This window comes from Ipomoea nil, unplaced genomic scaffold (assembly GCF_001879475.1).
Source record: "Ipomoea nil cultivar Tokyo-kokei standard unplaced genomic scaffold, Asagao_1.1 scaffold1125, whole genome shotgun sequence".
Classification (NCBI taxonomy): Eukaryota; Viridiplantae; Streptophyta; class Magnoliopsida; order Solanales; family Convolvulaceae; genus Ipomoea; species Ipomoea nil.
Genome location: NW_017617553.1, coordinates 1,169,598 through 1,241,686, shown reverse-complemented (window position 1 = coordinate 1,241,686; position 72,089 = coordinate 1,169,598). Strand labels below are relative to the sequence as shown.

At 34.0% G+C, this 72,089-nt stretch overlaps 3 protein-coding genes and 2 long non-coding RNA genes across 5 annotated transcripts; 2 read left to right on the top strand and 3 right to left on the bottom strand.

Moving 5' to 3' along the window:
• The first annotated feature begins 25,608 nt into the window (after positions 1-25,608).
• On the top strand, positions 25,609-30,246 carry LOC109183429 (WD repeat-containing protein 44-like). The gene is made up of 8 exons (XM_019333517.1): positions 25,609-25,828; positions 26,391-27,605; positions 27,674-27,764; positions 27,866-28,023; positions 28,111-28,162; positions 28,842-28,921; positions 29,010-29,103; positions 29,216-30,246. Exons 2-8 carry the CDS (start codon positions 26,484-26,486, stop codon positions 29,737-29,739), a joined length of 2,121 nt encoding a protein of 706 aa, XP_019189062.1. The 5' UTR covers positions 25,609-25,828; positions 26,391-26,483; the 3' UTR covers positions 29,740-30,246.
• Positions 30,247-42,112: 11,866 nt separating this feature from the next.
• LOC109183373 (glucan endo-1,3-beta-glucosidase) lies at positions 42,113-44,110 on the top strand. The gene is made up of 4 exons (XM_019333451.1): positions 42,113-42,327; positions 42,426-43,402; positions 43,529-43,832; positions 43,958-44,110. The coding sequence occupies exons 1-4, from the start codon at positions 42,264-42,266 to the stop codon at positions 43,978-43,980; spliced, it is 1,368 nt and encodes a 455-aa protein (XP_019188996.1). The 5' UTR covers positions 42,113-42,263; the 3' UTR covers positions 43,981-44,110.
• An 11,088-nt stretch (positions 44,111-55,198) lies between these two features.
• Positions 55,199-59,719, bottom strand: LOC109183405. The gene is made up of 3 exons (XM_019333484.1): positions 59,393-59,719; positions 55,468-55,594; positions 55,199-55,365 (listed from the first exon to the last, which is right to left on the bottom strand). The coding sequence occupies exons 1-3, from the start codon at positions 59,701-59,703 to the stop codon at positions 55,219-55,221; spliced, it is 585 nt and encodes a 194-aa protein (XP_019189029.1). The 5' UTR covers positions 59,704-59,719; the 3' UTR covers positions 55,199-55,218.
• On the bottom strand, positions 56,658-57,181 carry LOC109183406. The gene is made up of 3 exons (XR_002054535.1): positions 57,093-57,181; positions 56,915-57,014; positions 56,658-56,832 (listed from the first exon to the last, which is right to left on the bottom strand). It is a non-coding gene; the product is annotated as an uncharacterized LOC109183406 (long non-coding RNA).
• A 2,306-nt stretch (positions 59,720-62,025) lies between the features above and the next one.
• LOC109183404 lies at positions 62,026-63,176 on the bottom strand. Its single transcript, XR_002054534.1, has 2 exons — positions 62,431-63,176; positions 62,026-62,340 (listed from the first exon to the last, which is right to left on the bottom strand). It is a non-coding gene; the product is annotated as an uncharacterized LOC109183404 (long non-coding RNA).
• Positions 63,177-72,089: the final 8,913 nt, after the last annotated feature.

Genomic DNA, 72,089 nt, shown 5'->3' with positions numbered 1-72,089 from the left:
CTTTATTCAAGATAGTATGACTGGGTGACACCAACATATAAGTTAAAATTAGATTTTGGCCATGTTTGGTAAATAGCTGTTAGCTGATAGTTGTTAGTTGATTGTGTTAATTAGAGGGTATAACTAGTTGATAACATTAGCTGTTGTAGAAAAGTGTTTGGTAAATTAGTTGTTTGCTGATAGTTGTTTGATATAATTTCTTTTCTAAAAAAGCTAATTGAAAATTTTACTTGGAGTAACGTTTTGAATTTTAGCATTTTGGAGTTGCAAAAAGCTAATTAACCAAATACTTATATTGATATTTTAACTAAATCAAACAATTAATAGTGGTCAAATAAGTCAAAATTGACTTATAGGCCAATTTTTTTACCAAGCAAGGCCATAATATCATAACTTTAATTTCATCTCCAATTCCAATTATTAAAAAATAAAATAAAAATAAAAAATGGTCTCTCTAGCCTTGGGTGGCCCTCTTAATTAGCCAATAGGTCAAAATATTTACATAACAATTAAGTAGTGATTTTATAAGAAAAAAAAAAAAAATCATTTTTCTATTGGAAATAGTTACAATAAGTGCTAGTAAAAGAAATCTGTCTTGAGATATATTCTTAATATGCTGTTTTTTTCTTTTAATTATTTAAAAATTATTATAATTTATATAAGGGCATCCTTGATCTCTTTCCCATATATACATTGTATTATTGCAGTATAATGCTTCATCATACACATGCCACCTAACCTAGAACATAAGTACTCAGAAACACGTGTTTAGTACAACCATAATTAACTCTAATTATGGTTTATATGTGTATGTATTTATGTATTTGTAAGAGACATGAGGAAGCAAATGAATGTGTTTCTGATCTGGAAATGAAAACTGCAGCGTAAAGAATATTCTAAAATAATTGTACTTTAAAATTTTTATAATAACCTACCAATTTGACCCTATGATTTTTTATTTTTGATAAAAAATTTCAACTTATCTTATAATCATTTAAAACATTTTGTGACAAACATAATTCTCCATTTTATATGATTCTAATCAAGAAAGCGCATTTTATAATAACCTATACCAATTTGACCCTATGATTTTTTATTTTTGATAAAAATTTTCAATTTATCATATAATCATTTAAAATTTTTGTGTCAAACATAATTCTCGATTTTATATGATTCAAACAAAATCACGAAAGCTCCATAATTTAAAATGTATACATATTATTACTTCTAACCATTTTAATAATAATAATAATAATAATAATAATAATAATAATAATAATAATAATAATAATAATAAGCTCCAAACCTCTTAATTTAAATTGTGGTTGATGTATTTTTGTTAAAAAAAATTTATTAATATTCAACTGCAATGTGACATATGTTTAATAATTAAATTTGTATCTAATTAATTTATAACTTCTATATATTGTGATATGTTGTAATTGAAATCCGGATTGAGTCATGATGTTTTCTAAACCCTCTTTTTGATTGTTATGTAATATTGAAAATTCATATTGTAATTTTGCATGTTCTCAATTTAAGAATATTAATAGGATTAACCGATTGATGAATTAGTCTGACAGATCCCGTGATGATATCAGTCAGATAGTTGAATCACTGATTAGATTGCGGAAAGAGTAAACTAAGGCAGACAGCGAAAAGAACAACACACAAGATGTTTACCCAGTTCGATACAGTGTGTATCTACATATGGGGGACGATCACATAGGTGTCCAATCCACTAACAGATAATTCAATGTACAAAGGTAGAGAACAACAATCTCACCCAAGTGTCCCACACAAGGTACGTACCCAGTCTACAATGATTTAATGGATTGTTGAAGATGGAGAGCCGTGCATACAGAAGTCCAATGAAATCCCTTCACTTGGAGAGCTAACTCTAATGCAGTCCACTTCAATGACGCTGTGCAATGTTGTTCCCACAACCATGTGATCTTAGCGTCATTTTCGTTTAAGCAACGATATCTGTTCTCAAGTTCTTCATCATAATAAACAAGAACAAATTGTCTTGAGAAGAGGCATGATAATCAAAGATGTGGTCTCTTAGTATATGTCGGAGTGTTTCTTTCTTCTCAAAAGCGTAACCCTAATTCTTGATCGAATAAGAGTACTTATAGTTCCATAATAAGAACACTCTCTATAGATATCTCTAATTGTAGATGGTAGGACAATATAAGAAGAATGTAATCTTAAAGATCCGGTCCATACCTTTCCAAGACAGATACGCTGATCTTCTTTCCAAAACTGATTTCTTAAACCGCGTTCTGCAAACAGGAAACATCTTCTTAAAACAGATCTTCAGTGTCAGTCTCTCTTATTGCTGTATCTGATCAATCAGTCCTTTGTAGAACAAACCGATACCAAGCTAACCCTATCTTAGTTTGCCATAATAATATTGTCAATTATATGTTGGGGTTTTTTTTTTGAGCAATTAAAACACTAACACATATATTACACAAAATATTACTATCTAAATAAATCGTAATTCTCTACTTATCAATCATATTCATAGATATCTAACCAATAAAGTTTTAGGTCGAACTTTATTGGTACGTGGTCAGTGTTACCGGTTGGCTTTAGTGAGTGATTAGTAATAATAACGTACGAAAGATTTTTTAGATTTCTAAAGTGATGAAAAAATTGGTCAAAAAAATCATTCCAACCCTGATAGAGATGACCAAAGTCCAAATAGGTGAAATATGACTCTCGTATTTGAATATACAAGTTCAATTATTGTCAACACTCTTTTGATTAAGTTAAGGTTTACCTAATGTATATCTTTGAATAGTGATTACGAGTTTCTCTTGTCATCTAAAAAGAATCATTTTCAACTGAAAACCTTAGATTTTTAATATTTTGAGTGATAAAAATTTTTAGATTTTCTAACGGTGATTTTGCATTTGACACTAAGAATCAATAAAGGCATAAAGCCAGATGAGAAGATGAATTGGACGTATTGATGATGAATATGAATGAATGAAATAATTATTAATTTAAGAAAGCATAAAAACAAAAAACACTACTGCCCCGAAAAAACTCCTCTTAATTAGTGTTGGGATGTTGTCTGTACTTATTACTTAAGACATCAGACTGTAATTATATGGTCGGCAATCAAATAGACTATAATTAATTGGCCGGGGTGGTAAAGCAACAGTTAATTTAGTTGAAAGGTTTCACATGCATTCATGCTCCTAACTTCATTCTACATTACAAATTAAATAAATAAATAAATACAAGCAAATTTGTACTCTTCCATGTGTTATTTGTAGTAATTTTTTATTTTTTTTGTTAAATCAAATTGTAACATGTTATCAGTTTTTATACGAGAGAAGTAAAGAAACAGTACAACACTATATAAATTACATGAATATATTCATATTAGGTTGTTTAATATTATCATTATATATCTTACTGTTAGGGAAAGACTTGAAAAACTTAATCAAGCACCTGGCATGCATGCGGCTGGTGTTAACTGTTATATATAAGTATAAAGAAATAAAATTACATATCCCTTATTAGTTATAATTTTTAATATAGTGGTAAATACTTGTTTCCAGTAATGACAAATGCCACTAATTCCTCAACCTAAGAATTGCATATTCTAAGTAATAAATGAATCCAATCCCTTGATACATAGCACAAGAAGGAACCATTATTGTGAAAAATATGAATGATCAATGTAATGTGCATGAAGGAGGACAGACTAGTACCAATACTTTCCAGGGTAGAGTTGTCAGAAAATTGTTGTTTGACTTTAACTTTGATAGACCATATACCTTCAGGATTACAAGTTTTTGTGACAGAATGCAAGAGACCATAGAATTGAAGCCCATGACATGTGGGTTTGGCATGAGAATAACTTGTAAGAGAATTTTTTTTTTTTTTTTTTTTTTTTTTGACAGTGAAGAATTATATTGATTTTTTATGGGTTGAAACTTGAAAAGGCAAGAAAAATTATTTCCCAAAAAAAATTTAAAAAAATGATTTTGTGGTTATTAAAAGATGCAAGGTAGCTAAGGTGGCAAGGAGAAGGATAAAATTTCTATGCCTTTTGGTTTGTAGGTAAAAACTATAATAGTGGGAAGAGAAAGTGATTGGGGGGTGGAATTATGAAGTTTCTTGCCTTAAGGGTGATGCCTACTTTTCACCTAGTTGATTGGCATAGGTTGTCATCATTCTCATTATTCATTTTGGGTGCATATATGTCCAATTCAATATTGTTGTTGTTGTTAGTTGCTCTGCTGCTACATTATTGTTGTTTTATTTATTTATTTTTTTCTCTCTCTTTTCATTTGGTTTACAATGATAATTAATGTGTTTGCTACACAACTTCTTCACAGCTACATTCAGCTTGCAAATTAAGTAAATAATATAATTTTCTATTATGAATTGCACATGCCTTCATTTATTTCTCTATATTATTTTCATTCTTAATTACCATCATCATCATAAGCCTGGCCAAACATTCATAAATCATGAACTAAACCAATGTGTATATGGAATTTTTACCGTCTCATATTATATGATGTGATACTTAAAATTAAAAAACATTAAACTCTTACCTACTATTCCTTTGGGAACACATATCAGCTCAACATAATTATGTTCAACATCCTTGATACTTGATTGAGATGAGACTCAAACCTACAACATTTCATTTGAAACAGTAATAGTTATGGCATCAAACCAAGCCACAAGGTACTTCGCTTGTTGTATCACTAAGATGTTGAGTACAAGATGGTCACTTGTTGTATCGCTAAGAATGTTGAGTACAAGATGGAGTGTTACGTTGAGTCTTAGGTAACTTATCCTATTATCGTATATATATATAAGTGATCCTAAGCCGAAACGATTTCAACCCTAGGCGGGTTTTAGTCCCCCTAAACACAAATGAAGAAGATAAATCCAAAATGTAGAGAGTCACAAATTAATTTTGACAAATATAACAATAAAATTTCATATAGTATTTAGGGATATATGGAATTAGAAATTTAGGATTAAGGATTTGCTCATTCGAACATGAGGAGTTGTTTGCTCGCTACTATATATCCTGCGGGTTACGAAGGCATAGACTATGGCACACATGCAGTAATACATGTTGTTATTGCTCGATGAAGAGTGATGATTGAAGTTTACAATTGCAGAAGGCTGAAGAAAATATAGGAGCTGATGAGCACCTATAAATCTAGGGATTTTGATTGGATTATGAAAGAATTATTAAAAGTGGAATGACACCTATAAATTTTGTTACAAAAAAAAAAAAGGAATTAACTCATTAGAACAAATATGAGTTAAAGAAGATATATGGTATGTTGAATAAACCCAAGTGTCATTATATTTAACGTCATTTAAATAGATTTATTGACGGTGGACCAAAAATGATCATACTAGGAACAACGAAAGACATTCTTAAAAAAAAAATGAAAATAGAATGACACATAAACTTAGAAAAAAAAAAAGAATTAACTCTTAAATAATTTATTTCTTTTTCTATTTTTAGCACATCACTAGTAAATTAGGTTATTAAAAATATATAGAGTCAATGTGAAATGTGAAATAGCTAATTGGAATGAACTTTTCAAGGGAACATCATAATTATGTATGTTTTAATTATAGAGTTAATACTCAAAATAGTCCTTGACTATAGCAGTTTTTCTCAATTTCGTCTTAAATGACTTTGGTGACCTAATATCGTCCCAGACTTTTGTGTTTCGCTCAATTTAGTCCTCCATTTGTTATTTCGTCAAATTGATGTTAAATAAAGGGACAATTCAGTAATGTCAATATTGATCTCTCTTTACTTTCAACCTGCGAAGTGCGAAATTCCTCTTTCTTGTACGAATTGCACCCAGAATTACTCCCAGACATGTGAATTAAATTTGATATTCGTAATTCTCGGAGTGATTCTGGGAGTAATTCGTAAAAAAAAAAAAAAAAAAAAAAAAAAAAAAAAAAAAAAAGATTTCGTAGTTCACATGTCTATGAGTAAAAAGATGTCAATATTGAAATTATTGAATTGTCTATTTATTTAATACCAAATGGACAGAATAACAAACGTGGGACTAAATTGAGCAAAAACACAAAAGTCTGAGACTCAATTGAGTAAAAACACAAAACTTTGGGACTACATTATGTCACCAAAGTCGTTTAGGACGAAATTGAGAAAAACCACTATAATCGAGGACCATTTTGGGTATTAACTATTTAATTATATCAGATTCTTAGTAACTATTTTTTTTTTTTTTCAGTTTGGCAAATTAATGTGCTCTAACACGTACGAATCAATCTACATTACATTTTGAAAATTGTTGGTCAAAAGATGCGTGTTGATGTTTTCATGTTTCACCAACTATGATTCTGAATAATATTGCATCTATCTACATTGAAAATTGAAGCTTTAATGTGTGCATGCATGAGTCCATTTTTGTGTAATGAGACAGACTTGACAGCTAACTACATTTTTGTGCATGACACAAAGAATTATCTTCAACATGCGTGACTGAAGAAAAATGAAGTTAAAACAAATTTTATTTACACTTATATAAACAAAACAATTTAACCTTTCAAAAGCCCCATGCCATTTCCACACTACCTTTTGAGCTTTTATTAATATTCCCATTGGAATTTGTTTTTTGGGGTGCAAAATGGTAAAGAGATTAATGAATATATAGTATTTTACCCAAAAAAAAAAAGTTTGTTGAAATTGAATTTAGCTTTGAAATCTTAATTTACTCACACTAAAAACATACATGTAACCCTGGAAGTGGCCGGAGGTTGAGCAGGTAGAACATGATTTTCATGCCTAAATGGTCATGATACTTTTTTTTTTTTTTTTTTTTTATTGTTATTACACTTTTACTTTACATATTAATAATTTTTTTTTATAATGTTATGTTTAAAAATGTCACCTGCTAAACATAAAAAGTGTGTCACTTTTTTGATCATTTTTCCGAGTAGTCGGAAAAGTGGTTAGAAAATCGAAGATTTCTAGCAATGATCCCAAATCATCATAATAACAATGTTTTTTTTAAACAATTCTTTTTTCTTTATAACTTTATTTCTCGTTTTAGAGTACACATTATAATGTAACATTTTTGTCTAAGAAACAACTAGTTCTATATAGGCGTATTTAACAATTCTGTTATCCAATACCCATATAAGAAGTATACTATCTGTTCGAACCAATAACGCCCGCCTCCACTGAAGCTCGAACTCATAATCTTCCAAATAAAAGTCCAACCCAGATACCATTAGACCACATAGTCCTGGTATATAAGAAGTATACATAAACTAACCATATTTAACAATTTTGCTATTTAACTCCCATATTGCACACATAAATTAAAATGATCAATTTTATAATGTATAAATAAAATAAAATAAAATATTCAAAATAATATAGAATGAATTACTTAAAAGAATTTCATAATTAGTAAGCTTTAACTTTGGTGTTAAATAGATATATAATACAAAAGTTTTGATGTCCCTTTCCAATATATTGTAGGCAGTGTTTCGTTTTAGGAATTGAAAATGATATGATTTGTTACAAGAAAGAAAACAGGAAAATCATCATTTTTAATTCTGACAATTATGTAGTGAAGGTGCAAGTTTTGAATAAGACAAAGTACAGGTGTTATTCCTATGAACCCTCCAAGGGTCCACGCTACATTATCCCTTTCACATTCTTAATGAATTTGATTAACACCCACATTCCCTTCCATTATATCAAAATAAATTCCTTACATTATTTAATCTCTTATACTTTGCCCGCACAGACTTAGCTCAGTATTTAAAAGAAAATATCAAGGTTTAAATTTTAACGGCGGCAATATGAGGATTATGCTAGGCAGATCCCTTGAGCGCACCGTCATTTGGTCATGTCTCCTGAACCATTAAATCACCGTGATTTACATCCTTCCAAATGTCCTGTCAAGCCGAGATGGGCCCTTAGGGTTGGGGGAGAAGAAAATAAATTCCTTACATTCGATTTGTGGTTCTAATACTCTCGTTTGATATTAATGTTGACGTGATGATTTAAAAAAAAAAATGAATGCATTAAAATGTTTTCTAATCCATAAAAAAGGTGTATGTGTCACGAGTTACGACTTAAATAGCCTGCACGCAATATTTTTTTATTCTTTTGAAATCAAGTTTCAGTTATATTTTTTTTTAATTCTTTTAAATTTAAGTTTCAGTTATACTTAATTTGAAGAGCTCTTTTAACACATATTACTCTATTCTAATGCATTTTATATTTACTTTTAAGTTATAATTAATTGTACATTTAAAAATTTGTTATACCAAACAATGTCATAGCCCATAGGGAAAAAAAAATTAGGAATGAAATTCTATCAAGGTGGGTTTTACCTTCAAATTGAAAAGAACCAAATCTACACAAAAAATTTTATCCTTCCATTTATTTAATGAGGACAATATAATTTAAAAAGTGGAGACAATTAAAACGTGAAAGCTTTTCTAACTTTATATTATAATTTAAAAACAAAAGAGAAGAGACTAATGGGGTTTGCTGGAAAAAATAGTAAATACTTTTTAAAAAATTTAAAACTATGTTATTAAACCATAGAATATTATACCTTTTTTCTTAATCTTATGTAAAACATAAATAAATTATTCTAATAACTGCTTTTAGCTTAGTAGTGCATCCGCACCTAGTGGTCATAAAAGACAAACACTTGCCATCATCACAAATGAATTTTATAATAATATAGATTGTACTAAATGTGTATTCACTTATAAACTAATATTTAAAAAATTAACATATTATTATTAAATTAAGAATGCATGTTTAGATAAATTGAAGCATTGAACTACTACGTATAGAGTAGGTCGTAAACTCGTAATGGGAAAGTAGTGAATAGGTTTAGCCTTTTTATAATAAGTAACTTTTTAAGAAATTGGCTTCTATTTTAACAATCTTTTCATTTATACATATCATATAATTATTATAACTTATAATAATAATAATAATAATAATAATAATAATAATAATAATAATAATAATAATAATAATAATAATAATAATAATAATAATAATAATAATAATATAATAATAATAATAATAATAATAATAATAATAATAATAATAATAATATTAATATTAATGCTAACTCCGGCTTACTTTATGTGTCCAATTTAATTTAGGGGTGTTGACTCAAACTATTTACAGATTGTATTACATTAAAAGTTTTAGTAAATTAAAAGAAAATTTTTAAAATATTAAAAATTAAGTAAAAAATTTATTTTGACAATAGAAAATAAGAAAGGTAAATTATCAAAAATAGAAAAAGTAATATAAATAAAAATATTAATTATATGGGGTTCCATATATTGTATACTTGCAAGTTTATATTTATTTGTAGAATATTTTATTTCGGGAGGTTAGATGTTCAAACACCGGTGGGGCATTGATTCTTTGTGCTTCAATATGTTAAGGTATGTAGAGACAGATACTATATAATAATAGAGTCAGTACTCGTTGCTCAATTTCATCTTCAATTATGCACTTTTACCTAAAATAGTCCTTTGTCCAAACCAACATAGTCGTGATTAGGACCATTTTGGTTAGTAAATGCATAGTTGGGGATGAAATTGAGGCAATTTTGGATGCCGAGACCAAAGAGGTAAAATCTTAATAGTTGAGGAACCAAATTGGGTATTACCCCCCACACACACACACACTCTCTCTCTCTCTCTCTCTCTCTCTCTCTCTCTCTCTCTCTCTCTCTCTCTCTCTCTTTGTGTGTGTATGCGCGCGTGCATGCGTGCGTGTGTGTGTATATGAACCAAACTCATCATGAGTTCCTGAGAACCAATTTGGTGCATTAAAAAAATAGATTAAAAATGTGTATGTGCATATGGAGCATTATGATGTGTGCATATTAAGCATGTGAGCATATTAAGCATGTGTTGTGTGCAGCATAGGGACATGCTTAATATACACACACATCATAGTGCTCTATATATGTACACGCGCATTTTTAATTTTCTCAATTAATCACATCCATAGATCTATTTTTTAATGCACCAGATTGATTATCTTGGACTAATGAGGAGGCTGATTCTCATATGATCTCCTTTATATTATATATATATATATATATATATATATATATATATATATATAAGTACTAGTTGCAATTGTCTTATTTTATGCGAGATATTTAAATAACAAATTTAGTTATGTTGTAAATTTTGGCTTCTTTAGCTTAGGTTTTCGGGATGATATTACGCTAATGGCAACAATTGTATGTAGAGAACAATATTGAGAAGAGAGAGAGAGAGAGAGAGAGAGAGAGAGAAAGAAATAGAGACAAAGGAAATTGAAAATATAGGAACTCATAAATCACCCCATTGGCCCATTTCATTGATTATTTGCTTGATCATAGGAGAATGGCCATGTTTGGTATAATTAGCTTGAAAGATAGCTTAAAGTTGAAAGTCTAAAAGCTAGTGATTACTAGTTTATTTTGAAAACGTTTCAAAATAAGCTATTATTTTAAGCTCCATATGTTTTACCAAGCATAGATTATAACTTATTTGTAGGTTAAAATAAAAATTCTAAAATAAGTTCTACTAAACATAGCCAAACATATCGAACCCCAAATAAGGGGCAGTGGGATGATGGGGATAATGGCCTAATTGTTTATTTATAATACTCCACATTGACCATTATCCTACCACACTCATGCCTCGTTAAAAACTTCGCTAGAAAAATTTTGTGAAAAAAATCTAATCGAGAGAAAGATTACATGATGTATGTGAAATCATATGTTGGACAGGTTGCCTCATTAAGAACTTTAGCCACTGTGCAAAAATCGCGCATTGGCGCTAGGTGCCAACCGGCCGGTTAGCTATTGTTCATTTTTACTTTTTTTTTTTTGTTTTTTTTTTTAACAAAAAAAAATAAGAAAATGGTTATTTCACTCAAAATGATGTCATTTTGAGCGAAATAATCTTATGTCGTTCAAACCCGGGATGTTTTTCAGGTTAATATTTAATCTTTTAGTATTAACTATTAAAAAAACTTAGCAAAGGGGGAAAAAATACAACCATAAGCCAGCACAAAAAGTCAATGCCCTTACACATTGGTTTGAACCTAAGGCATCTCATTTGAGGGGCCACAGCTATGCCGCTCGACCACAAAACCTTTAGCAATATAATAAAACATTGTTTCAAATAAGTGTGGAAAAGGGATATGGTACAATATTCAAGATTGTTTCAAATAAGTGTGGAAAAGGGATATGGTACAATACCTATTTATCATTTGTACAACACAAGCTTTATAGTCCTCATATAGGACAGTGGAAGTTAAACATAGCATAACCAATTTGGGACTTAGCATCATGGGGATGAAACAATAGCCAGTACCCAAGTAGCCCATCAAAATCATATATTGGTTTATTTGCATAAATGTTAAAATCTTTTGTAACTTGAAGATATCGAATGATGTATTAAACACTATTCCAATATTTTATTGTATGAAGAACACTAAATGTTGCTAGCAATTTCTTCGCAAATACAATATCAGGCTTGATGCGATTATGGACTTCTGGTCTTATAGTAGTGGTTCAATAACAACGAAGTAATTGACTTCTAGTCCCAAAATATCCTTATTTTCCTTTTCGAGTCTAAATGGTTCATTATCTACTTCAAGAGACTAGACAACTGTTAGTGTGATAAGTAAATGATACTTGAAATTTGTGGCAATATGCCTAGAGTCTGATACACATGAATGGTTTAGGGATTAGTTAAACCACGTAGTAACAAACTCTATGAATCTTTATCGCACTCAAACAAATAGACGCAGAACTAGTTCTTGAACTATTAGGCTAACAAAGTATGCACAATTAAGGAATAGGCAACCAAATAGAAAGCAGTAAACAAGAATACACACAGTTTGGTAACCCAATTTAGAGTACGCATACTCCTACATCTGGGGGACATCCCATAGAAAAGATTGCCCAATTCTCCATTAACTTCAAGAAGACAGTCCCTCGAATCAATGAGAAGTACAAAAAGGATTAAAGAGAGTTATGCTAAAGACTTAGCTAGCTTTAAGAACTCTTTCAATGAAGAATTGGCTTGGGATCTCCCGATCTTCAGAATTAAGGCTCCCTCTCAATTGCAGCTTGGATGGCTCTTCTCAATTCCAAAAGGATTCACAACTCGAGATCAACAAAGCTTCGAGAGATTGACTTGATAATGTTGATTTCTTATCAACTCAATGAAGTAATCTAGTCATCCGTTTAAAACCCCAATCTTGAATATTGAACAATAAATGTATTTCTCTGATCTGGTAATTTTTTGATCAATCTTCAAAGAGAATGAGACTGCCTTAAAATAGAATAATCTTGTAAATCTCTTAGAGGCTGTAACTAATTTGAACTTTCTACCTCAAATAGCTTCTCAACAGGTTCAACATTCGATCCATTGAGAATTGGGACTAAATCTTGTTGTGTCTAATGCTAGTTCTAACTCTAACTATTTAATACATAGAGTGAACTAGTAGATTAACAACTGTTTTGTTTCATAAAACTTTAACAATAAAGGGGTAAAAAAATCAACTTCTTAAATCTTGAAAAGTAGTTTTTATTAACAATACTTATCCATATAAAACATATTCAAGACATTTTTAATTATAAGCTTACTGGTGTGTAACATTCCTTTAAGGAGATACTCAATCTACAGGGCGAGACAATACTTTGTTTCCCCAAGTCTTTCATTTCAAACTCCTTTAGGCATGAGCTAATATCATCAAGATTTTTATGTATTTCAATAATGTTTATACCATCCACATAGACTGAGATAATAAATAAATAACCCCATTAGCAATTCTTTCATGAATACATAATGATACACATTATTTGCATATTCCTTCTTCAGAAGGAAAAACACTCAATTAATGACTAACCATTTCAAGTTATATAAAGACCTTTGTAATGTAATACTATACATGTTTTGATTTTCACATTCTCTCATTTTGAGAATTTTAAATCCATCGGGGATTTCAAATAAATATTAGTGTCTAATAACCAATAAGTTATGCAGTTATAACGTTCACCAACTGCATATCTAAATTTGTTATTTACTGCCAATGATGTTAAGTAGCGGAACTTAATATCATCCATTGAGGGAGAATGTATTTGATCAAAATGAACTATGAGTCTCTACGTGAACCCTTGGGTTACAAAGCTCACTTTATATTACACCACCTCATTATTCTTATTTCTCTTTCATACAAACACCCATTTGTAACCAACATGTTACCCTTCAATGATGTACGTGTTATAGAAAAAATATATTTCTTTTAGCGGGTTTAGCTATGTCTGTAACACCCCGTGTTACGACCCCTAAAACCAATTAATCATTTAACCAATTATCCAAAGAAAGAATTAAATTACAATAATTGATTAGGGAAAAGGCCCACCATGGTCCGTGGGCCCTCACCCCTAAAACCCAACCCCTAGCCCTAAAAGGAATAGAATTAGCAAGCCTATAATATTAGTTCCTAATTAGGACTCCTAAATATATAAATAGGGGACTTAAGAGGCACCTAGAACCCCCCACCACAATAATCCCTCACCACACAAGAAGTTCCAAGAATTCCCCTAGGAGAAATCAAGAAAGAAGAAAGCTTCAAGAAAGACCCTTCATAGCCAAGGAATTAATTAAGGCTAAAAGGTAACCTATGTCTCAACAAAACCTATTTTCATAGCTATGATTCCCCTCTTAGGATTTCCCCATGTTATTGTGTATTGATGATTTGTGATATTATTATTGATGATTGGTGGGATGATTCCATGGGTGATCTTGATGAAAGGTTCTTCATAATTATGACGTTCTTGATGATTATATGACGTTCTTGATGATTATATGGTGTTCTTGATGTCCTTAATGATTATATGAGGTTCTTGATATTTATATGATATTCCTACCGAATCTTGATTTTGGAAGATGAATTGTGTTCTTGTTGATTTAAAAATAATTAGAACCCTAGGTTATATCGTGGAATTCGTATGGAATTATTCTTGGTATATTGGGTGGGAATTCGCATGATTGGGTGTTGATTATGTTTAGAAAAGCATGATAGGTTATGTGCCATATGTTTCTTGATTTTGATCCGTTAATTGTCTACGTGTGTTATCAATTGCGTTTGAAAGTGTCAAAGCATGGTTTCGGGTTCCACAAAGGTTCCCGGGGCGTTTTTGGTGAAAAAGAGTCAGTGGGGGGTAGGGGACCCGCCACCTACCCACGGCCAAAAGAGGCCTCGCCGGCAGCGGGCAGCCGGCGGGCGAGCAGCTGCCCGCCGGGCACCCGCTGCCCAGAACAGTGTCGCCGGCGGGTGACCCCTCACCCACCGGCTACCCGCTGGTTTGTACCCCACGTTGGGATTTTGGCTTCCCCGTTTGATGTTCCCCCCGACCCCCGTGGTGTCCCAACGGACTCCGTCTATCGTGCCTATGTCTAGTTTGATATTTCGGGTACCGTTCGTAGGTTGTATGAGTCTTATATATTGCATGCTAGTTGAATTGGTATCCCGTTGACCTAGGTGAAAGAAGCATGAACCCCTTAGGATTATTCTTAGTATGTGAAGGATCACGCATAGGTTTTGTTATACGTTTTCTCCCCCTTCCCAATGTGTTAATGTGGGTTGCATGTGCTTGCTATGTGTTATGTGTGCATGATACCCCAATTCGGTTGCGATAGGATTGGTTAGTCCTGAGCTGCGGTTCAGAAGCTGGCTGCGGTTAGATTTACACTCTTGGGCTGCGGTCCACCGTTTGGTTGCGATCAAACGTTTCTACATGAGCTGCGGTTCATATTTCCTGGCTGCGGTCAGATGACATACTCTTGGGCTGCGGTCCACTGTTTGGTTGCGATCAAACTATGATGAGCTGCGGTTCATCGGTCGGTTGCGATCGACCCCTCCGTGTTGCGATACGGGGCAGGGTGCTGCGGGGCCGTGTCAGAGCTATATGCGCTGACCCTCATGTATGGGCATGCGATTGGTCCTGTGGCGCCAACAAAGTGTGCTATGTGATGAAATATGGATGAGTTGTTGTTATGAGTGTCTTGGTGATGTGACTATGGGAACTATACTGAGAATCGTATATGTTGGGTTATGATTATTAATTGTGTTTATCTTATCTGTCTTGCCTGTTGTAAACTGTATATGCTTGGTATAACTACTGTCTGTGCTTAGCGCTATCTGTTGAGTCTATCCCTGTTTTAAAAGCTAGAGTCTCGTAGGATATATCTCCATGCTTCAAAATGGTTTTCGTATATCTATATATATGTCTATATGTATTGTATTTCAACGCGTTGGAGTGGGTTACCAGCATCTCTCGCTGAACAGATATATTTGGCTTTCAGGCTCAGACGAGTAGATCACTGGAGCGCGCTAGAAGCTTGGGGCGTAGCTTAGATAGTTTTCCCTTTCGGCCTGCGTGCCATGATTTAGTATTGATACTGATTGAGGTTTTAGAATTTAGCCTGTGCACCTGAGTTCTCTAGCTCGGGTGTGGCATAGCACCCCGTACTCTTTGTATCGTATTTTGGGATTTAAGGAGATTCTATCTTTATTATATAAGTTTTAAAATTCTTGAAAATCTGGGGTGTTACAATGTCTTAAATGCTCCTTTATATACTAAATAGTCATGGCACTTTTGGTGCCTAACTCTAGATCCAGATTGTCAAATCATATTAGCAATTCTAAATGCAGCTGTGTTGTCGAAAGCTATAATGTTTTTATAATACATTTCTCCTATATTTATAAAGGTTCACGACAATTTATAAGTCAACAAGATTATAGTCATTTCCCAAAGATATTGAGATCTGGTCGTTCCGCATCCTTATTATAATTATTTGGTACACCTATAATAAGTGATGAAGTTTTTCTTTACAAGATTTAATTTTCTGCATATTCTTATCTTTTACACCGATATGTCTTCCACACTTCTGGCATCAAGGAGCACCAATATATATACTATGTCCAAGTTGGGGAAGGTATATAGGATCTAGTTGTCAACTGTTTTATGATCAGTACAACCAGTAGATATCTTCAGCAGATTATTTGCTAAAATTTGCAAATTGAATAATCTTTTGAACTTCTAGTTCAGTCTAACTAGTACGTGGATTTAAATACTGAAGATATTTTAAAGAAATTTCACGGCATTTAATTAAATTTGGGCTTTTATTTCTCCCTAATGTTGTGAAATAATCTTCATAATTTAAAAGTATGTAGTCAGCGCACCGAAGTATAAAATGATCCCCTCTTTTAGGCTCTAGGTGTAAGTGAGAACAAATATGATATCTAGTAAGTCAGATTTGGATTAAAAAAACAGTAGTATGTCACTTAAATTGGATGTCCCCAAAACAAAAGCAGATAATTTAGAAATTTCCCTTCACACATTCTTTACAAAATATTATTGTGAATAAGGAGGCAAATCTGACTCTTCATATTTTATCCAAGGTAACCCAATCGCTCATGCCATAATTTAGAATAATTGGATCTTTAAATTCTAAAATGTATCACAACATGAAGAGTACTCTAAAGTATATGCAATTCTCAAAGGGTGACATATATAATTACATAAGGAAATTATACACATTAAATGAAATTATTAGAGTACTCAACAATCATAAGAAGTTTAAATTCCAAATAGAAGTGACAATTTAAGATCGCTAAAATCTATTTTCTCAACATATGAGAGATCATCCTTATCAAATATATTTACAATTTGTTTGCTTTAGGCAAACTAGTATGATGTGATATATTCATTTTTGACTTTCAAGCACATAACATTTAAAAAAAATTGCCAAGACCTTGTAGTCTAATGGCACCTGGGTTGGACTCCCATAGGGGAGGTTGTGAATTCGAGCCTCAGTTGAGGCGTTATTGGCTCTTTGTGTTTCAATAGGTTGAGAAAGTAGTTACGAATAGATACTACATTGTAATAGAGTTAGTAGCATTAAACAAACATTTAAAAAAATTATATCATCTACCACATAGTGACGTGACCATAAAAATATTTCTGGCACAGTCATTAATCACCTAAAGACTCATTTGAGATCTTCTATATCTTATTAGAAAAATATTTCAATGACCAAACACATTATCAAGAAAGGAAATACACAACTTAGAGAAGGTATTCCTGTAAAAACTAAGTCTTTGGTGTTCTTTTTAAAACTCAATGACACTCAAAACACTTATTATATTTTTGTCATGTACTACTACCGGGGTAAAAAGGTAACTAGCCTAGAACGGTTGGCAAAGTGTCTTTTTTTTTTTTTTTTTTTTTTTGAAATTCTGCTTCTATAACAACGTGATGTTAATCTATCCGGATTTCAAACAATCTAACTTACAATTTTTATTTCTAGATGAAATATTAATTATTTTTAGTTTTACAATTGATTGGTGGAGTTCTTTTTGGAAGTTCAACTCCACATCTGATGGAGTTTGAAATTAAGATTCCATATCTCCGTGCATCAAGATGTGAAAGAAATTTGAGTGTGTTTGAGGATGTAAGTTAGCCAAGCTATCATTTATTTGAGTCAATAATTTGAATATTTGATAACTGGCATATTTAACTAACTTTTAATTTTTTTTTTTTAGTTTTTGCGTTTTCGTGACGAAATTCTTCCGTCGCAAATCGTGATTTTTCTTGTATTGAATTTTAATTATTTTTAGTTTTACAATTGATTGGTAAGGTTTAATGAAGCAATCTAGTGAAGATGATGCTAATAGAGGAGAAATAGCTTGAGGGCTATCTTGTAATTTGCTTTTCTTATAGTTTGTTGCAGCTGTTGCAACCGTCTTTGCCACGATTTATCTATGTATATATTGTCATCATGTATTCTCTTTTTGGTTTAATGAAACACTTTACGTTCTCCATGAATCCACTCCATTCTACCTCTTTTCTTCCATAGCGCGACCATTACCATTCCATCATGGTATCAGAGCGACGGAAAGGGAATTACGCCGCTGTAGTCTCTGGCACCGGTGAATATAGCCATAGAGTTCATCCGGCGTCGACAACCACAACATCGCTAGTTCACACACCACCTGAAGCTAATGTGGAAAGAGATTTTGTTTCGCAGAGGAACAATAACACTGAAAATATAAAGAATCTTCTCTGTCTAAACATCAATGAGAATCCTAACGCGATTCTTGTTAGTTCACCCCTCACAGGTAGTGAGAACTACGGATCATGGAGCATCTCCATGCGTGTGGCTCTGGAAGTCAAAAACAAGTGGAGCCTTGTCGATGGAAGCATCGCCACGCCGGAGAGAGATCAAGCTCAATATCCTGCCTGGAGGAAGTGCAATCTCATCATTTGTTCATGGATCCTAAAGTCGCTGCCAATCTTGATAGTAGTATCACTTCTGAGCAGGTCCAGAAGCTTATATCTCTCCTTCAAGGCCAGATGGGGCACACTCAAACCTCAACCACAGCGGCTGTTTCCCTTATCCCTAAATTCAGCAGAGCAGAACATAATAATGAAGGCAAGTACACTTATCTTTCTTCTCGCATTAATTCTGTCAATTTGTCTCCAACAACGTGGATTTTAGACTCTGGAGCAACTGACCATATAGTGTGTTCTATTGATTTATTAGATGGTTATCACGTTATTAAGGGAGTGATGATCAACCTACCTAATGGTTAACATGTTACTGTGGAACATATGGGAAGCATAAAACTGGCAGATGATTTATGGTTAAAAGAAGTGCTGCACATTCCATCCTTTAAATTCAATATTGTATCCGTTAGTAAGCTGATGCAGAATTCTTCTCACTCACTACTATTTGTCTCTAATCAATGTCTTCTTCGGATGGACATTGGGAAGACGATTGGCTTTGCTAGGGAGGAGAAAGGTTTATATTTGCTGAGTGAACCTCCTAAAGCTAACACTTATAAGCATTTTGTTATGCAGTGTACTAACGTTGAACTATGGCATCAACGCCTAAGGCATTTTCCCATCAAAAAAATACACATGCTATGTGATGTTTCTGCTTCAAATATAAAGAATGTGGCTTGTGGTGTGTGTCACTTTGCAAAACAAAAACGATCTTCATTTTCGTTAACTAAAACTGCTTCTAATGCTTGCTTCGATCTTGCGCACGTCGACATTTGGGGCCCCTTTCATATAAAATCGCTTGGTGGAGAACGATATTTTTTTTTTTACTATAGTGGATGATAATTCAAGATACACATGGCTATGTTTGATAAAGAGTAAGTCAGAAACTAGAAACTTGATAAAAGGGTTTCACAAGCTCGTTCGAACTCAATTTGACATGGCCATCAAAACCATAAGTAGTGATAATGGATTAGAGTTTAGTATGGAGGAGTTCTTCACCGAGAATGGAATCATTCATCAAAAGTCTTGTGCTTATACCCCTCCCCCCCCCCCCCCAGCAAAATGTCGTGGTTAAACGAAAGCACCAACACGTTTTGAATGTAGCTTGTGCTCTATACTTTCAAGCTAATCTACCTCTTGAGTTTTGGGTGTTGTGCGTTATTCATGTTGTTTATCTAATAAGCAGATTGCCATCTTCAATTATGGGATGGTTTAGTCCATATTGCAAATTGCATGGGACAAATCCTGACCTGAGCAATCTCAAGGTATTCGGTTGCTTGTGCTACGCTGTAAATCTATCTCCTTCTCGACATAAAATGGCTCTTCGAAGCAAGAAGTGCATTTTCGTTGGAATACCTGTAGGAATAAAGGGCTACTTGTTGTATGATTTACTCAGCAAAACCACCTTTGTGTCCCGTGATGTGGTGTTCTATGAACATCAATTTCCTCTAGCAAAGCACACTGATTACACAGAAGCAGCTGATGGGCAAATATTCAATCCTTCATTGCCAAACAGTCCCATCTTGGGCTGTGAAGAAATCAATCTCCAGGCCCCTCATGAGAGTTCTCACTGGTCTCAAAGTAATCTCCAAAACTCTCTGCCATCCACGCACAATGGTGGTTATGACTTCAACAACTCTATGCCAAATCCTTTGCCTGATGAAAATTGTAGCAGCTCTAATGAGGATACCGTGAATGGCACACCTCCTGTTTCGATTGTCCCTCTTCAAAGATCCAACAGACAACGCCAACTACCAAACAGATTGCAAGACTTTTATTGCGATGCTGCTGCCCAAGACAGAAGTTCCCCGCACCTATTGTCTAAAGTTGTAACTTATGACAATCTCAGTCCTGCTCGTAATGCATTCTCCATGGCTGTGACAAATGCCAGTGAACCAAGAACATATAAGCAGGTTATTCAACATCAATGCTGGCAGGAAGCTATGAATGCAGAAATTGTTGCTCTCCAAGAAAATAAGGCTTGGGAGCTCACTAATTTTTCCCCAGGAAAGACTCCCATAGGCTATAAATGGGTTTATAAAGTGAAGCTTAAGGCCGATGGCACCATTGAAAGACACAAAGCCCGTCTCATAGCAACAGGCTACACGCAACAGCTGCGCATTGATTATCTTGAAACGTTCTCCCCCGTAGCAAGATTAACTATTATTCGCATGTTCCTTGGTGTAGTCGTATCCAAAGCTTGGCATATTCATCAGATGGACATCAATAATGCGTTCTTGCATGGTGATCTAAATGAGGAGGTGTACATGGTGCTACCACCCAGGTTTGAAAGTGAAAAGCCAAATCAAGTATGCAAATTACTCTGGTATCTATATGGCCTCAAGCAGGCAAGTCACCAATGGAATGCAAAATTAACTACAGCCCTTGTCCAGATTGGTTTCGTGCAGTCTAAAGCTGATCCATCCTTATTCACCAAGGGAGATGGGAACAACTTCATTGCCTTGCTCATCTATGTAGATGACATTGCATCCTTGTCACCAGTGCTAGGATGGACCTCATTCAGTCTCTAAATCAATTCCTAGACAACACCTTTAATATCAAGGATCTTGGGAAATTAAGTTTCTTTCTGGGAATAGAAGCAAATATGACTGCAGAGGGCTTAAACTTATGCCAACGAAAATTTGCCTTAGATATTCTGTAGGAAAGTGATTTTCTTGGTTGCAAACCAGTCAAGACACCCATGGTACAAAGTTTGAAACTCTTACATAATGAAGACATTCTTCTTACTGATGTTATTGTTTATAGACGGCTTGTAGGCAGATTATTATATCTCACCGCTACTAGGCTTATATCGCTTATGCAGCCCAACAACTAAGTCAGTTTGTAGATGCTCCCATAAACTTGCATCTATCAGCGACCCATCGTGTATTGTGATATATAAAGGCTTCACTAGGTCAAGGGTTGTTGTACCCTGCAAGCACTAGCTTGAACCTCAAAGCTCTCTCAGATTCCGATTGGGCAGCGTGTTGTGAAACACAGAAATTCATTACAGGGTATTGCATCTTCCTTGGACCTGCCATTATCTCATGGAGATCGAAGAAGCAAACCACAGTCTTGAAGTCTTCTTTCGAGGCTGAATATCGTGCTCTTGTTGCCACTGTCTGCGAAATCCAATGGCTCACATACTTACTGGCTGACTTACAGATTGGAACAACCATGCCTGCTATGGTATATTGTGACAGTAAATCGACAGTGGCCATTGCAAAAAACCACATTTTCCACGAATGCACTAAACACATCGACATCAATTGCCATATAGTCCGGAAAAAATTGAGCAAATGAATAATCAAAATTCTGTCAGTTTCATCAGCAAACCAGGTGGCAGACGACTTCACTAAACCTCTTCCTATTTCCCTATTTCAAAACTTCGTTTCTAAGCTGTGCATACAAGATTTGCATGCTCCAGCTTACCGGGGGGGGGGGGGGGGTAATGAAGCAATCCAGTGAAGATGATGCTAACAGATGAGAAATAGCTTGAGGGCTATCTTGTAATTTGCTTTGCTTATAGTTTGTTGCAGCTGTTGCAACCGTCTTTGCCGCACTTTATCTCTATATATATTGTCATCATGTATTCTCTTTCTGGTTTAATGGAACACTTTACGTTCTCCATGACTCCACTCCATTCTACCTCTTTGCTTCCATAACTCGACCATTACCATTCCATCAAGGTTCTTTTGGAAGTTCAACTCCACATCAGACGGAGTTTGCAATTAAGATTCCCTATCTCCACACTAGTGCATCAAGATGTAAAAGAAATTGGAGTGTGTTAGAATATGTAAGTTAGCCAAGCTATCATCTATTTGAGTCAATAATTTAAATATTTAATAATTAGCATATTTAACTAACTTTAATTTTTTTTTAGTTTCATTCCAAAACAAGAAGTCGGCTAAAGCACATGTGGCATAATGATTTAGTCTTAATTAAGTATAAAACAAAAAAGCATTGAGTTGTCAATGAGCAATGTAGAATACCATTAATCCAAATCAAACTGGCTTTTGTCAATGAATGTTTTAAGTGTCTCGGATGATGTTAATGAAGAATTAGTGTTTAATGATATGCATAATTTGACCTGGGGAGATACTACAAGGTTTTTCGATATAGATGAAACACCATAATACCCTATTCCCTTAGGTATCAAGATGAAGAGTTCAAAGTCTAAGGGAAAAAAAAAAGTTTCCAAATGTAGACTTCTTGATGAGGATGATGTTGGTGAAAAAGAGAGAGAATCTTTGATGATGGTGGTGTTACGTTGTTAACTTTGATAATTTGAGTGATGAAGAAGTTGAATTTTATAGATAGGTTTGATAGGGAGGAGGATAAATGATCATTGTAGATCATTCATATTTGAGTTGATCTTTTGATGACTTGATGTTATTAGCAATTATTATTTATTGACTTATGAGTCGTTATGACTTTATGAGACAACATATTTGTATTATACTATTATTATGATATTGTGACTTTATTATGACTTTATAATAACTTTGTGAGATGATCATTATTTTAGAGTAGACTTTTGAGTATATTTGATTATTTGCACTAGAATTTGTATTTAATCATTCTATATGTTATTTTGCATCATTATTTGAGTAATTATTATTTTTTAAAAAAACATTGCTTTATGTGAAAAAACGATGTTTCTCTTTGCACTTTCGCTTCAAAGCCAAGTCTGACCTCATTACTGTGGTGTACTTTTTCGTTTTAAAACGTTTGAATATGCTCATAGATAGCCAATAATTATATATACGTAAATTTAATGTAAAGTGTAGGCATGAGTTTCACGTAAGTTTAAGGAATACCTAAATTTTATTTGCAATAAAAATTTTAAGTGATTTTTTAGACACGATATCTTGAAGGAACTACTTCAATTTTTAGTTCGTTTGGATAAACCCAATATTCTAAAAGGATGCATGTCATACTTTTATTAAATTTTATTAACTTTAAAGTTTAAACACTTCAATTATAACACATGAATAAATGCTTTCCAATTCCAACAAAATAGATTAGAATTAATGAAGTAATTAATTAAGTAATTATCATTTAATATATCATTTATGAGAATTTTTGTTTTTTGGGTAATCGATCCTATTTACTATCATCATTGTTCCCAAATTATATTCACTGGGAACAATGTATCATATTGGATATTATTGGTAGTGATTTTCAATTGTTTTTTGTACAACTTTATATGATCTAAATGACAGTTTTGGGTATAATAATCAACACATTCGAAATTTTCCTATTATTTATAATTATATTTATAAATTATATATTATAAGTTCAAACTTTGAGTTGAGTATAAGTAAAATATTAAACCACATTAGAATCAAATTTATGTTTAGATATACTATGGTCCGTTTAGAAACCTGAAAAATATTTTTCGTAAAACAATTTTCAGAAAATGATTCACTTTCTGAAAATATTTTAATTTTCTATTGTTTTCATGAATGTTATAAAATTATCTTTTTCTCTGTTTGAATGAAAGTTAAGAAATTACATTTTTTCTGTTTGGTTCATTTTCCTTAAAATAAACATACTATCTGTAATAATAATAATAATAATAATAATAATAATAATAATAATAATAATAATAATAATAATAATAATAATAATAATAATAGTAGTAGTAGTAATACTAATAATAATAATAATAGTATTAATAATAATAGTAGTAGTAGTAACAATAATAATAATAACAACAACAACAACAACAATAATAATGTTGTGGTGATTGTGATGGTGTGAAGATGGTGGTGGTATGGTTGTGGTGGTGTTGGTATTAGTGGTAGTGGTAGTGGTAGTGGTGGTGGTGGTGGTGGTGGTGGTGGTAGTGTTGATTTTGTGGTGGCAATGGTGATGTGGTTGTGGTGGTAGTAGTGTTTATGTTTGTGGTAGAAGTGGCGGTGTGGTTGTGGTGGTGGTGTCATGGTAGTTGTAATAATAATAATTCGGGAACTAACTTAAAAATGAAGATATGGAAGAGAGATGGAAAATAAATAATCCGAAAAATGTCTTCTGTCTAAAATGAATATTTTTCTTTAACTTTATTTTACTTGAGTACCAAACTCTAAAAAATAACCTCTGAAAATTATTTTTCGAGTTTCCAAAAATTCACACCCTAAATAGGGGTGTTAATTTGTACTTACATATTGGGTTGAGGGCTTGAGGCACAGTATGTATAACAAAATATCTCTTTACACAAATACAAACACATTTTATCAACTTTAAACAATTCGCAATCTCATGTACAATTTTTTTTTAGTAAATGTATTATGTGACAAAACATGCCTAAATTCAATTGATAGGCTCAAATCAAAAGATCACTCTCTAATTGAGAATAAACATGAAACCTTGTGGTTTCTTTTTTTTACCTTTATTAAATTAGTATAGGCGTCAAGTACTTTGTAATCCGATGACATCACTGTTACCATTCTTTTGTAGTTAAAACCTAGCAATTCATGAATACAAATTCGTTAACGAATCACATAATAACTACACAAATACGACTCGTTAAAGTTAACAGGTTAAAATACACGATACGACACAAAACTCGTCTAAACCCGCTAAACCTATTTGTGTGTGTGTGTAGAGAGAGAGAGAGAGAGAGAGAGAGAGAGAGAGAGAACCCGTGAGAGATATCTTTAAAGCGTAAAAATAAGAACATAAATTTCTAAGTCTTTAGGATTTTTTAGTTTTTAACTTTCATTTTATATTAAATAACAATGAGTTGTCAAGACTTTATGGTCTAATGACACCTGAGTTGGACTCCCATATAGGAGCTTGTGAATTCGAATCTCAGTAAAGATGTTATTGGCTCTTTGTGTCAGATCTATTACATTCTAATAGAGCTTTGTGCTTTAGTAGTCTGTGTCAGACAATGTTTAAAACCCGCCCATTATTTTTGTGTTAACGGGTCGTGTTAATAATTGAGAGGTCCAATTGTAGAAAATATTAGTGGAAACATTTGTTAGTTATTCCCGTAAGTTGTCTTACTATACGTTCCGTAATGAAAGGTTGCATTAACTCTGGAAAGAAAGAGCCATCATCTTACATCTACACTCACCTCACCAGTCACCACTTTCCAAACCTCGTTAATCGGGCCATTCGTACAAACGAATATCAAGCAAAATTTCTGCTTGTTTTTTTTTTTTTTTTAATTAATTTATTTTCCCCCCTCTCCAAAAATGGTTTCCTTTTTATAATTTCCCTGGTTTAACACTAACCACCCTTCTCTTTCATCATTTACACTGCTCCGTATTTTTTCATTTCCCTCATCTTTAATGGTCAGTCCTCTCTCTTCTTTGCTTAAGAGGCGATAGAGAGAGGAACGAAGACCCATATTTACGCCTTCGTAAATCTTGCTATCAATGCTGACCAATTTTATCCTGCACAGATTCAATTATACCCATGTGAGAAAGCATCTGCCTTGTTAAATTTCTTGTTTTTTCAATGATTTGCTTTTGTACGATAAATGTTCAAGATTTTTTTTTTTTTTTTTGTTTAATTTTTCCGATTGCTCCAAATGAAATGTGGTGAATTCATCTCTGGGCTCTGGGTTCATCACTGTTTACCATTCTGGTAGTCGGTTTTGATTTTTATTTGCTTATGACTTCTGGATGTTGTTGTTATTATTAGTTTATTATTATTCTGTTTTCTGGGTGATGGCTACTGACTTAGGGTTCATGTTTCTATGCAAAAAAAAAATATAATATTTAAGTCTTCTTTCTTATGATTTTTTTTGAAGTTTTAGTCTCTGGGATTGTTTCTTTTTGGAGACCAGGTTCAATGGGTGTGGGTTGGGATCCATGCTGGATCTGTATTGTTCTTTTTCTGTTTAGCTGTAAACATTGTAGGAAGTGTGTTGCTAGAATAATTGAACTTGTAGTATTTATTTATTTATGGCTTTATGTTCTAGGTAGTTGTGTCTGTGTTTCTGCTGGGTTATACTTAAGTTTATTTTCTTCTTGTCAGGTTCTATCATAAGGGAACAAATTACCTACATTGTCTATGGCTAACAGAGGTGATGTCTTGAGGTGGGATTTCATGGGGTGAACTCGAGGTACCATGGGTAGCTTCAGTGACGATGAAGGGGAATGTCGGTATTTTGATGCCCCTGAGACTATTGCTCAGGGATCTGATTTATGTTCTAGTTGCCTGGAGTCTACCTCTGATAGCTATGAATATGATTTGTGGGTTCGAAGGCCCAGAAGTGTAAGAGAGCGCCGTAGGAAGTTCCTTGATGAATGGATGGACTTATCGTTAGATAGGGTGCCCAGTGAAGATCCAGATGATTTATATGGTGGTGCCAATGCCCTTAGTGAAGAGATTGATCGAATTATGGTAAGCACTGGGTCTGTGCTGCGAAACTCCATCTCTAAAGATGAATTTTCCTTTAGCCAATCTTCTGCGTCGGGTTCATCACAAGAGTCGGGTTCACTTGCGAACTTCATATTTGGAAGTGGCAATACAGATTGCGAAGTGGACTGCAAAGAACGCAGTTTGGCAGAGCATTTCATGTCAAGTAATCACCCAAATGTGGGGTTAGACTTTGAGGATCGTTCGTGTGAATCCCCCTCGGCTCAGCAACGCAGACAAAGAGAAAGTCCGGTGAATGGGAAAGCTCAGACGATACTGAAAAGAGTGAAGAGTCATTGCTTGAATAGATTGCGCTTGATTAGAGACTTAATGAATAGTGAAGGGAAAACAGAGAATTTAAAATCCGATGCCTCTAGCCCTATTCACGGGACTGGAGTTCAGAGGGTTAAGGTTAACCACTGTAGAAAGAATTCGAAGGAACTATCTGCCCTTTTTATGGGGCAAGATATTCCAGCGCATGATGGTTCGATTCTAACAATGAAATTCAGCCTTGACGGGCAGTATCTAGCAAGTGCTGGTGAAGATAAGATTTTGCGTGTGTGGCAAGTTGTAGCAGATGAGAGATCCAGTGACTTTGATATCCCAGAGTTCGATCCATCATGCTTATACTTTTCAGTGAACCATCTTTCTCAATTGACACCCATGGCATCAGAGAAAGAAAGAATTCATAAATTGACAGGCATCAGAAAAGCAGCAGACTCGGCCTGTGTCATTCTCCCTCCCAAGGTTTTTCGAATTCAGGAGAATCCTCTACATGTTTTCCATGGGCACTGTGCAGAGATTTCGCATCTTTCCTGGTCAAAGAATAACGTATGTTCATTATACTCTATTGTTCTAGTTTAATTCGCAACTATTTTCACACTCGTTTTCTGCTGCAGCTTCTTCTTTCTTCCTCAATTGACAAAACTGTGCGTCTTTGGCAAGTTGGATTGGACCAGTGCCTTAGAGTATTTTCACATAGTAATTATGGTACTCACCAGTTAAATTTTGTCTTAATTTTCTCTTCTAACATTTATTCCATCAAGCCTTATTTCTTCGTTTTGTTTTCTTTATGTTTTAATGTGATGCAGTTACCTGTGTTGAGTTTAATCCTGTAAACGATGGCTACTTCATTAGCGGTTCAATTGATGGAAAGATACGTATTTGGGCTACTGATGGTGGTCAAGTAGTTCACTGGGCTGAAATAAGAGACATAGTCACCGCTGTTTCATATCATCCAAGTGGTCAGGTCTGCTGGTCTTGCAACTCTTTTCTTCTAAAACTGAGATATAGTTACCGAAATCAAGATTGATAACGTGTTTTTATTTGATTTTAGGGCGGGATTATTGGGTCTATAACAGGCACTTGTCACTTTTTCAACGTAACAGGTAATGCTCTTTTTTGGTTGCTATGCTGATGTCTTGTGTCTCCAAGAAAACAGTTTAGTTGCTTTTCTTAACATGACTAGGAGGCCATGATTTTGAATTTTTTTATTACCACCATTTAGAATAATTATATTGAGTTATGATGTTTGTGGGTATATGGAACATTAGTTGAATCTTGGTTTTCACTGTTTAGTTTGGATTTGGTAATTGATGAAAAGTAAAAGTATCCTTTTTTTGGCTAGGTGGGAGTCTTATTATATATATAGGGGCAGGATCAAATGAGAACATGATCCTCCTGTAAAAAGTGAGGACTGATCTTAGCTATCCATCAGAGTTCATCAATGGTTGAGGGTTTTAGTAAAAAAAAACACGGGGTTAATTTTATAATTATTAAAAACTTTTAAGATCATGGTTCATTTGATAATCATTATAAACTTGGAAAGTTTAGTAATGGTAAAATCCTAGCCTTTGATTTGTCAAGATGTAGGGTGTGGATGTTTCCACACTTTTTACAGGGGGGGAGTGTTCTCACCTGAACCCTCCCCTATATATATAGTTTAGTTGGTTTATGAGATAGTTGTGCGATATTATTTTGAGTAAAAAACTTGATTATCTTATTCTTGAGGCGATATTACTATTTATGTTGTACATTCATTGACATTTGTTCTCTTGGGGCTTTCAGAGAATCGCATCCAACTGGAACCACAACTTTGCATGATCAGTAAAAAGAAGTCCCTCGACAAAAGGATTACTGGCATTCAGGTTGTTTTAATTTGTCCTCACACGATCTGTGTTGTTTCTTTCAATGGTTCGGATTGTTTGACATGGAAAAAAATAAATCTGAATGCAGTTTGTTCCAAGTGACCCCAGCAAAGTAATGGTTACTTGTGCGGACTCCGATGTCAGAATCATCAACGGGATCAATGTGATTGGCAAGTATAAAGGTACTCCCGTTTCCCTCGTAGAATTATTCTGTTAGCTGATTGATTATCTGCGGTCTGCCTGCAATACCGTTTGGTTTATGTTTGCCAACTTTCTTGCTCTTCTGCACTATAGGGCCTCGGAATTGTGGGCATCAGATCTCTGCCTCTTTCACGTCCGATGGGAAGCATATTATCTCTGCAGCTGAAGATTTTAACGTTTATCTGTGGGATTACGCTAGTCCTAAAGAATCTTCCCCGTCCAAAACGAAAGTGGTGAGGGGACTCGAGTTCTTCTCAGGTGATGCGTCTGTTGCAGTGCCTTGGTCCGGCTTGAAATTTAGAGAGCCAGATAGCGGGTGTGAGTCAAATGGAGGCGATGAAACTTTAAATAGCGGTTTGCCCTTCTCTTTCACCTCTCTGGGCCATGAATTTTTCTTGGAGGCGATTCCTAAGTGCTCTGCAACTTGGCCGGAGGAAAAGCTTCCTGTATCGAGTGCCCATAATTCACCGCCCATGTCCAAGTCTGAATACAAGTTCCTCAAGAGCTCTTACCAAATTTCATCTTCGAGTCACGCCTGGAGTTTAGTTATTGTCACTGCAGGGTGGGATGGGCGGATTAGGTCGTTCCACAATTATGGATTGCCAGTACGGCTGTAAAGAAGAGAGTGGTCAGAAAACGCGAAAATAACATTTGAGTTGGCACGCCTCAATGCTGCCGAAGCATGCATGTGATCTGGTCGTTCGAGAGAGAGAGTTGCAGGGCAGAGGAGGCGTACGGAATGGCTCCATTTGGGTCCCTTGGGATATACATACATATATACATACAAACAACATGAGATTGCTGGTAGAGAGGGGAGTTTGTTTGATGTGGCCACTCAATCTCATTGAGATAAGCCAAACACTCATCTCAGTTTGTATGTATGTATGTATGCATGTATTATTTGATTTGGTTAGTTGGATGTGTGAAAGGGGGCCTAGAGAAATAAATAGAGATAAGGATGAGGGGTGGTGATATCCATATGTAGAAAAAAAAAAAGTGTTTTTATTAGCTCAGCTCAGCTCTTTTGTGGTATTTGCATATAATAACGGCAGAGTTATTCATCAAAGTAGCATAGTTAATGCAGAGTGTGAACCTCTCTTTGGTTCATCCAGTTTTGATTTCAATTTCCCTTTATTATTGTTCCATCTTCTACCCAACCATTGCCAATTGTCCTTGAGGTGGTTTGGCAGCTCCCCCACCTTCCTACACTACACGCATAACGAATTCCACTCAAGATCAATAATTATCAGTGTTGCAAAAATCTCGCCTATTTGGCGCCTAAGCGCTAGATGACACCTAGTGTATCATCATAATCAGTGGTCTAGGCGGCTGACTAAGTTACCTAGTCGGTTCTTTCTTTTTTAAATGCGTTATTTCACTCAAAACGGAATCATTTTGATCAAAATAACTCTAAATTGTTCAAATTCTAGATCTTTTTAAGTTAATATTTAATATTAACTATTACAATATTAAATAGTTTATAATTATCAAGTCTTGAATTAAAAAAATTTAAACAAAATTTTAAAAAATAAAGAATACATGGGCGCGGGGAACGCTTAACGATTTTTTCACCCATGATAATTACAATGTTTAATTATAGTGATCCATCCATCCATCCACCGGGGAGGTGAAATCAATTCAACCTAAATATTTATCAATCAATATTCCCTGTGAACTGCAGAGCCGAGCCGGGATGTAGTGTATTTGTTGCCACTTCTCTTGTTTATCCGGAAGCCAGTATGTACCTTATCCCTATCCACTTTACTTTACTGGTTTTGTAACTATGTTGAGGTTATAGTCCAATAACCTCAACTTGACTCAGTGAAAGATGTTTCAAATACAATCTTTGTTGCCTACCCTGGTCCACAAAATAGCCTTCCCCCTTTAAATTCTGTACCTAAAGTTAATCGTTTCTGTACCTATAAACAAATTCAATGCACATCACATCATAATTACAAACACATAACATAATTACAAACATATAAATTGTTAACTGCAAGTCCAGAATGTATTAACGGCAGACACAAAATGTTATGTGTCGGCAATTAACATATTCTGCAATTAACAGTTTATGTGTCTATAATTACCATATGATGTGCCTTAAATTTGTTTACAGGTACAAAAATTGTTAAGTGCAAGTACAAAATGACACATAATTTTTGGACTAGGGTTCACAATGCAATATGAACCCTGGTCCATGGTATAACAATTGGTTACCTCCATATCACTACAAAAAGCAATAATAAGTTATGTGTAACATGAAGATTAGAATTGGTCACGCACTCATGTATAGAGCACGGCAGCACGGTACCTAGACGAGGGCGAATCTTGCAAGAGACGGACAAAGAATCCAATTTTGGTGAGATACCACAAAGCGTGAGTGAAAAATAGTCTAAACTCTAAACCGACTCCCTAAATACAGTGTGATTGCCGTGGGAATCCTGCTACGGTCATAGGGCTATGCTAGAGCAGAGTCTAATAGGCAAGGTACTAGTAGCAGTCAGCACGCTTCTGAGTTCTGAGACAAGTGTGGTGAGCATTCATGGGCCCAAGGCTATTTAAAGGAGACTTGAGATGAAGTGGGGGAATCACAAGCACTGTATAAATGCAACTAAGACCAAGTTGGCCATGCCATTAAGCCATTTGGACCTTCCATGACTAGGATAGTTAAATGCACCTACACAAAGCCTAGTACCTCTTCTTGCAATCTTGCATTTGTAGACTTGTAGTTCATATGATTTGCTTGGACACAGGTCAGTGAAGAAAATTTAAACATTCGATAATCCACAAAGGCATTTCGACTCCCTAAGGATAATGTCATATATTAAGTACATAATTATGTGTCTTTCTTATCAAACACTAAGAATCTCCCTAGTCATTTATACTAAGGGTAGAAGAGCGAGAAATGATTTTTTATTGTTGTATCAATCCCTAAACTTTTTAACAATGCCTAAATTCAGTATGCAATAAAAAAAAAGCCACACATTTCTCTAGCATTAATATAAATAAATTGCGCAAACCTCAAAAGCTGGAAGACAAACACACACATTAGGAATGTCAAGGTGGTATTTATAACTTTTCTCTAACCAGGATGTCACAAAATCAAGTTCAATACCTGTTGCCATTTTAACCCATCTTGTTGGTTCTGTCTCAGTAAGATCAATAAACCAGCCTAAGGAGAGTTCAGAATCAAGGAAACATGGGGTCAACTGAGGCTAAGCTTGTGCTTCAGAACCTAACTACTCAATCAGTACCTTACTCCCAGTCGAGGAACACACTAGAAGACGAAATAGGGAATTATCAAAAAGAAGACAAGGGAGGCAGTTATAACTCCTCCCGAGGCTCATTTTTCAAGGATGATAACATACTAAAAAATTTATACACTTGGATTGATTCTATTGGGTCATTTAGTATAGAGCTCACATATATGTATAAATATGATCTCTCATCACTTGGGAAGGGGTTCCACACTATTACTACATTCAATCATACTGCTCCCAACCCACTCCAGGAGGATTGGGCAGCTTGTTATTATCTCAATTATTGCTTTCTAACTTGTCATTATTTATCCCTGATCTTATACATTATTGTCCTGAATCAGTACCCCATATTCAGCAACCAAACTACTCATTCAACTGTCCACAATGATTCCAACGAATTGTGTTAAGCCTCTAGAATCATAAGTACCAACATTGCCATATGAATCACAGTATTCAACTAGAAACTGGAAACCCAATAAAGATATTGCCAATCAAATCAACAAAAGAGTTTTCACAACACCATTCACTTCACATTATCTATTATTGCTCTCAAACATAGTATAAAAATTCCAAAACTCCAACAAAGCAACATTGATGGGACCGAGTAGCAATACACTCCACTCCAAAAGGATATAATACAATAAAAATTTTCGAGCATAAAAGATAAAGATGTGACATTTACCAAAGATTTGATGGATCTATCGACGGAAGAGGGATCATACGGGGAGCTTTTCAACGGAGGCCGCTAGGGTGTCAGGTTTAGGGTTAGGGCTCAAGCTGTCAGGGTCGATGTGAGAAGGAGTGAGGGAATTGATCATGAGGGGGACATTCTTGGCCTCTTCATCATCCTCGTCGTCGCTGTCGAAGGTGTTAAGGTGGACACAGGAGCAACGCTCCAAGGAGGCGAAGAACGCCGACGCGACGCTTGAGCCAAACCACCGAGCCAGACCGTCCAGCTTATCGATGTTGGTGTTCTCCATATCTATCCAGCGGAGATTCACAAAACCCTACAGAGAATTTCTGGAGTAAGGTTTCCCTTTGTCTCAATCCAACGCGATTTAGAGCGACAAAGAAGTGGAAGAAGGAGAAGAATACAACAAGGCACTCTACAGACAGAATAGAAATTTGGAAACGGGTCAAACTCGCAATTTATGATTTATCCAATCCGGTCCGGTTTGGGTTGTTCACCCCTAGTTTATCCCAAATTCCCAATATTCCATGCTAAAGGGGTTTTAGTCTTTTTTTTTTTTTTTTTTTTTTTTTTTAAATTTTAAATTAGGGTTAATTTGAGAATTTATAAATATTGATTTTTTTTTAAATAATTAAAATTTAAAAAAAAAAATTAAAATTTTATTTTTTAGTGTTTCTATGAAAATTAAAAAATTATATTTTTTATTTAGCTAAAATTTAGAAAAATATTTTTTTCCAAAATGTAGTTCATTTTCAAAAATATAAACAAAAATTTATTAAAAAATTATTTTTTTTTATAAAATATTAATTATTTTAGAGTGGCTCCCCTATAAGGATTCGTGAGATAGATCGAGTCATTGAGTCAATATGAAAATGTAGTATTTATACTAAAAATTGTAATATTAATTAATAATAAAATGTTTGTTACTAATCAGATTGATTAGCGTGAGTGACCGTGCACTCTTGTTTCTTAAGAGGGGTCGGGAGTTTGAACCACCTCTCATAATACAATAAGGTTTCATGTTATAACATAACTAATCAGATTTCCTACTTCAATTAACAAAAACTTATCTTACATCTTACAATAACTAATAAAGTCTCATGCTTGCTTCAAAAATAAATCTATACTAATGCTTGCTTCAAAAATAAATCTATACTATTAATAAAAATAAAATCATCCATTTTAACTTCCCGCCCAAAACAATCATACTATTAAGGTTTTTTTTTTTTTTTTTTTTTTTTCTTTTTTTTTTTTGTTTTTTTGTTTTTTTTGCGTAATATTGTAAAATAGTGTAAAACAATTCCTAATGGAATACATTGTTTCCTACTTTTCTATTCGTACTACAATTCTACATTAAAATTTCTATTCCTAATACAATATGACAATATTAAAATTCATATTCCTATTCCTATTCAACAATATTATTCCATCACTACTCCAATCAATACTTCAATACTATTATTAAAAACAAAATCCTACTTTTTAACTTCCTACCCAAACACTTAATAATAATAATAAGGTTAGCAGTAATAAAAAAAATATAAAAGAATTCATAATTCGAGAAGGCATAATGTTCTAAAATTATTTCTACGCGTTACTTTACTATTAATCTATTGAATATGAATATAAAGAATATTTTGCTAAAAAAATAGAGGAAAAGAATCGATTATTTAAAATTTATATTAAAATTATAGGTCATTGTTTTAATGTTAATATAACGAATATAATGAAGATTTTGCAAAAAAAAAAAAAAAAGGAAAAGAATCGATTATTAATAATCTATATCTATACTATTATTAAAAACAAAACCATTTTTTTTAAACTTTCCGCCCAAACACTTAATAATAATAAGGTTAGCAGTCAAAAAAGAAAAATAAAAAAGAATCCGTAATGTGAGAAATCATAATGTTCTAAAATTATTCTGTGTTATTTTACTAATAATCTAATGAATATGAATATAAGGAAGATTTTGTCCAAAAAAAAAAAAAGAAAAGAATCGATTATAGGTAATTGATGGGTATATAAGAGGTCATAATTTGTGGTTTAGTGGATTTTTATGGGGTTAAGGGGATTTATTATGAATAATTAATAGGGTAATTATTTTGGGGGTTATGGAGGGGTTTAGGTCAATCGTTATACCCTGTATCACGGCGCACGGTGCACTTGCGCCCCGCGCCTCCCAAAACGACGTCGTTTTGGGAGGCGCGGTAGGAAGTTGACATGATTATATATATATTTGTTTATACAATTATGTATATTTTTTGTTATGTACATTTTTTATATATACAATTATGTACCTTTTTTTATACAATTATGTACATCCAAATCAGAAAATTTTTGTGTATTTATATTAAGAGTTGATGTGTATTATGTTAAAAGTTTATGTTTATTATGTATTATGTTAGATTATGTGTATTATCTTTTAAAAAAGAGTATGTGTATTTTGTTATATAATTATGTACATTCATGTATACAATTATGTGTATTCTAGTATAACATTATGTACATTTTTGAACGTGAGATTTTTTTTAAGGAAAATTAAATGCCAAACACTGGGTAGCGAAATTTAAAAAAAAAAAAAAAAAAAAAAATTGAAACGACGTCGTTTTGCATCTAGGCGCACAATGCAACGCGCGCCGTGGTGTAGGATATAAATTGCCGGTTTAGGTGGTTCGACCGAGGCTAGGTGGTTTGACCCGGTTTTCATACTCGGTATCCATCAGTTATCTAGATATATCCCTAAATCTGTAGGCCTGAAGGTCGGGTTAGGCATGTTTAGTTTAATAGGCTTTGAAATGGGTTCAAATTTGGCCTTTTACTAAACAAGTCAAGTCTAACTAGGCCTTAATTAAGCCATGCCATAGACCCCTACAAAGGGATCTGGTCTATTCTCTTCCTTAGTTACAAATCTCTGAATAAATTGTTCTACCAATTCAACAAAGTTGTTGATTGATTGTGGTTTAAGAGTTTTGAACCACTCAGTCGCTTGACCCCTGTGCGTGGAAAAAAAAGTTTGGCATACAATGGTATATGTTACTCCCATCATCAACATGTTACCATAGTACAAATTCACATGCTCTTCTGATCTGGATCGGTTTTGCCATTGCAGTTTCGGTTCCCTGAACCCTCATGTCGATGGGGGTAAACTTCCTACATGATTTAGGTCATAAAAGGAGTGGTGATTAACAAGTTCATAGGATCGAGTGGTCACGACACTTGGTGTTCTCATTGTTATCTAGATATATCCCACCATAGTTAGCGAGCACACCTCTTGGGAGCTCTACTTCGTTTGGGCCGGAGCGATCCCGACGCCTCCCTCCCCCTCCCCCTCTGTGCATTTGATACGAAACTTTTTGTAGCTCTTTAACATGTACACTTTCTCACATTTCTTGACCAATGTGCTTACAAGTTGACTTGTGGTCCTAATCAATCACGCATAGCTAGTTTTATGCGTTCGTGGACACTACTACAATTCCTTGTTGCGGCTCAAACTCACCTTGGCATATGAACCCCACAACAACAAGCCATAGGAGTGTCCACGAATTTGAATCAACGGGGTTTATATGCCAGTGTTAGGCCGTCTCCAAGGAGACGGTATATCTCCACCAAACGCCATTTTAGCGCTTAGTTTGGCACTGAATCTCCTCCAATGTAGCGCCAAATTAGGCGCTATTTTGGCGATTTGCTACAGTGCAGCGCCATATTTGGTGCTGCACTGTAGCATTTGCGCCAAAATGGTGTAAAATTTTTAATTCCAATTTTGACCCTATTTTTTTTATTAATTCCTTTTGTATCCCTATTTTGTTTTTATAGATTTACATATTTTTTTAAATATATATACATAAAATTTGAATAATTAAAAATAAATTATATCATTTGAAAGATCTCATCAAGACGATTAAAACAAGCCTAATATTATATATAGATTAATTAAAAACTAAAGTACATAAAACATAATTTTCATAATATTAAACCGAATACATCCGAAATTAAACAGAACATACTTAGAATTAATAGTCTCCAAGACCACCTCCATTCCCTCCCAAATTATCAAAATATTGATTAAATTGACTACTTGATTCACCCCCTCCTCCATGTGTTTGCTCATTAGCTCTCTTTGCAACAATTTGTAGTTGCTCATTCATTATAGACACACGCACTATTGGATCTGTGATTGAATCTAAATTTATGCATAAGATTTTGTTCTCTTCTCGACGCTCTCTCTTCTCTTCTCGACGCTCTCTGTTCGCTTCTTGTCGTTCTGCCAACTCTACTTTCTTTGCTTCAGTCTGAGCTTTTAACAACTGAACCTCATAATTTTTTTCAAGTATATCTTGATGATGTTGGAACATTTTTTTGATTTGTTCATTTTCTGTCTGAATGGATTTTAAAAATTCCTTATTTTCTTCATTCAGTTGTTTCTTCTTTTTCTCCTTGTTCCTTCCCGTAGGACGCTCGCTTGCATTGTTGTTTTCGTTAACCTGGTCTGCACTTTCAAAATCGTCATTCAAATCAACAAAAAAAAAGATGATGAGCCTATTGACTTATCTGCTATATCATGCAGTGATTGTGATCCTTGAAAGTTGGTATTTCGCTTTCAGCTACCAAAACTTGCGTCTCTACTAGGATAGAGCTAAATTTCTCGAGATCCTTAAGGATAGGCCATACGTGATCAAATCTAAACCCCTTTGGATATTTGGTATCTTGTGACATTAAATCTTTTGCTCTATCTAGCTGTTATAAATCATAAATATAAGCAAGTAAATAACAAATATGTGTAAAGTACTCACAATTTAAGCAAATGACTAATAAAACATTTATAAAGTACTCACAATGTCTTTTTCAGATGCTCAACTCGGGTTCATGTTTTCAATTTGGCGGATGCATCCTCTTAATTTTGAAACAGCTGTCAATATATTTTGCAACCGAGTTTGAAGAGATCGCCAAGATCGAATATTACCATTATTCGCTGGTAGCATTTGATGGTACTCAATCCCAATACGAGTCCAAAAAGCTTGTTGTGCTTGATTCTTACCAACTTCAGGATCTTGGCTAATATCACAATACACACGACATAGAAGTTGATCTTCCTCGATTGAGTATGAAGCAGTTCGGGTTGTGCGTGAGCTCGACATTTTGCAAAGAGAATGGAGGAGTGTTTGAGAGGAGGTTTAAGAATCCAGAGAGAAGTGGTTTTACTTTGGCAATCCAAGTGTAGTATTTATAGTTGAAAGCGCTTCTGATAAAGGTTGTGATAAGATTTCATATCTTTTTGTTGGATTCCGTGTTGGAAAGATTTGCATACCAATGAATGGTTAAGATTGTTGAGATTTAATCCAACGGTTGAAAACACTTCTGATAAAGGTTGTGATAAGATTTCATATCTTTTGTTAGATTCCGTGTTGGAAAGATTTGCATACCAATGAATGGTTAAGATTGTTGAGATTTAATCCAACGGTTTAAAACACTTCTGATAAAGTTTGTGATAAGATTTCATATCTTTTGTTGGATTCCGTGTTGGAAAGATTTGCATACCAATGAATGGTTAAGATTGTTGAGATTTAATCCAACGGTTGAAAACACTTCTGATAAAGGTTGTGATAAGATTTCATATCTTTTGTTGGATTCCGTGTGGGAAAGATTTGCATACCAATGAATGGTTAAGATTGTTGAGATTTAATCCAACGGTTTAAAACACTCCTGATAAAGTTTGTGATAAGATTTCATATCTTTTGTTGGATTCCGTGTTGGAAAGATTTGCATACCAATGAATGGTTAAGATTGTTGAGATTTAATCCAACGGTTTAAAACACTTCTGATAAAGTTTGTGATAAGATTTCATATCTTTTTGTTGGATTCCGTGTTGGAAAGATTTGCATACCAATGAATGGTTAAGATTGTTGAGATTTAATCCAACGGTTTAAAACACTTCTGATAAAGTTCGTGATAAGATTTCATATCTTTTGTTGGATTCCGTGTTGGAAAGATTTGCATACCAATGAATGGTTAAGATTGTTGAGATTTAATCCAACAGTTGAAAACACTTCTGATAAAGTTTGTGATAAGATTTCATATCTTATTATAAATACTAGTACATCACATACAAAGTTATCATTCATCTCTTCATCATATCAATATTCAATTATGAATTCCAACAATGGTAAACGCCCTATACCATTTTCTTCTTCATCCTCATCTTCATCCTCACCTTCACCTTCACCCTCACCCTTATCCCAACAATCAGAGGATGATCTTGATTTCAATACTCTAATACAATCACAAGAGCAAACATTACTAAATGTATATGCTAACAACAACGCTGTCATGGCTTACTATATGGAAACTATGGCAAATCAAGCTAGCAACTCAAGGCACGGTGGTTCGATTCCTGGCCATAGAGTGATTCATTGTGATCGTGTAGATGGTGATAGAAGGTTATGGGGTAATTATTTTTCAGAAAATCCAAAATATAATGAAACAATGTTTTAGACGATTTCGAATGAGTCGAAATTTGGTTTTACGAATTGCCAACGCCGTTGAAGATCATGACAACTACTTTGTGCAACGGAGAGTAGAATTGGAAGGCTAGGCTTGTCTACTTTACAAAAAGTAACAGCAGCCTTTCGAATTTTGGCTTATGGAGTACTAGCGGATGCAACGGATGAATACATTCAAATTGGAGAATCAACTGCAATTGAAAGTGTGAAGAGATTCTGCCGAGCAATTGTAGAGGTCTTCGGGGAGCGCTATCTAAGAGCACCTGATGCTAATGACGTTGCAAGGTTGCTTCAAATTGGCGAGAGTCGTGGTTTTCCAGGGATGCTTGGGAGTTTAGATTGTATGCACTGGACTTGGAAAAATTGTCCAACAACTTGGGCATGACAATATTCTGGGCGTAGTCGAGAACTAACTATTATTCTTGAGGCTGTAGCTGATTATGATTTGTGGATATGGCATGCACATTTTGGTTTGCCAGGGTCAAATAATGACATTAATGTGTTGGAGGCGTCTCATTTGTTTGCAAACATTGCAAATGGTATAGCACCCCCAGCTCATTATGTTATTCAAGGAGAACAGTACCATACGGGATATTATTTAGCTGATGGTATATACCCAAAATGGTCAACCTTGGTACAAACCATTCATGAACCTCGAGGGCTAAAGAAAAAGTTATTTGCAACGATGCAAGAAGCATGTAGAAAAGATGTCGAACGCGCATTTGGGGTCCTCCAGTCACGATTTGCAATAGTCAAGGGATCGGCACGTTTTTGGGATAAACGTGTATTACATGATATAATGACATCTTGCATCATAATGCACAATATGATAATTGAAGATGAACGTGATGAGCAAGCGGATATACAAAGGTGGAGAGAAGCGCCGGCTATTGAAGTTGATATACGTAGAGATGAAGCTACTCTATTTCAAGAATTTCTTGCTCGACATAGACAAATAAAAGATAGAGAAGTGCATTATGCACTTCGTAATGCATTGATTGAGCATTTGTGGCAACTATATGGTAATTCCGAAAATTAAATGTAATAGTTGTTATATGTTATATTATTGTGGAATAAAAATATTATTTGCATTACAATTAAATTTCATATTAAAAAAATTGAAGTAAAAAATAAAAGTTATAATTTATGATAAAACAAATTATTTTTGTGTAGAAATAAATTTGGTGTAATGGGTTGGAGATGAATAAAATTTGGTGTAAGAATATTCTGAGAATATTCCTTTTGGTGTAGAATTTGGTGTAATGGGTTGGAGATGGCCTTACATACATAAAATTTAAACTTTGCATTATATTCTTTGAGAGATAGAGAATGTAATTTCATATAGAGTTGTTCCTTTCTATAGAAATTTGGAGACCATGAAAATAATTTTTCGCTTCCCTAAATATGTAGGTAAGACAATTAATTTTGTTTCTTTTTTTTTCTTTTTTCTTTTTTTTTTTGGATAAATACCTTCCATTCCTCCTTTTTTTTTTTTTTTTTTTTTTTTAGTTGATAACAACTTTTAAATGAGATGATTAATTTAGAACTTCTTTTGAAATGTTGAATTACAATATTTTAGACCTACTAAAGTGAAGATGAGTTGTTGGGATTTTTTTTTTTTTGGTCTGCTTTTATCTTCCACATTTTAGATTGTATATCTAAATTTCGTCCGTAAAACATATAAAACATAAAAATTATACTTCCATTGGTTGTTTTTATTTTTTTGGTTAATAAAGTGTCATCTAGCATCGTGAATCATTCTTGATTATTTATGTCGTACAATGATCTTTAATAAGTGATATTTTGAGTCATAAATCATAATATTTTTTTTTCCTCTAGAATTTTTTATAAGTTTTCCCGGAATCTGATGACATGACCGGATAATAAGCTGATGTGACCTTATTTCTAGTCACATTTTTAATTAAAAAAAAAAAAAAACTAAACTGTTTCCCTATTTCCTACCACCCACCGCCACTGACCGCCACTGCTTCTCTTTTCCGGCGGTGATAATTGCGTGAAAATATCATTGAATCCGAAACAGAGAAGAGTAAAGAAGGAGACCATGTGGAACCTATGCGTGTTCTACCGAAGACCCGAGGTGGAATCTCTCGCCCAGCTGTTCGGCGCCTTCCACAACGACTAGAGGGAGTAGAATTTTGAGAGTTTATGTAGTAGAAATGAAAATTGACAGATCCACATCATGACTCAGCTCACTCCATCTGATCTATCTATCTGATATTGCATACATACTCAAAATAATAAAGGAAATTCAATCGATCGAGATGATGAAATGAAGCTAGCTAGGCTGAAACAATGCAATGCAATAAAAAATTCTAGACGAAAAAAAATAAATGATTTATAAATCTAAATATCACTTATGATACGGGATCATGGTGCTGGTTTATGATGCAGGATGACACTTTTTTTTAAACAACTTTCATTGTTAGTTAAATTTCTTAGTCTTAGTTAATATAAAACCATTATACCTAGCATTGCTATTAGCTATATCCTTGAAAGAGAGCAGGCTTGTGAATATTCCTTTGCTCACTACACACTCCAAGCTAAAGATGGAATTGCAAGAAAAGCATCTATTATCAGATGAGATGATATGAGATATGCCTTTCTTTACCCTTAGGCCTTAGCAAATCATCCAAAGAATTGGATCGGATCTCCCTAACTTCACAAACAGACCAATGGAGAAATTCCCTTCTCTCATCTACACATTCCTCCTCCTTCTACCACCATTTTACATCAAAGGTATATTATATATATATATGTTATTTTGATCAAACAAAACTTAGCTTGGATCGATCTAGCTAAGCTAAAGCTATATGTTTAATTTGTGTTGTATGTAGGAAGTGAAGGGATAATCGGAGTGAACTATGGCACGGTGGCGAACAACCTTCCTCCGCCGCCACAGGTGGCGCGTTTCCTCACCGAGTCCACCATCATCAACCGCGTGAGGCTCTTCGACACCAACCCCGACATCCTCAAAGCCTTCGCTCACACCGGCGTAGCCGTCACGGTCACGATCCCCAACGACCAAATCCCACGTCTCACAAAATACACCTACGCCCAACAATGGATCAAACTCAATATCCTCCCTTACGTCCCCGCCACCACCATCGTACGAATCTTGGTCGGCAACGAGGTTATCTCCACCGCCAACAAGCTCTTGATCGCCAACCTCGTCCCGGCCATGCAGGCGCTCCACTCCGCCCTGGCGGCGGAGTCCCTCCACCGCCACATTCAGATATCTACCCCGCATTCTCTGGGCATTCTCTCCAACTCCAGCCCGCCGTCCACCGGGAAATTCCGGCCGGGGTACGACACCCACGTTATAAAGCCATTGTTGGGGTTTCTTAGAGCTACGAACTCGCCGTTCATGGTTAATCCCTACCCTTTCTTCGGCAGCTCCGAGGACACTCTGGATTTCGCCCTGTTCCGGTTGAATTCAGGGGCGTTCGATGAAAACACGAAGCTTACGTACAAGAACATGCTGGATGGGCAGCTAGACGGGGTTTATTCTGCCATGAAAGTTCTTGGGTTTGAGGATGTTGATCTGGTGATCGCTGAAACAGGGTGGCCGTCGAAGGGGGACCCCGGGCAGGCCGGAGTTGACGCCGACAGCGCCGCCGAGTACAACCGGAAGTTGATGAAACATGTGACGTCAGGAATCGGGACGCCCCTGATGCCCAACAGGACCTTTGAGACGTACATTTTCGCGTTGTTTAACGAGGACTTGAAACCTGGCCCGACTTGCGAGAGAAACTTCGGGCTTTTCCAGCCCGATATGACGCCTGTCTACGACATCGGCATCCTCCGGCGAACGGTAGCCTCCGCCGCCGCCGGTGGCGTTCGTCATCCTCGTCATCATCATACTACATACTTTCTTGCACAACTTTGCTGCTTCATAATTGGTTTGATTATTGCTTTGTAAAATTTGGCTATCTGACAGGCAAGTGGAACGTTCCCTTCGCACCCACGGGCCGGGCCGCCCAGCCCGTCAGCCGCCCCCGCGAGGAAGAAATGGTGCCTCCCCAAATCCGGAGCGGATGAGGAGGCGCTGCAGAGAAATATTGATTATGTGTGCGGGCTGGGCTTGAATTGCGACCCGATTCAGAAGGGCGGCGCGTGCTTTCTACCCAACACTGTTCGGGCTCATGCGGCGTATGCCATGAATGCATACTATCAAGGCGCAGGAAGACACGATTTTGACTGTGATTTTCAGCAGACCGGAACACTCGCTTCTAAAAATCCAAGTACGCTTTTTTTTTTTTCTTTTTTTTTTTTTTGTTAAAATTCTAAAATTTATTTTTATTGTTGTTTAATACTCCGTATTTATTTATTTATTATTTTTTTTTTTGTAAATTTGGAAAATTTTCAGGCTATGCAAAGTGCAAATATTGACAAGAGATGGTGAAGAAAGGAAGAACGTTAACTAATAGAGAAACTTAAGTAGATGTTGAACAAGACTGCAAGAGCCTTGTTTTTACATAAAATTTGTAATTTTCCTTTTTTCCCTTAAAATATAATAATATTTTTGATTGTAATATGTAAGAGGCACCTTTAAACCCTACTATACTCAAATTAATTATTAGTAATGAAAATTTTGTACTTTTAATAACCTCTTACGCTCATGTTGTACAATATATATATATATATATATATATATATATATATATATATATATATATATATATATATATATGATTTTATTCAAATACAAACCGCTTTTATAATACAAACATGCAGATTAGTTGCAACCGTTGGACTCTAAGTTTGGGCGGCTGGGATTTGTTGATTGGATTGTGGACTTTTTATTTCCTATTCATACATTTTCATATTAGGGGAGTAATTGTGGTATTTGACTCATTTAGTAACCCAGTCAGATCTCTCTATCACTTTCACGCACCCATATTTTTTGCTTTGTATTCATGCGCGCGTGTGTGTATATTCATAATCAGGTACGAAATTTAGTTTGGTATTTTGAAATTTGTTATCAATGGTACCTAATATTATCGAACATCGAATTCAATGGTACTAGTTACAATCATATACTATTAGAAATCATTTCAATATTACAAAAATATCACCATGTTTTATTTAATATTGTTGGTAATCGACAAGGTAGAATTTTTATTTTATTTTTTATGTGTTAAAATTTTTAAACAAAATATTTTTATTAAAAATTATTATTTATAGATATAATGTAAATGTTTGTCATGGTAATTTGCTATTTTAATCTCACTGTGACCACACTTTTTTTTTTTCTTGGTTTAGCCTCTTTGGTTAGTATGATGTGTTTGTAATTTATGTTTATTGATTTAATACACTAGTCCTACAAAATGACCACTCAAAATGTCAATTTTACTACATTAGTGCAAAAAAGATCAGAACATTAAAATTTTACTTTTCGCTACCCTTTTAAAAAAGTGTAGTGTATAGTTAAAAAAAAAGTGCGGTGAAAAACTATAAATAAATACATAAGAAACTGTAACAATCTTTAAACAAAAGGGACACGGCTCGTCGACTTTCAGTGACCATTTCTTCCAAAAAGAGTAGCGAAAAGTACGTAATAAATTAAGGGTGTGTTTGGAAACCCGAAAAAATGATTTAGTGTTAGGTAATGATTGGAAAACTAAAGTCAAGAAAAATGATTTCTAGTCAAATGGGAAATTGGGTATGTTTTCCTAGAAAACAACTTCCCCTCTTTTTGGGGGAAGTCATTTTCCAGATCACACACGATTCTTCTTCCTCGAATTCTCCCGCAATTCTTCCTCGGCATTTTCCACGCTTCTGAATCTAACGACGATCCCGACTCCAATCCGAATGTGAAACCCATCGCTTCCAAGCCCATGCATGACCTGGAGGCACATTTCGCCCCTGATACGCCCACTAAGAAGCCCAGATCAAAGCCTCTTGCTACTATACCCACTTCTTTGACGAAGTCTGCCGTTGGAAATAAGTGGCCAACGGCGACTGGGGTCGACAGTGAAGCCAAGGATCTCAAAAATGACCTAAATAACCATACAAAAGACTCAATCATTTCATTCATCTAAAAATCACATCCAAAGATAACATTCATGCAATGGTGGTTCATATCAACAACTGGACCACAAATCATATCATATTCGTTAATACGATATGTCATATTGTGGACTAACAAGTCTCCAAACAATTCATAGTCCTATTTCATTTGTTTATCCCTCTAAAAAAACTACACAATCTCGACTCAGAATCAACTTCAAAATCAAAGAAAAAACAATTTTCACTTGATTGCCTTCGTCTAAATATTTCAATTAATGAAGTTGAGTCAGTTCCATCTAATGTCTTCAATAAATCAGTAGATAGAGAATTGTATGCATCTCTACTTGTAAAACCAAAAAGTGGTGACCCCCCCCCCCCACCCCCCGATTGCGTTTTATGAAACCTTATACCATCTGCCAAGGAAACATCACTCTTCTCCAAATCCTTTAGACACTGTTCTATGTGACCATAGAAGATAACTTTTGCTCGGTGGAACCAATTCATTATTATGCAGCTTCTCATGCTTTATCAAAGTGCACATCCCCCATCTAAATCAAATTGAACAAATGCACAACAACATGTTCGAACATCAACTTTTGAGTAATAACCTTTTCCTGAATTCAGTTTAAATCCAACCTTCGAACAATGAAACTTCTTCATCTTTACTATTTTTGTAACACCACTATATCTTTGTTTACCCCTCCTTACATTAAAACATAATCTAAAAGCATATAGTCATTATACATCTCATATGCTTCATCAAGAGAACTCACTGACAACCATAACAAATCCTGATCAGTTGCAAAACACAAGGTTTTAATTAAGTAAAATAGAGATTGAATCCTACATATAATGAACACCATATTTCTAAGTAGAGGGGGTTAAGGGTAGAGGGGGTTAAGGGTATGCCGAATAAATCCAGTCATATTCTACAAAGAAATAAAGTCTTTAATGCATCTAGCTACAATAAGACATATAAATTCGTAAAACAATACACATAACCATAAAAAGTGTTTACACAACTACCCTTGTGATTTAGGTACAAAATTCGTGAGCATAAGACACATAAATCAAAACACCAAACACAGAAACTCATCACAAGATACGCATAACTCATCTTAATGTTTACATTACTCCGATGATTTAGATACAGAATTCATGACCATAAAGCACATAAAATGATAACACTAGACACGTAAACTCATCACACGTGACGCATAACTCAACTACTCAACTTCATCTGCATAAAAACACTAATCACATATACACAACAACTCGAATAGAAATACAATCAAACTAATAATTCAACAATAATCCTAGAAACTGTTCTCAGACAAGTAATAAACAAATCTCATATATGAATTCAATTAATTGCATCAACAATGTAATAAAAAACAAGTGAAAATCAATATAGATGCAACTGTAAAATTTGTTTGAAAAAATCTTGAATAGATTCATCTGTCATTTGCAATTCTTGCAGAGCATTAATCTCGTCTGTCATTGCCAATTTCTGTTGGGCCGACGCAATGAAGATCAAATCCAGAGATGCAATGTCTAAAAATTTGCGAGAGAGAAAAAACCGCGAAAAAAAAAAAAGAAACAGCTAAAATTAAAAAATAAAGGAAATAGCATATAACGGGGAACGAGAGTTAAAAATTAATCCGTTAACATAGATGCACAAAACGGCATCGTTTGAATCTAGGGCCCACAATGCACGTTATAAATTTCCCTTCCTTGACTCGTTCAATAGTTATGCTGTGCAACCGAATGTACCATGCGCATGGTGCATACGATGCAAAACGGCGTCGTTTTGACTAAAAACGTGCGTCCCACTTTAAAAAAAAAAATTCAGGTTCGATTCTCGGCAATAGCATTATTGTGGATATATAGTTATGAATTTCTGGATATATAGTTATAAATTTGTGGATATATAGTTATGAATTTATGGACATTTAGTTCATTCATTGTGGATATTTAGTTCATTCATTGTAGATATTTACTTCATTCATTCACTGTGGATATATAGTTATGAATTTATGGATATATAGTTATGGATTTCTGGATATATAGTTATGAATTTCTGGATATATAGTTATGAATTTCTGGATATATAGTTATGAATTTATGGATATTTAGTTCATTCATTGTGGATATTTAGTTCAATCATTGTGGATATTTAGTTCATTCATTGTGAATTTTTACTTCATTCATTGTGAATTTTTACTTCATTCATTCATTCATTATGGATTTTTACTTCATTCATTCACTGTGGATATATAGTTATGAATTTGTGGATATATAGTTATGAATTTCTGGATATATAAAAATGCTATTGCCGGGAATCGAACCTGATTTTTTCTTTAAGTGGAACGCGCGTTTTTTTAACCAAAACGGCGCTGTTTTGTAACCGTATGCACTTTGCAAGGTGCAATCGGTTGCACAGCATAATTTGCTTGACTCGTTAGGCTCAACTTGGACTCCTCCTTAAGACCTTAACTCTTTAGGCCTAACATGCTCCATACTTATATTATTGGGCTCAAATCACTCTTTGGACCCGAGCCTAATTCCTTCATCAATAATATAAAAGAGTTGAGTGAAAAAGAACCTTTAATGGTAAAGATAAATACGGCAATTTATATCTTGCACCACGGCGCACGTTGCGTTGCGTTGTGCGTCCAGATGCAAAACGACGTCGTTTCAATTTTTTTTTTTTTTTTTTTCTAAATTTCGCTACCCAGTGTTTGGCAGTTAATTTTCCTTAAAAAAAAATCTCATGTTCAAAAATGTACATAATGTTATACTAGAATACACATAATTGTATACATGAATGTACATAATTATATAACAAAATACACATACTCTTTTTTAAAAGATAATACACATAATCTAACATAATACATAATAAACATAAACTTTTAATATAATACACATCAACTCTTAACATAATACACAAAATTTTCCTGATTCGGATGTACATAATTATATAAAAAAAATGTACATAATAAAAAATATACATAATTGTATAAACAAATATACATAATCATGTCAACTTCCTACCGCGCCTCCCAAAACGACATCGTTTTGGGAGACGCGGGGCGCACAGTGCACTGTGCGTTGTGGTGCAGGGTATAACGATTGGATAAATACACCTCGAAGAAAGCCCCAAACTATAAGGGGCCGTTTACTAACTAGAAATTTCTAGAAATATCTAAGAATTGAAAAATAGAAAACAAAAAACATGTTTACTAACACAATTTTTCATTTTGAAAATTGAAAATAATTTCTGAAAATTTCTGAAAAACTGAAACACTCTTAAAAACTGTTTCTAAATGGAAAACAGAATCATCTATCATCTATTTAGTTATATATCACTATAACCACATTACAATTATTACATTCATTATCATCTTATTTTACTTATCACTATCTTCTATCTTTTCTACTTACTTTACTTATTTAAACATAACTTATTTGCTTACACTTTAAAGTTAGACATTATTTACATTACCAAAATTAAGAATTAAACTCTATATAATGTTTTAGATTTTGATTGAACTCAATAGATTATTAGTTCGAATATTTTTAATTATGTTACATCGTAATACAAGTTCGGTCCAGATATCGGATATTGAAATCTCACATATATTAGAATTCAAAGTAAAAGTTTTATATTTATATACATGTCATTCAAATGAATATATCCAAAAAATATTTTAAATATTAGCTCAAAAAATATTAATATTATCTAAACTAAATTTTAGGTGAACTTAGTAGGTTATTGGTTCGGATATATATTTTTAGTTATTATGTTATATACAGATATAAATTTTGTCCAGTTATCAAATGTAAAAATCTTACATATATTAGACTTAAAAGTAAAAAAAAAAAAATTTATTCCATCTAAACCAAACATATGTAAAAATATTTTAAATTTAAGATCTAAATATCACTCGAAATTAAACTCGTGTTAATTTTATAACGTTAATCTAAAAAAAAAAAGTGTTAGTAAACAAATTTTCTAATCAGAAAACAAAGAATGAAAAATAGAGAATGAAAACTGAAAAATTAGAAAATAGAGAATAATTTTCTGCTAGTAAATGGACTCTAAGTTTGTGAAGATTTTATGTTTGAAATTATTTAAATTGTCAACATTCTTCCAAAAGGAAGAACCGATGCTCACTGCGCACAAGGAGCCCCCCTCACTTTGAGAGGTTGCTCCCACACTGTTGCTGGTGAGGCTCAATCCCTGGTCATTCTTTCAAAATTTCACCTCTATGACCAATTGAGCTACCCATGCGGGCATTTAAATTGTCAACATGATTCATTCTTTTGGTGCAAGAAGTCTTTGAGTTGTGAGTGAATTGCTGGAAGGAGACAAGAATTAATTTCACTTTTGGTCCCACGACTTTAGAGGATCTATCACTTTTGGTACACAACTTTAAAAGTTTTCAATTTTGGTGCCTAACTTTGTTGTTTTTATCAATTTTGGTCCTTTCAACCAAATTGACGATGAAATATTGCCGGACTTTATATTTTTAGGGGTAAAATCGTCATCCCAAGGAAACACCTTCAATATCTAAACAAAATCACTCTAAAATCATATCTATAGGTGTTTGATCGATGAGAATAATTGGGAAGACGGACAGAAACTAGACACAGATCTATGAGATTTATAGCATCGACGATTGCCAAACTCTTATATTTCTCTTAACATGATTTTTCTTTTGTTTAGATATTGAATATCTTTCCTTGGGATGACGATTTTGCCCCTAAAATGTAAAATCCGGCAATATTTCGCAGTCAATTTGGTCAAAAGGACCAAAATTGATAAAAATAACAAAGTTAGACACCAAAATTGAAAAAATTTAAAGTTGTGCACCAAAAATGATAGAACCTCTAAAGTCGTGGGACCAAAAGTGAAATTAGTTCAAGGAGATAATATGATTTAAAATATAACATTATATTATATTAATTTTTATTACAAATATTTATTTTATTTATTATATTATTTAAACAATTAATTAATTAGTTAGAATAATTCATAGGGAGTCATATTAGGATCAATCGTTATGCCATGGAACCGTGTTCACCATTCATGGTGAACACGGTCCCAATGCTGTTAGTGCACCGTTATCTTTTATTTTTTTCTTAATTAATCGCGTGACTTTTCTTCTTCATTTTTACATTTCGCGATTTCACTTTAATTTGAGGTGAACAATGATTTCGGACATTCATAAATTATGAATCCATGCCTGCATATTCACTTTGGACCCGTGCCTACACATTCCTGTCCGAAACCATGACTGCTGCCTGCACATTCACTTTGGACTCGTGCCTACACATTCCCGTCCGAAACCATGACTGCTCCTCTGTAGCGCAAGCTTTTTCAACATTCATAAATTATGAATTTTCTGTTATGAGATTATGAATTTTCTGTTATTAGATTATGAATTTTTTGTTATGAGATTATGAATTTACAGTAAATTCATAATCTCATAACAGAAAATTCATAATTTAATAAATTTTTTTCTTTTATGCGATTATGAATTTTCTGTTATGAGATTATGAATTTACAGTACATTCATAATCTCATAACAGAAAATTCATAATCTGACCAAACGTGCGCCGTTAACACCACATCCGCAATTTTTATTTATTTATTTATTTATTTATTTTTACGTAAAAACGGCGCCGTTTGGACCCGTGTTCACCATTCATGGTGAACACGTTTCCAGGGCATAATTTGCGTATTAGGATTGTTTAGAGAGGATTCATATAAACCTTATAAAGATTTTTTGAACTAGTTCCACCATGAAATTAGGGACAAATTACACGGTTCACACAGTTGTGTGGACTATGGTCCAAAACGATGTTGCTTAATTTTATAAGTTATGATAATGTATATTATGTGTTAGGATAATGTAAATTATGTTTTAGAATATTGAAACTTTTGGGTAAGATAATGTACATTATGTGTTAGAATAATGTATATTATGAGTTAGAATAATGAAACGTACTTTTGGGGTAAGATAATGTACATTATGAGTTATAAAATGTATATTGCAACGGGTCACGTAAAAAACGTGAAATGATGTTATTTTGAACCGTGGCCCACACAACTGTCTTAAGAGTAAAATTGATAACGAATAAGACTAATTATCCAATAGGATGCTGAGTCGTGGGTGCTTTTTTTGTCCGTAAATAAATAATATTAAAAAAGGCGAACTAAGATACAAGCTCAATTGTTATTACAATGTCTGATTTATTTAGGAGACCGGCTAAAATAAGGAGAAGATGTTGGAAATTTATATAGTAATAAAAATTAATGTTTCAAATGTTCTACCATGAAAGCTTAAATAATATTTGGAGTTGTGGAGTTATAAATATTATTTTAGTTTGGTAGAACGTTAATTGAAATACAGCAGGTGGAGAATGAGTTTGCCGGAAGGGCTTTGACGGAAGGCTTTGTCCATTATCCAATATTGGAAAATGTTTCAGTTGGAACTTTGTCCATTTTTCAATATTGAAAACTGTTTCAGTTGGAACTTTGTCCATTTTTAAATATTGGAAAATGTTTCAGTTGGAGCTTTGTCCATTCACCAATATTGAAAATTGTTTCAGTTGGAGAATGAATATACAACTCGTGAGCTTTCAAACTTCCCAAACTTACATGCAAAATTGTGCTAGCATGCAATTATAATATATATAAATATATTATTCTTGTACAGTTATTTGCATGCGGTTCATAACCTTATAAAGGTTCATAATTATGTATACATTCATGTTGAACTTGATTTACGTAATTTATTTTTTTCCTATGATAAATATATCATTTAAGATATATTTTCTAATGGAAGTTGAGTTTTAAAACTGCAAAAATTTCCATGTAACTTCTCCAACAACCATATTTGCATCTATAAATATTTTGGAGAGGCATCTGAAAGTACTGGCAAAAGAGAGACATGGAATTGACGCATGCAATCAACCTGTAGGACAACAAGATATATCGCAGGCTTACAATTCTACAGGAAATTCTCAAACAAAGCAACTTGAGAATTTCATTCATCTTCTTGTATCCCATAAGATTAAATCTTGAACCTTGTTGCTTTTATGGAAGGAGATTTGAAACTTATAGGAAAGTGATTACATGCCAATGATCCAACTTATGTTCCCTGATCTATTATGTATTTTTGTTGCAATTCAAATGTATTACAGAATACAAGCAATTTTTTCTAACAAAGACATGCAATGAGAAAATCAAGTAGGGTCCATCAATGGTGATTTCTTGAAAGGACAAAGGGGCATTCAACTTATAAATGTAGGAAATGAGTTGTTCCTTCAATTCAAAAGTTCATGTAGAATGAGTGTTTTGCCTACAACAACTATCAGCAATCACAGACGTATCCATGTCTCACGAAGGAAGCAAAACCCACTCCCTTGACTCTTGAAGAGCACAGGTCTATTCAATCCCTAACTAGCCCTCAAGCCAAGGCACGAAATGGCCTCCGTCCCATCAGCCGATGGGGCAAAGCATAGCCCTTTACCGCCAGTAGCATCGTGGCTAGCAAGGCGCCATGCCTCGCCTCATATCCCGCTCCCCACCACCACTTTCTTGCCTTTGCACCCTCTGCCTCCCCCATTTTTATAGTCATGTTTGCTAAAATAGTTAACCTATCAATCAATTTTGACTTATTTGACCACTATTAGCTGTTTAACATTGTTAAACAATCAATATCGGTGTTTTATTTTTCACACACACTAGTTTAATTATAATAATGCTAAAGTATTATTTTTATTATACTCAACGTTAATTTTGACAATATATGTTATTGTATCATTTGTATGATTCACAAATTCTCTTCTATAGTACCACTACAAAAAAAATCGCGAATCACGACGGAAAAATTCCGTCGCGAATGGGCAATATTCCGTCGCGAATCACGTTTCGCGACGGAATTTATTCCATCGTCTATCATGTTGTCGTATTTTGATAGACGACGGAATAATTCCGTCGCCAATTGGCAACGGAAGTATTCCGTCGCGATTCCGTCGCCCATTTCGCAACAGAACTTTTCTCGTCGCAAATCCATCGTTATTTTTGAACTGAATATTCCGTCGCCATATTATCTTTTCCGTCGCCCATTTCACAACGGAAATGTTTTCCGTCGTAATTCCGTCGCATCGTTTGGAACAAATATTCCGTCGTCAATATTATATTCCGTTGCAATTCCGTCGCGATTTTGAATTATTTTAAAAATTATGATTTTTAAAATATTAATATAAAAAAATACTATTAATTTTAAAATAAAATAAAAGATAACATAATTCTAAATTAAGTTCAAATAATTATACATTACTAATCGACACTTCATACATAATATAATCGTCAATTCTACTCTAAACATCATAATAATACATTATCAATCCACACTTAATACATAATAATAGTCAATTCAAGTCTAAACAACATTAACAAGCAACCATTAAAATCAATTGATTTAAGATGGAAGTGATGATGAAGTACCCGTTCTCCCGCCATCAATAGCATCAAGTCGTTGTTGCATAAGGAGAATAGTGTCCTTCAAACTCTGAATTTCATGTTGTACATTTGCAGAAGTAGAAGTAGCATTGTCGGGTGGTCGCGATGTTGGTGTCATATTGCTTGAAGTGTTATCATTAGTTGGACCATGAACAACAGAACAACATATGAACCAAGTCCATAAACTCTTCTTTTCTTGTCGTGTCCACCAACCGCGTCATAGTATAATTGATTATCATCCACCTGCTCCCCATTTTCTGCCAACATCTCCCGTTGTGATTCAACTTGTTCCTAAAATATGTAAGATATTTAGTACAAAATATATGTAAAGGCATATATATTTTAAAAACTTAAAATATATTAAACTTACATTAATTTGTTTGGCTTTTTCAGTTATGAATGTTTGCCCATCGTGTTGTTTGGTATGTGTATGCTTGAAGAGTTCATAATACGATGGACAATGACCCAATTTCCCTTCCTATAAATTATATTTAACAAACAAATGCAATTATTAAAGTAAGAAAAAATTCGGCAGAATTTCCTTTGTATATAAGACTATCCCCCTATTCAATATATAATACAATTCAATTATAATCTCCAACATCAATCAATAAAACACAATCACAATCAACAGAAAACATAAAACTTGGGGTCAGGTAAGATGCAACCCCTATAGCATGTCAAGAAGTAATAGTAGAAATCAATGAAATACCATTATAAGAAGGATATCAAACAAATAAACATATTGAACCAGCTAGAAAACCTCAAATCCCATTTTAATAAACTCTTTATGTCTCCAAATTGATGAAACTCTAGTAAGGCAATTGCACAATACTTTGACAGATGAAATTAACTCCAAAAAAAAAAAAGAAGCAATTACATACCACATAATACAAAACACATGATACTTATAAATTAAATGGTTCAAATGAACTTACAAGTTGAGCTGCAACTTTTACGTGAGGTGTTGACCTAGTGGTATGGGTAGATTGAGCAACTACAGTTAAAACTCCTCCACGCCTATTTCTCTTAACCAATTCTGTTTTCTTTTTCCCCTCCTCAGAATTCCAAACATCATTCTATTTTGTCCATATTTCTGGTGGGACATAGGAAGGTCTTGGCTTTTTCCTTATTCTGCTTATGTAATCAGCATATCTTCTTTTAGCCTTTATCTCCCAAGCATTATACAATAAAGCATCTTTTGTAGCATCCCACTCTAAAAATTTCTGCAAAACACAATGTAAATATGAACTTACGTTAGACATGTAAACAAAATAACAATTCACTTTAGAATTAAAATACAATGCATGAGATTAAATATATATTACCTTGAATTCTTCCCAATAAAATTGAACTGTCTCAACACTAAGTTGTCCCCATGCATAAACATTGGGATCTATTCGTTCTTTGAACAACTTAGTAATCTTGCTTGCACATACATCTGAGTTAGTCAACCTATAAAAAGGAAAAGTCAGACTTTAAAAAATTAATATATATTCAAATAATAAGTTTCATTTTAATTTAACTTACATATTATCCTGAACATCAATTCTTAGGCATCCATGCACTCGTACAGAGTCAACCATATCACCTTGTTGTCTAACAGCATCTTGTCCAGCCTGACCATTATTAGTAGCTGTAGATGGCGTGGATGGTGATAAGGGTCTTGATGCTACTATGGGAATCGATGCCGATGCCGATGCTGATGATGATGTGTGATTTCCATTACGTGGTAGAACATTTATTGGCAAAAGTCTAGCTGCAAAACGACATCCACGTCCTCTTGGCATCTTTCCTACCAAAATATGAAAAATATAATATATATATATATATATATATATATATATATATATATATATATATATATTAGTGTTTCATATAACATATATTTATTAAGCATTACTTTTTAATTACCTACATAAACTCTAATTTTCATAATCATCGTCGTCGTCGTCGTCATCATCATCATCATCATCATCATCATCATCATCATCATCATCATCATCTTCATTAGTTGACGAACTAGAGTCAAATTCAAGCTCATCATTTTCCTCTTCATTGTCATCTGAATTGTCATCAGGAATGTCGATACATTCGACATTTTCATCACTTAACCTAACGAAAGTATCATCATCCACAGTACTTGCAATTTCAGTTTCTTCAACTTCTTTTTCTTGAAAAGCAGTATCTTTCGTTTGACCATTTTCCTTTTTGAAAGATTCTATCCATCCCCGAGGTTGAACTTTACACACAACTAACCAATCAACTTTATCTCATCTCATACTAGGGTACGGAACAAAACAAACATGAATAGCTTGCATTGCTAAAATAAATGGCTCAAATTTGTTAAACCTTCTCCGTTGATTTATTTCAACCAGATTATATCGGTTATGAACCTTAACTCCAACATTAGGTGTTGGGTCATACCATTCACATTTGAACAAGACAGTGCGTTTAATTGGCAATGCAGTATACTCAATTTCAATTTCTAATATTTCCATCAACTTGTCATAGTAATCATCACATGTGCTACTTACACAAACACCACTATTCATTGTTGATTTATTCTCACCATGTGACTCTGTGTGAAATCTATACCCGTTGACAAAATACACAGGATACGATTTCACAGTTCTCAGTGGCCTTTTTGACAAATCACATATATACTTGTTCTCTATTTCATTTTGGCGTGCCTGTGCCATTGAAAAAGTTATATATATGAGTTAGGTTTTAAGTAATTTAGAACCAAGAGAAGTAGTTGACTACAAGACTTACATAATTTTCAAACCAAGAACCAAAATTTTGTTGTAGTTGTGTTGCAAGTTCTAACTCACTTATCCTGGGATCAAGTTCCTTCAACATCTCTTCATATAAACTGTAAATTTATATAACACTATTATAGACTCACGAATGATTCAACTATCATTAATTAATTGATTGATGTGGAACTTACGCAATGTAAGGTTGTACTTCCTCACAATTAAGCAATATATAAGTATGTGCTGCCAAATACTCTGCATCGGTTAGTCTTCTTGTCTTACATCTTCCCTATAAGCGACCATGATATTTAAATATGGACAAATTTTCTTCATCCTCCTCAGGAACTTCTCCATCATCATTTCGAGGTACTTTTTGACTACGTGTATAAACGTGTGGCTCGAAATAATGAGAACAAAATATAGAGGCTTCACACACTAAGTATGCATTGCAAATTGACCCTTCCACTTTAGCCTTGTTTTTTACATCTTTTTTCAACTCATGGAGCAATCTAAATTGAAAAAAAGAATAAAACTTATTCAAATATTAGATACAATTGCATCTAATATCATTAATATTTTAAAGAAAAAGTAACTATAGAAGTTACCTTTCAAACCCATACATCCAAAGATATTGAACAGGCCCAGCAATCCTAGCCTCATATGACAAATGTATTGGCAAATGCTCCATTGAGTAAAAAAATCCCGGAACAAATATGCTCTCCAATTTACAGAGAATTATTGAGATTTCATCTTCTAATCTTGTCATTTCTTCAACTTTAATGACTCTTGCAGTTAAGCTTTTAAAGAAAATGCTTACATCTTTTTTGCACTTTAGCCTTGTTTTTTACATCTTTTTTCAACTCATGGAGCAATCTAAATTGAAAAAAAGAATAAAACTTATTCAAATATTAGATACAATTGCATCTAACATCATTAATATTTTAAAGAAAAAGTAACTATAGAAGTTACCTTTCAAACTCATACATCCAAAGATATTGAACAGGCCCAGCAATCCTAGCCTCATATGGCAAATGTATTAGCAAATGCTCCATTGAGTAAAAAAATCCCGGAACAAATATGCTCTCCAATTTACAGAGAATTATTGAGATTTCATCTTCTAATCTTGTCATTTCTTCAACTTTAATGACTCGAGCAGTTAAGCTTTTAAAGAAAATGCTTAATTCAGTTATTGCTTCCCAAACCTTGGTTGGCAACATCTCTCGAAATGCAATTGGCATTAACCTTTGCATGAAAACATGGCAATCATGACTTTTCATTCCAAATAGTCTGTATTTGCTCATATCTACACACCTTCTCATATTTGAGACATAACCATCTGGGAATTTCAAAATTTTCATCTATTCACATAACACTTGTTTCTGCTTACTGTCTAATGAATAACAAGCTTTTGGGTATTTACCTGTGGCATGGTTCTTTTCTAACTCTTTTCTGTTACAAAAGAGTTTTAAATCTTCTCTTGCTTTCGCATTGTCTTTTGTTTTACCTTGAATGTTCATTACTGTATTGAAAACATTCTCAAAAACATTTTTCTCGATGTGCATGACATCAAGATTATGTCGAATGAAATTTGATTCCCAATATGGTAAATCCCAAAAAATACTTCGTTTTCTCCATCCACAACTACGACTGATGATTTATTCACCTCTTCTTCATTAGCATTTGTAACTTTTAATAGTCCAAATTCTTCGATTTCCCTTAAAATTTCTGTGTCATTCTTAATCGGTGGAGGATGACCTATTTCCACACGATTTTTCGTGAATCTTCTTTTGTTCAAGCGAAATGGATGATTAAGTGGAAGAAATTTCCTATGATTGTCAAACCATGATATTTTTCCACTATTAGGAACCCGAAATGCTTGTGAATGTTCCCTACAATGCGGGCATGCTAGTTTTCCTGCTTTCCCCAACCTGATAACATAGCATACGCTGGGAAATCACTAATTGTCCACATCAAAGCAGCTCTCATTTGAAAATTTTGTTGCAAAGAGACATCATAAGTTAGCACACCTTCTTCCCATAATTGTTTCAATTCAGCAATAACAGGTTGTAGGAAAACATCCAATTTGTTCTTAGGGTTGTTGGTTCCAGGCACTATTGTAGTCAGAAACATATAAGGATCTTTCATACACATGGATGGAGGCAAATTATATGGTGTAATGATGATAGGCCAACAAGAATATTGTTGTCCTGACTGCCCAAATGGTTGAAATCCATCTGTGCATAAACCCAACCTAACATTACGGCTTTCTGATGCAAATGATGGATGCGTTGCATTAAAATGCTTCCAGGCTTCCGAATCAGAAGGATGACACATAACTCCAGAATCGTGGCCATGATCCTCATTGTGCCATCTCATAGAAGCAGCTGTTGTTTTTGAAGCATAAAGTCTCTTCAGTCTTGGAGCTAATGGCAAGTAATACATTTTCTTGTAAGAGACAAGTGATTGGTTAGATGAACGACTTGATTTTTTGTACCTTGGTTGCTGACACAATTTGCATTGGGTTAACTCCTTATCATCACCCCAATACAGCATACACCCCAACCTACAACAATCAATTTTCTCCACTGGTAGTCCAAGCCCTTGTATTAGTTTCTTTGTCTGGTAAAAACTATCAACCATGTTATTGTCTTCAGGTAAACCATCCTTAAACAATTGACAAAATGCACCAAAGCATTGCTCTAGCAGACGATATTCTGTCTTTATGTTTAGCAATCGAGCCACAGCAGATAATTGTGTCAACTTTTCACAACCAGACCATAATTGTCTATCAGCAGCATCTAACATGTCGAAGAATTTTTTATCTTCTACGTTTGGCTCCTCAAGCATATTCCTTGCTATGAGATTTGGACCAGCAACATCATAAACCATCTGCTGATATGTTCTTCGACATTGCTATGATCCTTCCACATATAAAAATTATCTGAAACTAGCTAGCTAGGGTTTCATATTCAATTCATCATTCAAATCATAAAAAAATTAGGGTTATGAATAATTCTTCAGAAGGGGGATTCAACAGAAGAAGGGTTCAGCACACTATTCAATTCTATTGAACTAAAATCAGTCACAACCAAAAGAGGAATTATTTAAAGAATTACCAGTCACAAATGGAGGAGGAGGTGACGGTGATGGAGTTCTGCATAGCGGCGGCGGCTGCACAGAGACGAAGATGCCAACGGCTAAACGGAGACGGCGACGGCGGTCTCTGTTGGGTTCCGGTGGCGGTGTTCTGAACTCTGCGCGTTGAGGAGATTTCTTAGTGTTCTTAGTGTTCTGCCGTAGGTTATAAGTTTTAATCTATTTAAATTTTAATAAAACTTAATTCCGATAGTTTAGTAGAAAAAAAAAATTAATAAAACTATTGCGACGGAATTAATTTCGTCGTTACTTCCGTCGCAATATTTAGTCAATACACAAAAGTTTAATTCATTTAACGATGGAATGTAAGAGGTCGTAATTTCCATCGCCATTTCGCGACGGAACAAAAATCGGTCGCCATTTCCGTCGCGCAATGGACGACGTAAATTAATTCCATAGCAAATTCAGTCGCGAATGTTTTGCTGCCAATATTTCGCGGGCTAGATTTTTCTTTGCGCCAAACTTCGCGACGGAATTTAATTCTGTCGCCATTTCGCAACGGAATCTATTCCGTCGCATTTTCAGTCGCTATATTGCGACGGAATATTGTCCATCGCAATTTTCCGTCGCGATCCCTGATTTTTCTTGTAGTGAGTTTGTTATGTGTTTTGACTTAGAAACACAATTTATATTCTAGTTTACAATTTCAATATTAAAAATACACAATTTATAGTGTATGGAAGGATTTTTCAAGATCTTTCAATAATTCTCTTAGCAGCATTTGAAGCATGCATATTCCTTTATATTAGATTCGTAAACCTTTTTATGTGATTCTCATATTATTAAGCTCACTATATAATGCTAATTTCAATGGGTTGGCATCACTTCCGGAGTAAAAGGGCAAAATGGAGAAAAATTGTACTAGTTGTAAGCATGTGAGGTTAACAGAATTAATGTGTGGCATTGAGCATTTTATTGTACGTTACACACCCTTTACCATTCAATCACTAAAAATATCAAATAGTGTTTGTTTTTAGAATAAAGTCATTGATGCATCTTCTCGCCTCCACTCAAAAAAATCCCACTCTCTACCCCCACAAAGGCAAAAACAACATATTTCCTATTTTATTCATTTTTATTTTTTTTAACCTTAATTTGGGCGTTATGATTATTGTTAGTACATAGTACCCCTAAACCTCACGTATAAATAATACTACACTCGTTTAACACGTACAACAAAGTCATAACAGATCAACAACTAATACTATGCTAATTAAAGCAATGAATGAGATGCTTTCGTAATTATTAGAGAATAATGTGCAAATTGTGTTAAGTGTTTTGGTTAGTAAAGGGAAAATGGTCAATACACCTCTAAACTTTATTCAAAAAGTCAATTATGCCCTTAAATTTTTAAAAAATGTCATTAAATCCATAAACATATTATTTTGAAACATTTAAGTCCAGAAACTGATTGATAACCTGTAATTACATGTTACCTAGGGTTCCGACGACCTTTCCAACACTTTCCGGGATCACCGGTCGCATTTGGAGGAGGCGACCAACTGGTCTGCCTTCTCCTTCGCCGGAGAAGTTGACCAACTTGGTCGCCTTCTCAGGCGAAGGAGAAGGCAGACCAGTTATTCACATCCTCCACATGCGATGGTGATTATTATCGGAAAGTGTTAGAAAGGTCGTCGGAACCCTAGGTTACAGGTTACCAATCGGTTTCTGGGCTTAAATGCTTTAAAATAACATGTTTATGAGTTTAATTGCAATTTTTGAAAGTTTAATGGCCTAATTAAATTTTTTGAGTAAAGTTCATGGATCTATTTGACTCTTTCCATTAGTAAATAGTATTAATTGTTTATAAAATTAAAATTTAGTAAAGAGTTAATTCCAGTAATGGTCCCCCGAGTATGTTGATTTTCCACAATTGGTCCTCGTCTTTTAATTTGGACAATTTAACCATCCGACTATTATATTTTTTCCAATTGAGGTCCTTCCGTCAATTGCTGGTTAAGTGGGTGTTAATTCGAGGGATAAAACCGTCATTTCCCTTACTGTGTATAAATCATCTTCGTTCCACAATGTATACATGAATAAATAAACGAAGACAGTGCAACAGAGCATGCCACGTGGACTGTGTGGCTGGACGGTATTGACGGCAGATGGTGGTGGTCGTCGGTAATGGATGCTGTCCGGCGTAACGGCGCGATGGTGGAGCCCTCTCTCTCGCTCGTCAACAGCAATGGTAGTAGCTTTACTCTCCAGTAGCGGACTCCCGACGGCAAAGCATGATAAATCCAAAGAAAGATTCAGCAACTCCATCATATCACAAATTATATTCTAACAAAGCAAACCAAATTGGTGGATGTTAAAGAGTGGAAAAACAAAAAGAACAGTAGATGCTAAAACAATAACAATTAAACATCTCACTGTGACAGCAATCAAACTGATTCCATGGAATCAGAACAAAAAAGTGAAGCATTTCATCAAACAAAACCCATTTGTTCATAATCATCCTAATCTGCAGCAATTTTTTTTTTTTTTTTCAATTCCTTCTTTAACCAAACGAAAAAAAAATCATTAATTTATATTGGGTAGTAGATGCTTAGAACTTGGGAAAAACTCATTTGACCAAACCAATTGCCAAACATAATAAAGAAAAGAATGCAGTAAATTCAATAAAGTAAAAATTGAAATGAAAGGAAAAGTTTAACAAAAAAAAGGAACAATGAAAGAGGAAACCCACTCATGCAAAGAAATTTCAAACCCCAGAGCACTTTGAAAACGACGACGAAACAAAAAAGAGCAAAAAAATCAGACCTTTGACTTGAGATCTGATTCAGAATTGGGTCTAGTCCCTGTAGTAAGAAAAAGTCGCTGAATTCCGACGGAAAAGCAGGGAACAATCCGAGGACTGGCCCACGGTGGCCAGAGGCGAGCTATCCATTCTCAGAAACTTGCGCGACTCCTCGGGGGACCACCGTGATATTGGATCGTCGACTCCCCCGCTGTGCCATTGGAGGACGAAGGCGAAGAGCGCAAGGGAGATGGGCTGCAGAGTGAGAGGAGAACTAGATTAGTGGCGAAGGAGGCGGCGGCGAATGCGGAAGACGGTGGTTGGGGCCGGAGAGAAGCACTGAGACCCGCCATGGTAGATGGGGAAAGACCGAGAGGAATTCGCGTATACATTGGGGGAAAGAAGATGATTTATACGTTGACTAAGGGAAATGACGGTTTTAGCCCTCAAATAGACACCCACTTAACTAGACATTGATGGAAGGACCTCAATTGGAAAGAATTTGATAGTCGGGTGGTTAAATTGTCCAAATTAAAAGACGAGGACCAATTGTGAAAAATCATCATACTCGAGGGACCATTGCTGGAATTAACTCTTTAGTAAATTAGATGTTTAATTATTATTTTTTATAGTAATATGTAAAATGACATATAATAATATAAATATATTATTTTATTTATTTAGTTATTTTTAATACGGAGTAATTTAATTTTAAATATCATTAGTGTATATTAATTTTAATATGAAATACGAAGTAAACAGGTTTTATATTTTATATTTTTAAATTAAATTATTACATAGATATAAATGATTAATAATATGTTTAATATAAATATAAATTAATGGCATTATTATTATTATTATTATTATTATTATTATTATTATTATTATTATTATTATTATTATTAGGCAAAATAGTCTATTGTTCAAGAATTAATTTCATTTTTGTCCTAGATTTATAGGTGTTATTCCACTTTTAGGGTGTGTATGGTTCGCGCATGAGAATCGGAATCAGAATGGAAATCAAATATTTAGTAATGGTATGAGCTTTGGTGAAAGTATTTTGTATGTTTGGTAGGGTGGAATTAGAATGATTACCAATATTGATGTTTGGTTATGTATGACCCTATAATGGGAATAAAGGTTTTTAAAATACAAAAATAAAAAATCAAAACAATTGAACCTAATATAATGACATCCAATGCACTAATACGAACAAAAAAAAATAAATTTTAAAACACTAATCCAAACTTAAAAATAATATTACCAATATGATGGAATGAAACCTTTTTAAATTAGGAAATGGAGTTTTAAATTGAAGGGGTAATCAAATATCATAGTTGTGTTTTAAAAAGTTGTCAACCAAACTCTAAATATGATTTTGATTTCCATTCCTAGTGCCTAAACCCATGAACCAAACACACCCTTAGTCTTTTTTTTTTTTTTTTTTTTTTTTTTTTCTTCAGAACATTCCCTATTGGTCGTAGTATTATTATGACATGATCATTTTTTGTCCTCCGTCAACAAACATGTATAAATGATGTTAAATACGAGGGCATTTTCATCTATTTTATACAAAGCGGGTTGACCTACGATACTTTTTATTTTTCTTAAAATTCCTAATTCACGGCTAGAGTCCCCTGTCTTCTTCAATTGCAATTCGCACCTCCGCAGCAGAGCCTCCATAACCTGAGGCTCCGCAACACATATAAATCTAGGACAAACAAAATTAACACTTAAAATTAAATAGACTAAAATGTCCTCATATTTAACGCCATTTAAATAGATTTGTTAATGGTAGGGGTGTAGTGTAACAACCCAAATTTTTATTTTATAAATCCAGTATTAAGAAAATCTCAAAGTAGCTTTTTCACCCCATTAAAAATTTTTGCGATCAATCGGTGTTTGAATAAAATAATTTTGTCCCATTTTAAAATTATTTCAACAACGAAGAAATGAATTTCATTCGAAAATTCCAAAGTTTTCGGGTACTTCGCGTACCAAGATTTAAATCGAGAATTTTAATCGAGTGAGACCGGGATAATTCAAAAGGGAATTTTGAACAAGTGTTCATCCATATAGCTTTTGGGAAAATTCACTTTCCACCCCAAAGTAATAAAGAAATATCATTTCTAGCCTATGGCTCATGATACATGGTGGACCACAAGACATCCAAAAATCCCTTATAAACTCATCTTTTAGCTTGGGAAATTACCCATTTACCCTCAACCAATCATTGCGAATCATCCTAGGGTTTTGAACCCTATATAAACCCCTTTATTCTATCTCATTTTCCTGATCTCATTCTTTGCATCTTCCTCATTTTCTTGGCTGCCAACAACAAGAAGAAAGACAACAACCTAGTAAGCTTGTTCATCCTTCACTCTAGCATCTTTTCTCTTCTAGTTTTCTTTAGTCTTTGAGGTTCTAGGCTAAGGATAGAAGGTGTGTTGGGAAGTGTAGGTGGTGAAGGAGGCTCAAGCTAGGCCAAGAGGAAGAAGAGATCCAAGCAAGAAGACTATACTACAAGAGGTATAACCCCATGGATTCCTCTTTAGATTTGGCTCTGTGAAGCCTAGATTTGAATATAAATGAGTAGAAACTATGAGTTTTGATGTGTTTATGCTTGGAAGTGATCTAGTATGTGTTTGTGAGTTGTTGAGATTGTTTTGGAAATGTTTGGATGAGTTTTTGGAGGTAAAATCCCATCTGGTGCACAACACAGTGTGCACCATATCAGAGTGGCGGCCCTAGCGGCGGCCCATCAGAAGGGCCGCCGGCTAGAGCCGTGCCACCACGGGACTAGGGCACGGCCCTAGAAGAGGGCCGTAGCCTAGTCCCGGCACATCAACGGGGCTCTAGGGGCGGATTATGGAGAGTCCCGCCCCAGGTCCCTGAGTATTGTTTTGATGAGATTTTTGTGCAGTGGCCGAGCCCTTGTGGCTCGGCTCTTCGGGTTCGTCTCGACGCACGTTTTGGATTTGATTTCGTGGAATTTGGATTAAAAACAAGTATGTTAAGAAGGATTTTGTGAAGAATTGTTACACAGTGCATATTTTGCTAAATTCCCCGTGTTTGAGAAAGTGTTGGTTATGTAATCAGATAATGTTTTATTTCAGTAAAGAAGCATGATCCTTTGAGAATATGATTTATTATGAAAGCATGATTAAATTGTATTATTTTGATCAATGAGAATAGAAGCATACTTGTGAGTAAAATGTATAGAAATTGCTACTTTACAAATCGAGCATGATGATATATCCTTGAATACTTCATGTTAGTTTATACATGATTTAGAAGCATGTTTTAGAGCATTTTGACATTGCACATGAGGCATATTTCAAAGATGCATAAAGGACCAACGTGAGTCCAAGAATAATTTCAAAAACCATGTGCATGTGGTATATCATTCTTTGATGCACTGAGAAGTAGTAACATTGTTTCACGCATGAGATTGATGCATTAGAGATATATTTATGTATTATCTACATCAGTGAGGTTTTGGAGGATACCGTTTGGACTATGTTCCTCTCGGGAGATATTTATGGACATTGTGGTCCCAGTATATGTAACACGGCGTACTCCCACGTTACGAGGTTGGAAACTTTCTGCCGGGCTTGGAATCCTGGTTAGGGGGTGTGCACACTAATAGTTCGATACCTGATTCCACAGAGTTTGAACCACGAGATTGGTTCTATAGACGGTAGGAGATATTGGGTCGGAATTATGCCGTTCCCGATGGGGTAAGTCACACTTCTGTGGAACCCTAAGCCGTCTACGAGTATAAGAGAAAGAAAGAGAGTCAACAGAAACTCAAGAAAGAAAGTCAACAGAGACTCAAGTATGAGAGTCAATATAGACTCGATAGAAAGAAAGAGAGTCAAGAGAGACTCGAGAAAGTAACAAAGAAACCTCCACAAAAGGTACTCTAATTTATATATGAGTGTATGATTATATTATTGCACTAGATTGCATATGAGCATGAGTATATTGTTGCACTAGATTGCATGTGAGTATGAGTGTATTGTTGCACGAGATTGCATACGAGTATGATTATATTGTTGCACTAAATTGCATAATAGTAAGATTATATTGATGCACGAGATTGCATAAGAGTATGATTATATGGTTATACTAGACTGCATACGAGTATGAATATATTGTTGCACTAGATTGCATAAGAGTAAGATTATGTTGATGCACGAGATTGCATAAGAGTTTGATTACATGGTTGCACTAGACTGCATATGAGTATGAATATATTGTTGCACTAGATTGCATAAGAGTAAGATTATATTGATGCACGAGATTGCATAAGAGTATGATTATATGGTTCCACTAGACTGCATATGAGTATGAATATATTGTTGCACTATATTGCATATGAACATGAGTATATTGATGCACTAGATTGCATATGAGCATGAGTATATTGTTGCACGAGATTGCATACGAGTATGGGTATATTGTTGTCCGAGGTTGCATAAGAGCATGATTATATTGCTGCACTAGATTACATAATAGTAAGATTATATTGATGCACGAGACTGCATAAGAGTATGAATATATAGTTGCACGAGATTGCATAAGAGTATGATTATATGGTTGCACTAGATTGCATATGAGTATGAGTATATTGTTGCACTAGATTGCATAAGAAGCATGATCATAATGTTATACATAATTGTATACGAATAGAGCATTGTAGAAGATTGTTTAATGAGAAATATAACTTGAGATATTCTTTGATCATGATTATTGTGTTGTAGTAGAAGTTCTACTATCATGTTATGTGGTAAGAATGTGAAAGCATGTAAATGCTCGTGGTATAGTCCTTTAACATGATCTTATCTGTAAGCATGAATTGCTTGACAAGCTATTTGAGAAGTCTATATGTTGATGAATATACGTGATCAGTCTTATACATATGTAAGCATGCCAGCTGATATTATAGGGTGCAAGCATTTAGAAAGTATATGATAATCCAAAGATGTTTTGAGATTAGCTTATTGCTATAAAGATATCAAATATTTTCAAAGAATGTGCTAGAATGCTTTACAGGGTTGAGTGTGGTTATACTTAGCTTCGTGCTAACGAGTGTTTTTCCTGTTTGTCTATGTGTTACTTGCAAAACCCCTTTCAGGTGGGCCCAGCAGTGAGAAGAGATCGAGTTAAATTAGTCTCTTAGTTTGAGATGTCTAAACTCTATTTTTATTTATGATCACGTTATAGATTTAGACTTATGACTTGTGTTGGAGGATTGATGTAGACTATTTTGGGGTGACGTTTTCCCCCTTATCTTTCCAGTATTTATTTCTAATACTCAGACTTAATCTTATTTGTAGTGTTACCCCTTTTTAGCCTATGCAACCACCAAAGAATGGTGATTTGTGGCGGTGACACTCCCACTACTTATCTTCTAGTTTTCCGCTGCATAGTCTATGTTAATGACTGTTTAGAGATGTAATTAAGAGTTAGAAAAGTGGGGTGTTACATGTAAACAAATAAAATATTTTTAATTCAATTCGTGATTCGAATTTGAATTTCTTTGAATACGAATCATCAGAATATATTTGATTCGACTAATATTCGAATATATATATATATATATATATATATATATATATATATATATATATATATATATATATATCTTACTATATAAAAAAGCCACACCCCTTGGGAAAATAAATTTGGCAAATAATTCCCGCTCAAATAAAACGACTCTGTTTTGTAATAAGTAGTGTAAAAACCAATCGTTATGCTGTGCATCCGTATGCACCATGCATGGTGCATACGGATGCCAAAACGACGTCGTTTTATTAAAAACGCGCGTCTCCCCTTTAAAAAAAATTCAGGTTCGATTCCCAGCAACAACATTATATTGTTCATTCATTCTGGAATTTTAGTTCATAGATTATGGAATTATAGTTCATTGATTATGGAATTATAGTTCATCGATTATGGAATTGTAGTTCATCGATTCTGAAATTTTAGTTTATAGATTATGGAATTTTAGTTCATTCATTCTGGAATTTTTAGTTCATAGATTAGATTATGGAATTATAGTTCATCGATTATGGAATTTTAGTTCATATGTTGTTGCTGGGAATCGAACCTGACTTTTTTTTTTTTAAGGAGAGACGCGCGTTTTATTAAAACGACGTCGTTTTTGCATCCGTATGCATCATGCATGGTGCATACGGATGCACAACATAATTTGCCTGTAAAAACGATTTTGGCCTATCATTTATAGCTATTTTTTGGGAATTATCACTTTAGTGGTTCAATGTAATCTTTAATATTTGAATAGAAATGAACAGACGTTGGCTTTTTGATTTTCAACCCTTGGTTATCTTATTGATTAGGATTTATTGTTTAATTAATTTGTTCACACAGTTTAGAATTGTGTCTCTTTGTTATCCGAAAAAAATAGCATTAAATCACATATCTCTTCAATGTCTCCAAACACAGCTATAAAAATACATTCTCACCTTACAGTTTCAAAAACAGCACAACAGTGTTTCAGATTGCAAATATAATCTTCGATCTCCATGGCACCTCTCTTCACTATGGCGACTGATTTATTTCCTATGAAAACAAGCACTGCTATCAAGGTATGTGTGTGTAAGTATGATATATATACATGATAGGAAGGGCAGTGAAAGCATAAAGTGTAAGGAGTGTGTTTTTCATGGCAAAAGAAGTATGCATGTATATATGTAACCTGTGTATAATACCCATGGAGTATAAAAGTTTATTTTTTCTCTATTCTTATTCTAGATACTATTGCAGGGATTATGCTTTTTGCATGCTCATATTTAGTCTTTCCAATGAACAAACTCCTCTTTGGAGTGTGAATACAATAACAAGATTATCTTATGGGAACACATTTGATGAATTCACCAGTGGATCAATGGTGAATTGGTGATCAGTACTATGATGTTTATGAGAGGAGACAAGTAATTGTCATTTTTATTTGAGTAAATACCCAAAATGGTCCCTCGACTATAGCTAAATTCACAAATTGGTCCTCAACTTTCAATTTCACCCAATTAAGTCTTTAACTTTGTAGTTTTAACACAATTTGGTCCTCTGGCTATTTGACCGTTTGTTGACTGTGATTTTTGAGGATATATATGTAATTTCATGGTTCATCGTCGGTTTTTTAAGGTTCCGGTTGTATTTCCAGACCGCACTGTTACATTTGAATCCACTGTCGAAAGCAATCTACCAAACCCGGTCACCTTCTTCATTCTCCCTTTGGATTCAATGTAGTTGAATTCGTACCAGAGCGAAGAAGACGACGTGTTTCCGAACCGGTGCAACGTCATCCTGGAGGCCTCCACGTGCTCCGACGAGAGCTGAAGGTTCTTCTGGAGATCGTCGATCACGGTCAACAAACGGTCAATTAGATGGAGGACCAAATCGTGTCAAAACTGCAAAGTTAAGGACTTAATTGGGTGAAATTGAAAGTTGAGGACCAATTTATGAATTTAGCTATAGTCGAGGGACCATTTTGGGTATTTACTCTTTTTATTTTGAAAGAAAAGTCACTGTCATTTGGTATGATACATATACTTATATATCCACTGTACATTTCATTAGAATATTAAATTTGAATTTTTATTCATTAGGTTTGAGGTTGTAAACTCAGGACTGTTAATATAAAATAGATCTGTGTTGTATTTATGCTTAAATGCATAATTAGACAGAAAGGATTACATGCTATTTTTATTAAGAAGCTTACACCTTGTGGTGAGGATCGTAGATAAAGATGGTAATGGGTCATTTCTTCTATGGGATAGAGACTACAACGAACTAATACGCATGACAGCAATGCAGCTGACGGAAAATTAATATCTGGAGGTATGTATGAAATCTATTTTCCAGTTTTAATGATTAACTTATTCTCTGTAAATGTCTATTGTATAGAGAATAACAAAGAAACTGCCAACAGAAATTTAAGCATTACGTGGTATTGCAATGGTTTTCAAGATTGCTTTAGCATTCTTTTTTTCTTATTACTTTATGAATGTGTATATTGTTAAGTCTTTATTATTCTCTCTATTATGTTGATGCAGGAACTAAGTATGTTTTCAGTTACAGGCCATTCTACAAAGTACAAAGCAGCAGTAGAAAACTAGGCCAGTATTTTGGTTCCAAAGTTTATTGTGTAGTGTATTAATAATGTTAGGTTATTGAGCATGAAACAGATTATGATTTATGTAAATTGTAAATTAATTTTTTGTTTTGAGTAGTAATTTGTAGAATTCCTTTTGTTTCTTCACTTAGAGATACCATCCTATATTGCAAAATCAGTATTATGTAGTCTTATTACAAATCAATGTATATTTTTTAATAAATATTTAGTTCGTACAAATAGTACTATCACTCAATACCAAATGCAGAACAATTTAATTTCAATTTAATGCCTTTGTAAATATTCAATATTAACATGATCTAATTAAGTTTATATTGGGCCGGGGATGATGAGTTTGGTAGTATTGCCCTTATTTAATTTCAAATTTTATTAATTTTATTTATTGTTTATCTTTTTATTTAGAAATTTTTGTAGGAAAATGAAGATGAGAATGACAGTGATTTTCATTCACACAACTCAAAAAAGTCTTAAGAAGTTTGTTGTTAAAGTTGAGAAAGTAAAGGATTTGTGAATTTTTAGGTTTGGTTTTTAAACATTTATCAGTTATGGTGTGCTTTTAGATTTATATATATATATATATATATATATATATATATATATATATATATATATATATATATATATATATATATGGGCAAAAATTGCATCAATACCAAATTATACTTACTGATTTCTTAAAGTAACAAATTATCATATATCCATTCCATTTTTGTTTATTACAATAACGCTATAAATTAAAATTTTATTTATAGGTCGTGCATCACACGGGTACAATACTAGTGTGTGTGTGTGTGTGTATATATATATATATATATATATATATATATATATATATATATATATATATATATAAATAAAATTTTAATTTATAGCGTTATTGTAATAAACAAAAATGGAATGGATATATGATAATTTGTTACTTTAAGAAATCAGTAAGTATAATTTGGTATTGATGCAATTTTTGCCCATACATACATACATATATATATATATATATATATATATATATATATATATATATATATATATATTAAAACTTAAAAAAAAAAAGCTAAAGACCTAATCAGTAATCACCTAAGACCTAAATACTCAAACTCTAAACGCCTCACTACCTTAGCGTCTCAGCCC

Bases quoted from the DNA above. Each gene is read 5' to 3' on its own strand.
- LOC109183429 (XM_019333517.1), top strand. From the start codon at position 26,484: ATGGGTAGCTTCAGTGACGATGAAGGGGAATGTCGGTATTTTGATGCC. The intron at 28,163-28,841 runs GTAATGCTCTTT...TGGGGCTTTCAG, and splicing joins TCACTTTTTCAACGTAACAG to AGAATCGCATCCAACTGGAA. The intron at 29,104-29,215 runs GTACTCCCGTTT...TCTGCACTATAG, and splicing joins TGTGATTGGCAAGTATAAAG to GGCCTCGGAATTGTGGGCAT.
- LOC109183373 (XM_019333451.1), top strand. From the start codon at position 42,264: ATGGAGAAATTCCCTTCTCTCATCTACACATTCCTCCTCCTTCTACCA. The intron at 43,403-43,528 runs GTAGCCTCCGCC...GCTATCTGACAG, and splicing joins TCGGCATCCTCCGGCGAACG to GCAAGTGGAACGTTCCCTTC. The intron at 43,833-43,957 runs GTACGCTTTTTT...GAAAATTTTCAG, and splicing joins ACTCGCTTCTAAAAATCCAA to GCTATGCAAAGTGCAAATAT.
- LOC109183405 (XM_019333484.1), bottom strand. From the start codon at position 59,703: ATGTTAGATGCTGCTGATAGACAATTATGGTCTGGTTGTGAAAAGTTG. The intron at 55,595-59,392 runs GTACAAAAAATC...TCCTTTTTATAG, and splicing joins AAATTGTGTCAGCAACCAAG to GTTGACTAACTCAGATGTAT. The intron at 55,366-55,467 runs GTAATATATATT...TGTGTTTTGCAG, and splicing joins TTTATTGGGAAGAATTCAAG to AAATTTTTAGAGTGGGATGC.